This window comes from Periplaneta americana, chromosome 6, assembly GCF_040183065.1.
Source record: "Periplaneta americana isolate PAMFEO1 chromosome 6, P.americana_PAMFEO1_priV1, whole genome shotgun sequence".
NCBI lineage: Eukaryota > Metazoa > Arthropoda > Insecta > Blattodea > Blattidae > Periplaneta > Periplaneta americana.
In genome coordinates this window covers 160,996,714-161,068,802 of record NC_091122.1, presented here as the reverse complement: position 1 = coordinate 161,068,802, position 72,089 = coordinate 160,996,714, and the positions used below count along the sequence as shown (strand labels likewise).

The 72,089-nt window shown below is 35.2% G+C and overlaps 1 long non-coding RNA gene across 1 annotated transcript; it reads right to left on the bottom strand.

The window, feature by feature from the left end:
• Positions 1–30,718: 30,718 nt before the first annotated feature.
• LOC138702001 (uncharacterized) lies at positions 30,719–60,289 on the bottom strand. The gene is made up of 3 exons (XR_011332764.1): positions 60,052–60,289; positions 47,906–48,017; positions 30,719–33,901 (listed from the first exon to the last, which is right to left on the bottom strand). It is a non-coding gene; the product is annotated as an uncharacterized lncRNA (long non-coding RNA).
• Between the last annotated feature and the right edge of the window lie 11,800 nt (positions 60,290–72,089).

The following is a 72,089-nucleotide window of genomic DNA, read 5'->3' as shown; positions in this document are numbered from 1 at the left end:
TTAACTTTTTCAAAGATGACATATCGACCATGCAAAAGTAGCAATTGTCATGGTGGTTGGTTGGTTCCTTCCAAACTCTGGTAACAGCGAAAGGCATACATTTCCGAGATCCTCGTAGCCATCCTTCCAAAGTTATATTACAGGAACCACAACACACATGTTGTGCCCATGAAATGTCTTGGTCTCGTGTTGGTACTTGAAAGTAAGCATTGTGAGCTGTATAATATTTGGTGCCAGGTCTTGTGTTATGCTTCTTCTGCTTTGAACTGATGTAATATCCACAAACGTAACAGAAAGAGTCCGGTGAATTCCTGCTATCACCTCTAGAAGTCATGCTTCAACGTAGAACAAACATAATTAAGACTATCGTTATACTTCTAGAACTGTTATCATTTCACAAAAGTAATTACAGATTTTAAATCAGCGCAAAAAATTAAATCAGAAACAATTAAAATATCGAGAGAAACATTTTCGTTGTTACCCAGTGTAATCTTTTATAAGCATACTTACTGTTGATAATGTCCTCATTTTTGTGCAGCACTTTATAGTACAGGGACATCATTTTATTTTTACTTGCATTTTTATTGTACCTGCATTTCTGAATGTACTTCACTCTCACCCCTTCACTAATGTCCTTGCTCCCGTCAGACACACAAACTTACGGCCGCTGTTGCATTCGAAGTCTTCAAGCAGTGAAGTAAACACTGAAGTGTATAGTGTGTTTCATAAATATGATTGCGTTTTCTATAGAAGAAAGAACCTATATTAATAATATCGTACTAAAAAATTATATTCAAGAAACGATAAATTCAATTTCAGAGAATATGCTTCAAGATGTTTTTAATAATATGCGTACTGAATTGAAGCCTGCATTGTAATGAACGGCAACCATTTTCAACAACTTGTTTAAAAATTCGGATTAGCTTTTTTTGAATTGAGGTGGCTAGAAGCAAAGGAATGCTAGTGACATTTGTAATAACATGAGTTAAGTGCATCCAGTGTAAGCAAAAGTATCTAAAATTTTAGTGGCAAAGGGATATTTTAACCGCATCACACATTAAAATTTAAATAAAAATTTCACCGATTTTACGAAAGCTTAAATATTTAAACCCCATTTTCTCAAAAGTAACTTAAGTTCACTTACAGCCCTTTACTTACGACCCCCTCAATTTAAATGCACTCTCTATATTGTATGCTAACATCAATAATTAATATGCTAAATAAAGTAGACATTACATAACGAACATAGCCGCCTGAAAAGTTGAGTTTTTTTAAAAAAAATGTTACTACTCTACTGTATTTTGATAAATTCCGTAAAAGTGATGATCAAACTGAAAATCGTAATATCGTATTTCCCTATAACATAAATGGATACACTATTTTTCTCTCCTCCTATACCTAGTAAAATGATTTGTTTACACATTGCACTAGTAACATCAAACTCCTGTAATGGAAGGGGGGGCAACAGTGTTTCCGAGTATAGCCAGGTTAATGTTAAAAATGTTGGTAAAAATAAAGTGATGTCCCTGTATATAGCTTGCAGAGCGTAGCGGGTCCACCCCATCACTCGAGTTCACTGCATGAAGAGAGACAATTCGTAGCGCGACAGTCTATGAAGGGTTAAGACCGACATGCCGACTGTTGGCCTCACGTCCATATTCCTCAGCACAGGTGCACGATCATCCAACCAGTGGGGGTAATGTCCGGTCAGAAAGATAAGTGAAATTTACACTCTTGATGCGTGATCAATGAGATACGATACATGAAATGAAATCAACAAATATTCCTGTCAACCACATCAAGTAGTAGCTCAAAGGCAACATAGGTAGGTACCATCGTATCCCTTCCACTTTACCTACTGTCATCCTCTGAGGAGTTTAGTGCTGAGAGGAATGCGGTTCCGACTAGTCTAGCGCGGTACTGGAGTGGGAGGGAACAGTGACAGCGGCAGTCTGGAAGGAAGTACAATCATACTGAAAACATTCGCTCAATTTACGAGAGCATTATGCCTATTAGTTTTCTAACGTATTTTTGGCGAGATTGAGATATAACCATTCCTACTTACGTGTTCAGAGAAGGAAAGTATTGTAGAATATTTTATTTATTTATTTATTTATTTATTTATTTACTTATTTACTTATTTATTTATTTATCGAAAAAATCGAAAAATCGAAAGAGAATTGGGAGGACAAATTTAAAAGGTACGCAAAACGCGTCCTTGCAAGGGGTTGGGGGCTGTACAAAACTAAGTATGTGAGCTCTAAGCCTGTTGGCCACTAGCCTCACTCCGGGTTACGCTGCTCCACTGAAGGAGCTCTAGAAAATTTTGAAGGGGAAGCCGAAATTGGACGTAACCTCTTAGGTACCACATACGCGAGGGGGACTGAGATTTGATCAAGTGATCACGGAACGGGGCGAGGAGGAGATGGCTGGTGTTTGCCGTTAGGATGGCGAGACGCTGTTATCTGTTGTTCGATGACAAAGCATGTGAAGGCCGTCGGAAGAAGCGCCGTGAAATCTAAATCTGCAATTTGAGAGGTCCCTGTCCTTTCAAATTGCGACTAATTGAGTGACCTCGTATATTTAATTTATTTATCTATCTATTTATCTATTTATTTATTCTGGTGAAGTTAAGGCCATCACACCACCAGAAATACGAATACAATAAAATAAATAAAAAGAAAAATCATAATACAACTACAATAATATAAATGAAAAGAAGAATCATACTAAAAATTTAGTGATTAGTAGAATTGAATTAAATTTGTAAAGTAATCAATTTAAATATAGTGTAGGCTACTGCTGAACTCACTTGAGAAATAAAACTACTTGATTTGTATTTTAAGATATCACCAACAATTGATTTTCGCATGACATTGTAGGAATCTGTTTTTCACGATACCAATCACACATATTCTAAAATTCCAATAGAATAAAACCAAAAACTTTTTTACAGCATGTTTCCTTAAAAATGACTTGTAACGGTGAAATATTTAATATGAGTAATTCATATAATATTAGCATAGCTGACATCAGGGAGATGTTTGAGCAAAAATTGTAACAATATAGGCTATTTAATATATTAATAACAAAACCATATAGGCCTAGGTAAGCAATATGTATATGACATATTCACACACTACTACAAACTGAAGACTGCATATTTTTGGACGATTAATACTTCCCACTCCGCTCGGCTCGGCTTGGCTGTAGCAACAAAAGAATCTACCTGCAACCCCCCTCATCGATGGCAAGAATACCTCAGGTCCCAGCGCTAAACTCGTCGGAGAAAGACAGTACGTATATATCGCTTCCATAAAATTGCACCATGCTGAGTCCTTCATAGCAAGGATATAAATCCTGTAGGCAAGAAAACTTCTACATTTAGGAAGAAACCAAGACGGGTATATCGTGTTCAATGTCATAGTGAAAACCCCGCCTAAATTATAATTATTTCGAATAAATTAATATACAAAGGCTTTAAATGAGATATCTTACTTGTAGTGCTACCTATACGACGAAATGCGCGTCTATACGGAATCGGTCTCTATGTCTCATTCGGTATGTAACAAGTCGATACACCTGATGCATAATATGCATTCAGGCTCGATACAGAATTTCGTAACGCTTTTGTTTTTTACAACAATAGGACCCTAGTAAGAAATTTCTTTCGGATGTCATTTATTATATTTTTTGGACGATCATGTCTTTTTTTTTTTTCCTTACTTAGGATTGTTGTTTATATGTCTCTAAGTTGACAATACCACACGTTCTCTGATTGCTACACAAACAAATTATGTCTTAATAAGCCTCTTGATTATTCTTAAAAAATGTTAATATCCATTAAATTTATAACAAGAATATGAATACGTCGTGTGGAAACATTATGGCTAAGGTACATCTTGATTACATATTAAAACATTTAAAACTAGATTGTATATGACATGGACATATAAAATGAATAATGAATGATAAAATAAAAATTACATGATTCAAATATCTTTCTTCCTGCAGAAGTTAGCACACGGTGCGATTGTCAGTCAGGTCGTTAAAACTGAAAATAATATGTTTGTATAAGAAATGAACTAATGAATTTAATATTGTAGTAGAAAGAAATTTTTAAAATATAAATTGTTTGATAATAGTTGCTTAAACTATTGCAAAAACTTACGTTAAAAGGACCCCTGTGTTGATTGTGCTCTATAACGAAACTGAATTAAAAAATTTCTTTTTGAATTTTGTACACTAAAACCGAAATATATATTTTAATTTATTGTCCATAAATATAAAACCAAAAGATCAGACAACATATGCTTGACAGAACCTAAATGTAGCTTATCATCACAGTAGGTAGCAACTTCGGTACGAGATTAAATACTTAAAAGGTCAAAATACAACAGTGTTCATAAGTGAAGATTAAAAATAATGGAGATAATTATTACAGTTGTCTGAACACTATTTATTGATAAAATAAATAAAATAATAAAACTGGTTAAAAACCATACATGTTTCGGGGGCTATGCTCCCCCATCTTCAGTGGTTGTACCACGACTACGGTGTAGATACGACACGCGGTAGAACATCTACACCGTAGACGTGGTACAACCACTGAAGATGGGGGAGCATAGCCCCCGAAACATGTATGGTTTCTAACCAGTTTTATTATTTTATTTATTTTATCAATAAATAGTGTTCAGACAACTGTAATAATTATCTCCATTATTTTTAATCTTCGGTACGAGGCTTTGTAACAACATAACATTACATTTTATTCCCAAACATTAAATTTACTAATACTCCTTATTTTAAAAAAAATCGTTTAAAAAATATTGTTTAGGGAGAAAATATAGTTTATTATTGTTATAGGCCTACCTGTGTTTTTTGTTTTCTTTTTTTAATTTTTATTCTGCTGATTAATAAAATATTTATTTTAAAATTTTGTGGAATGCTCGATGAGCATGAGTATGTACTCTTTCTGAAGGTGCTAGAGAGATTTTTATAATGAAAATCAATATACAGGGTAATTCACGAGGATTTACAGTTTATTTATTTATTTATTTGTTTATTTACTTATTTGTTTATTTACTTATTTCCTTATTTGTTTATTACTTATTTGTTTATTTACTTATTTCCTTATTTGTTTATTACTTATTTGTTTATTTACTTATTTCCTTATTTGTTTATTACTTATTTGTTTATTTACTTATTTCCTTATTTGTTTATTACTTATTTGTTTATTTACTTATTTCCTTATTTGTTTATTACTTATTTGTTTATTTACTTATTTCCTTATTTGTTTATTACTTATTTCCTTATTTGTTTATTACTTATTTGTTTATTTACTTATTTCCTTATTTGTTTATTACTTATTTGTTTATTTACTTATTTCCTTATTTGTTTATTTACTTATTTCCTTATTTGTTTATTACTTATTTGTTTATTTACTTATTTCCTTATTTGTTTATTACTTATTTGTTTATTTACTTATTTCCTTATTTGTTTATTACTTATTTGTTTATTTACTTATTTCCTTATTTGTTTATTACTTATTTGTTTATTTACTTATTTCCTTATTTGTTTATTACTTATTTGTTTATTTACTTATTTCCTTATTTGTTTATTACTTATTTGTTTATTTACTTATTTCCTTATTTGTTTATTACTTATTTGTTTATTTACTTATTTCCTTATTTGTTTATTACTTATTTGTTTATTTACTTATTTCCTTATTTGTTTATTACTTATTTGTTTATTTACTTATTTCCTTATTTGTTTATTACTTATTTGTTTATTTACTTATTTCCTTATTTGTTTATTACTTATTTGTTTATTTACTTATTTCCTTATTTGTTTATTACTTATTTGTTTATTTACTTATTTCCTTATTTGTTTATTACTTATTTGTTTATTTGTTTATTTACTTATTTCCTTATTTGTTTATTACTTATTTGTTTATTTACTTATTTACTTATTTATTTACTCACTCACTCATTTATTTATTTACTTATTTACTTATTTATTTACTCACTCACTCACTCACTTATTTATTTACTTATTTATTTACTCACTCACTCACTCACTCACTTATTTATTTACTTATTTATTTACTCACTCACTCATTTATTTATTTATTTATTTATTTATTTATTTATTTATTTATTTATTTATTTATTTATTTATTTATTTATTTATTTATTTGTATTAAATGAACTATTCATAACCTTCAAGACTACATTATAGATGTTTATAAAGTGGTTGTATTGTTTAAACTTGAGATCATCATACTTGTACCAACTCAAAATATAATTATCTGGGACAAATGACTTATGGTTGAGACTAATAAAAACTAGAAACAGCAATAGATCTAACATTTATCTCTAAGGAAGTACATGTTTAATATGACTAAATCCATATCTTTGCAGGAAAATAATTCACACCAACCTGAAATCAGTGCCATAAAACGTGGAGTGGAGGTAGAAACTGTAGTCTACTTTATAAGTTTGCAGACATTAATTTGTTTATTCATTCAAAGATTTGCATGTTTACATCTTGTATTTCATACATCGGTGTTGTGTTCTGGAACATTAATTTAGCTAAAATCAACTCAATGGAAGTGACATATTGTACTGGAAACAGCAAACAAAATATGAAATATAATTGTATTCTTTGCGATCCATTTTAAACTATTATCAAAAAACAAGTGTTTCACGCTTATATATCGATATCAATGTGATCAATGATTAATAAGTGTTCTACACATGTAAATCGATTATGTGATCTACAGTTCAGCAGTACTTTATTGTTGTACTATATCGATATACATTCGACTATTTAGAAGTGATTCATTGTCATATTTCAATGTACTATACTCTTTCGTAAACAGTTTATAAGTGCTTCATTGTACATCGATATATGATTCAGAGTTTCAAGGTGCTTGATTCTTATATATCGATTATCACAACAGCTGAGAAGTTCACCATTTTTGTATAATGACGTATGATTGAATTAAGTTGCTGTACACTTAATGATAGATAGTTAAGAAGTAGGCTAATCTTGTGAATGTATTTCGAAATTGTGTATAACCAGTTTATTTAAAATATTTATCTTCGAGGGCATTTAAAATTTAAGGGTGCTATTCATAGACATTTCGCTAGCCCGGACTACGAGCGTGCTAAAGAGGATTCATATCATATCACATCACTAACACTGGTTTATGAATGCGAAAAACGTCAGTTCACTGATCATCTACCGAAAGCCCGCGCTAAGAATGTCTATGAATACGGCCCTAAACGTTTACAAATTTACCTTCCATGTTTATGAAATAATGCGATCCACTAGAGAATACAACTAGGTTGAAAATAGTAACATATATTGTAGTAACATGGCCAAGATCAATGATATATTCTCCACTATGTGGCCGATATATTACACATTAAGAACTTTCGGAATGGCCCCATATTCCTATATAAAATCAAATAACAAAACATACATAAAGACTCCTAGCAAATTCTGTATTATGTGGACAATTACTGTTGCACTTTTCATTACGGCGGTATACATTCAAACCTTGATATATTCTTTAAAACAAAGCGATCATCAGACTGTAAGCTCTAAAATTGTGAAAATATTTGAGAAGACATGGATGTATGCATTCTGTATATCTTTTCTTTTGCTAGGAATAACCAGGAACAGAAAAAAGTTCGGAAGTATTTTACGGCATATTCTGGATATACAACAGTACCTTCTGAAAGAAAATATAGTAAAAACCAGCTTCTACAAGAAAGAATTCTTCTGTCTTCTGTTGCAGATTCTATTTGTAACCTGTTTTCATATATTATGCATCTTTCACTTTAATGAGATTGTTGTTAAATGTACAGATGATTTTGTGTTCACACTCGGCAGTACAATTACAAGGTTCATCAACACAATAGCTGTCATGAATTTTCTGTTCTTATTGAAAGTTGTGAGATGGATCTGTAAATACATCAACGATAATATAGCATACTCTGAAAAGTACATTGTGGAAAACAACAAGGTTTTCGTAATTAGGAAGAATTACTGGTTAAACCAAAAAATAAATAATACTTGTAACAGAATTTACAAGTTAAGATTACTTCATTTTAAGCTTTATGGATTATCAGGACTTATTAATTCGTGTTACGGTTTTCTTATGTTGATAGAAATGTCACATAATTTCGTAGTGTTGGTTGGAAGTGTGCACGAAATTCTGGCAATAATGGAGACCCAACACAATATAAATTTGGTAATTTATGATGTTTTGATTCTAATATTTTATTCTGTAAAAACAGCTGTGGTTTTAAGATCGAGTCACCTCACGAGCAATGCATCTAAAGACATGATCTGCTCTGTACATAAATTGCTATTGTGCCCTGACTTGAGCGAGGACTGTGAGACACAACTTCGACTTCTTGCTTCTCAGATCGTCGATAATGAGTTTGAGTTCACAGCTTGTGGGGTATTTCCTCTGGATTTATCAACATTGCACTCCATTGTGGCAGCAGCTGCTACTTACATAATCATTTTATATCAACTCAAAAGTTAGAAACTCAAGCTCTCGGATAACTTTCGTTAGTGTTGTATGTTTTTTCTCTTGAAGCACGAAAAGCAAATAACCGTAACTTAGTCTCGTGTAAACCAACTATGAATAAATTTATTGTCTTCGCTTGGCAATTTTCAGACTTTGGCATTGCACTTTCCTTATCATTTGAGCAGGAAATCTTACCAATGCTGCTTTAATTTGCTTTGTTGTTGGTGTATATTTTTCAAGTAGAAGGGATTGTAAATTCTAGACATGTGAATCAACTCTGAATAAATTTATCGTGTACTGGTTTGGTTTGTTAGGCTACTAATCAGTTTTGTGGTGGCACAAAGTTTAGGATGATTTAGCCATATATGATCCATGTATGTTAATGTCGTCTATCATATGATATATTCTTCTGACCCGAACCCTTCTCCCATTCGCCGTTCCTTCCAGTGCATCTTTCAGTGGGCAGTTTCTGATTATTGAAAAATGTAACACCAATTTGAGTCCACCGTTTCGTTGTGGAGTAACAGAATGCCTGACCGTGAAACGAGCGGGCCTGGGTTCAAATCCTGGATAATTTTCGATGCTGGGCTCTGAACTCATTTCGCTGGTATTATCACCTTCATCTCACTCAGACGCTAGAAAATCATAAGGCGTCCTTAAACTGAATAATTTATTTATTCATTTATAAAACTGTACAAATTGTGATTTATAATTAACAAAGGAGAAATTAAAATTTGTTTAAATATATTCTGAACAACTGAGGTATCACTATGAAATCTATGGGAAAAAAAAATACTGAAGTATTTCCATGCGTCCTAAGCCATAATCGAATCACCTCCCAGTTGTCTTCGTGTAGATGATATTTTTCTTCCAGGCATTTAAACAAAGTTTGTAATGCTCTCTCTTTTTTTAAGATCTACTTCTTGATGTAGTAATGTGTTCACTGATCATTAATAAATTTACTTTTTGTATTAATAAATGTTCTATTTTATACACATTTAACACTTTATATCACTTAATATTTAGTTACAGAAACAATTTTGTAGTGTTAAATTGAAACTAAGTTGGTAAATTGCCTTAGTTGACTAGTTTCGACTTCAATATTAGTCATCTTCAGAGCTAGTTTGTTTCTGTGACTAAATCTTGAGTAAAATTTTCTTTTATTATTAAAGGTCCTTCATTTGTAGAGACGGTTTTATAACAATTAATGAAAATTCTAAAGAAATAATGAAAAAAAAAGCCCAGAAATATGCAAGAATATTTTAATAGGCGAAAGTTACATTACAAATTTAATACATAGATTGGTCAAAAAAAAAAAAGGTAACCGAAATTATTCTATTGCTAATCGTATAATTGTGCATATTGGAACACACTCACATCGATCGACTACAGGTAGAGCCCGGATGAGAAGTTATGAGCGTATTCCGAATCTCAGCGCTGAGCAATCTGATGCCATCACGGTGTTCCGAATTTCACCGATGGCGTGACTGATGCTCCACCGGTGTCGCACCGGTGCCATCAGCTCGCAGAGGTGGTGGCAGTCTCCATCAGCCGCCATCAGTGAATCTGATTGGTTTTTGTATAGGGCAGGAATTAGCAGACGAATGACATCGTGCACTGTTGTGTCATGGCGGTGTGTTCTGCTGTATTGTTTGTAATAAGCACAACGTAAAAACAATATGTTAATGGCTTATGAGAGAACATGTCAACGGATCAGTTATTACTACCGGTTGAAGAAATAAATTGTTTATGCTCTGTTTTCTTTGAACGAGATGGCAGTACGGAAATTTCTCAAAATTTTGCTAACGTAGCACGAACAACTTATACAGTGGCCATTACAGCCATCGATCCTTCCAGCAGTTTTGTTCCTATTTCGTTGCAGCGTGACGTCATTGTTGTCCACCGGTCCGGTGAGATTCGGAATACGCTGTATGGCACCAGCGCGAGGGACGCATTTTAGTTCGTTTTCTTGGACTCGGCCTCACACTCAACTGGAGGGGTGTTGGGTTAATTGGTTACTAGCAGTCCGAGTGTTCAGAACGTTGTGCTACTACCGCTATTGCTAATACTGAAAACATTATGTCCTTCTGAGCGCCCTCATTATGGCATTGTCTAAGGTGTGAAATCATAGAGTAGTTCATAGTCAAGGACACGAAATAGCATACAATGTATGGAAATTCATGTCAGAAGAGGTTGTAAATGGAATGCCAATTCCATTGAAAGGCGTGTGTGCAAGAGTACTGGCTGCCACTTTTATTTCAAAGCGAACCTTGGCAAGAATCAAGAAATAAGAGAAAAATATTGAGGCAGGAACAGTACATTCTTTCTCCAGTCCGGAAAATTCACAGCCGAAGAAGAAGATTGTTCAAGCTGTAGAGAGTTTTGATGAGGAAGTCCTAAGAAGACTCGTCTATAATTTCTACGCTACGCATAAGCAGAGGCCGACTCTGCAATCGCTTCTTCCAAGAATGGATATCAATGTATGTTTTTTTTATTTCAGTAGGTTATTTTACGACGCTTTATCAACAGCTTAGGTTATATAGCGTCTGAATGAGATGAAGGTGATAATGCTGGTGAAATGAGTCCGGGGTCCAGCACCGAAAGTTACCCAGCATTTGCTCATATTGGGTTGAGGGAAAACCCCGGAAAAACCTCAACCAGGTAACTTTCCCCGACCGGGAATCGAACCCGGGCCACCTGGTTTCGCGGCCAGACGTGCTAACCGTTACTCCACAGGTGTGGACATCAATGTATGATTATGTGAAGAAAGTAGAGAACAATTACATTGAAAGTGAGCACGTGATGGACAGTATTTTGGAGAACATTTCCATAAACTTAGGGACATCTGATTCCAGCACAGATCAGTCGTCTCATTCGGACGGAGAATAAGAATATAAAGATGGAATAGCGGGCGTAATTCCATTAGGTACCTTCGGACTCTTGAGTAGGAAAGTGGTGATACTAAGGTAAGACGAATGTTTTTGGAAAGAGGTGAAACGCCTCTCTGAGCTTGAGAACCGTAACCCAAACAACCCCCACTCCTCTATCCTGCTGGCCGGCAATTTTGAACTTCACGCAGGTTGGTGCCATAACAGCTCGTCTCAGCTCTATTTCAAGAACTGAAAGAAGCTGAGTTCCAAGCACGTCTGCGTTATTTTGCAAATGTTTATAAACTTTGAGAGGACATTGAAGGTCATGTAATTTGCAGACCTGTGATTTTGTCGCTGTGACTACAGTTCCAACATCACAGCTCCGAGAAATCGTCATCTCTGACCAACATGTGACTCACAGCGAAGGCGACTGATGTACTACGCATATATGACAGGTTTAGAGCAGTGTTGCCAACACCAGAGGTCTGCATCCGAGTTTTTCGCTCTACAGCCAAGTAGTTCATAGCATAATCCGATAGGTAGCGCACATGCATGATGGGTAAAATTGTCGCGAGCGATAAATCCTCGAAAGGTATAAGCCGAGCGTTAGACATTCGTTCTTGTTACAGTGATGAACTGTGTAGTAACATCATAGATGTTTATCATTTCAAAACTTTCCAGTGTTTAACTAACCTCTCCATGGTACAACTACAAAACTTGCTTTAAAATGTAATATAAATGTTGTAGGTAAATGTCCCCCCCCCCCCACAAACACACAGGAGTGATTTTGTTTTTGCCATATCTGATAGATGTTATTGGATGTAAAAGTAATTATTATAAACTGAGAACACTATCACGATAATGCAAGAAATGTATCAAGTTTTCTAATAATAATAATAATAATAATAATAATAATAATAATAATAATAATAATAATAATTAGTGTATCAATCTTTGCGTTTGTAACAGTTGTGCTGCATGATTATTCGTTTTATTATATTTTCTGTGACGTTATCTCTGTACTAATGTTGTTATTAAATTACTGTTATATATTAATATTTTCTAAAACGTTTCTACATTGTCGCAGTATATAGGCAAAACACTATGCATGGACCTATCATATTATATATGTGGTAAATCAAATATTGAATAATTATTAATTAGGAATAATAACTGTAAATCGAAGTTTTTCATATTATATTATTAAATAACTTCATGTTACTGTTTTGGTACGTTCCATTAGACGTTTGTCATAAACGCAGAAAATAAAGCCTTATTTTTACCGTGTGAGCAAAACATATATGTATCTTATCTGTCGCCTTCCATACAAGATAAGACATGTTGGTGAGATGACCTTATACTGTGCTTCTATTTATTATGAGCATATCACGACCGATCTCATCTCACTCGAGCGTGCGACATTCGACCGAGTTCAAGCGAGCGATTTAACTCCAATGCAGCACTTTGGCCAACACATAAATTGTATCCCCGTCAATCTATCACCTGGAAATCCATCAGAATCCGCCAAAATTAATTAAAAAGTAAAACCCACTCAATATATATATACAAATAAAAGCAAATCTTAACGCAACTTCCTTAACAGTCTTGATTAAAATAATAATAATTCAGTCACATCATCTGCCTCTAGTCCTGCAGTTGATGTGCTTTGTTGATCTACGCTCCACCAAAAATTAAACAATTACAAATGAGAGCAGTTAAAAAAATGTCAAAGGACGATGTAAATCGTAATTTCCGCCAGAAAATCCGTCACCCGTCAAAGCCATTCTTTTCCCGTCCGCTACATTGAAATTCCGTCATTTTGATGACATTCTCGTTCAGTTGGCAACACTGGTTTAGAGTACAGACTATGGCAAGTCATGAGATTAACTTGAAGGACAACATAACTGGGATCTAATTCATTTTCGTCCCACCCAAAACTTTAACGTTGGCAACTCTTTAATAATGAAGCTATGCGCTCGCAATATTCTTCCACAAATGATTCATTTAATCATTCGTAAATATTCTTAGGAGAATATACGCGCCACACATCGCGATAACACTGCTCAGAGCATGTTTTGCTTTTAGTGTAATCTCCGTGCCAATCACTATTGTTGATATAAGACATGACACCGGTATATCAATTCAATTAACAGAAGAGCGATAAACATAAATATTTGTCGGCTGGTGATGAGAAACATGGGTATTCCTAATGGTTTGTTCAGAGATATTGAGTTTCAGACGACTTGGAAATCTACAGACAGGAAACGAAGCCCCACAATCCGCAAGAATCACTCGAACACAAAAATCACACTGTGACAAAATCACTGTTATTTATCACAGTAATTTTTCCGAAGCTGTGACAGCAAAACACTGTCATACCCAGTGAGGGAAATTGGGGGAAAAAAAAACCAGAGGCGGTATGCTACTCCAAGATTTTCCCCTGGCATACCTCCATTAAAAAAATTCATACCCCCTCCCTTACAACATACACATACATGATCTATACAATAAATTGTTTCTTTGAAGTTTACGCAACACATTAAATTACTTCAGTTATTTGCTAGATTATTTTGCAATGTCCATTGAGAATTATCATTTAAAATAATGTTAAAGCACAGTCTACTATATACAGTCGCGAAGCTCAATATGTAGTAAAAATGCAAACATGGAAAGTTGCCCACCACTAGGATCGCTACTATCGCCTCATCATCGCAGATCTCTCTCCTAGCAGACGACAAAATATGTTACACTTTCGTTGTCGTGTTCTTTTGGAAAAATTAACACCTTCCTTCCATTATTGAAATATTAAATGCATAAAGTTAATTTATTATTTTAATGAAGTATATTAAATTCCACCATAAACTCGAAGATAACTGCAAGAAATAAGTTAATACAATTTTTGTTTGTGCAAAAAGAACTGAAATTTACTATAATAGCTTCACTCATTCAAGATTATAGCGATAATTAACTATGAAACCAATAAATATTAATTTGCATTTCCCTTTACAACAATAATAATGGAAATATGAATTAATGGAGTAACTTACGTGTACTGATGCTTGTAGTGTAGGCTTACGTAGTTAACAAAGTGGGATGAGGTTAAGCAATAATAATCACACCAGAATTTGAAATAAAACGTGATCAATAAATTTTATTGTAACAGACTTTTTCTACGTCTCTAGTAAAGCAACAAATAAAAATAACAACAAAATTAACAGCTATAATTAAAAACATATCCTTTGGCAAAAAAAAGTAGGCCTAAGCAATAATAATCCCACCAGAATTGAAAATAAAACGTGATCAATAAATTTCATTAAAACAAACTTAATTTTTCTACGTCTTTAGTAAAATAACACATAAAAATGATAACAAAATTAATAGCTACAATTAAAAATATATCCTCTGAAAAAAAAAAAGTAGACCTAACCTTTATTTCTCTGCAAATTTAGCAGCCTAAGTGACAGAACTTTAACCGGTATCTAATGTCCTTTCGGTTAGACTGAAACATTTCATTGTGAAATTTAAGGATATAATGTATTCTAACAGTCACAAAGAACTTCAAAATTAACAGTTTTGTTTCTGCACAGCATTCTTGTGGAAACCCAGGAACCTTTCTGAATCTTTCGGAAATCGGAAAAAGGATAACTCTGGCCTCTTTCTCTTACTGTTGCTACAATTTATAGCACTACAAACGTCTCCTCCTTGTCCCATATTATTATTCAAATTATTATATTTTAGCCATTAACATTTTCATTACAACCAATAACGAACATTTCACAAGCATCAATGTGAAATACGCAACAACGCGATAGAAATACGATACAGTCCAAAGTCGACCATGGACAGTCTATTGTTTCTAGTTGCTAACCGCTTGGAGCGCTTTACCACGAGATTTGCAAAACAACACCTCAAGATTCGCGACTGTATATAGTAGACTGTGGTTAAAGCTTCAAAGTGCCTTAATTAATTATTAATAAAAAGTACAACAACAACAAAAATAACACAGTCATTAAATTGGCAACAATGGCCACAACAAACTACAGATCACAGCCTTCTAGACTTGAAATACTACCGTTGTAAACATTCCAGAGGTTGACTTATCAAATAGACGTGTCTAAATACCAGAGCCTTCTTTAGTTACAAGCCGGAGCATGGGTAGGTTTGGCAACGCAGAGTGGAAGCGAGCGGAAGCGAAATAAAGGCATGACGTTTGACGTTTTAGTGCTTTGATTTCGTTGTCACATGTACATTTTCGACATTAATTGATACAAAACTAAGTGCATATGATCAAGATTCAGCGTATTGATGTACGTAATTTATTACGGAATCCGAAATGGTATTTTATTTGAATTTCAGAATACCGCCATACAGCCACTTATAACTTAAAAAAAATTAAAATCATACGTGTTTTCAATTGAAGGTACCAGGGAAAATAAATAAATACTTAAAGAAATGTTACTTCTACCAAAAATAAATAAAATAACGACGTACTTTCGCAATGCCCTACTCAAATCAATTAATCATTATGTGGCTATTAAATTGACAATGTTTTGTCGCTTTATGTTGTTTCACCTCTGACTTGAAAGGTCTAGAATATCATATAGGCCTACATTTTAATTCCATGTGATGTGTCGTGCTTTTCAATAAATATTTCCGATACCCAGGAAGCTAGTTTTAGTTTGAACCTTGCCAGTCATTATAAAAATACTGTTATCCTAATTTGAATGAATGAATGAATGAATGAATGAATGAATGAATGAATGAATGAATGAATGAATGAATGAATGAATGAATGAATGAATGAATGAATGAATGAATTTAGCCTATAACATCCCTTGATGGCTAAGGCCTCCCACCGGTAGGTGGGGTAGCTTTACGAGCACTCACTTAGTAGCGGGTGCCGGCACTCACTAGGCTAGCTATTCCTGGAGAGTGTTTGTTGCTCTGGGGTATTTCAAAGGTTTGTTGCTATTCCGACTACAGTGTATTCACTGAACATTTTGTGTGTGATTGGTACGTTTTCTTTTCACTTCACTTTTGCACTTGCACTTATATTGCACTATATTGCACTTTCAATGATCGCTGTTGGTTCCGTTGTTGCGTCTGTATTTGCTGCTCGCGTCGGTTCTGGCGCTTCCTCTGTATTTCTGCGTTTACATTTATGCTGTGCTTCTCCTATCGCTGTCGTCCCGGTGCCTGTTGTCTCCACTCTCCTCTGTTCCTTGCTAGTCTCGTCCATTCGAGACCAGCTCGTTTGACCAGCCCATCTGGTCTTCTGCCTCCCGACGCGCCTTTTGCCGGTCCACATGGTTGCTCTGTATGTCCATTTGGAGCTCTGTATCCTCGCCACGTGGCCTCCCCATTGCCATTTGAGCCCTTCTGCTATGTCGATCGAGTCCTTCAAACCTGTGGTTCTACGTATGTCTTCGTTCCGGATCTTGTCCCTTAGAGATACTCGCAATATCATCCTCTCCATTTTTCTGTGGCATACTTGGATCATGTGCTTTGTCTTCCCGTTTGATGACCAGCTTTGGCTACCGTATGTCAGTACCGGTAACACACATTTTTCTAGCACTTCCGCTTTTGTACTCTTTTCAGGGTTGCGTCTTTCAGAATGAAGTTGAGGCTCCAGAATTTCTTCCAGGCTTGTCCAATTCTTCTTTTCACCTCTTTCTCTATGTTGTAGTGGAATGCTAGGTTTTGTTCCAGGTAAACATATTCCGGTACATATTCTATTGGTGTCCCGTTGATGTTTATTGGTAATTCTGTGTCGTTGGTCATTACTTGTGTCTTTTTGGGGTTCATTTGCAGGCCCGCTTCCGCGCTCGTTTTTTCGAGGTCTATTAACATTTGTTCTAACTTCTCCGCCGACCTTGCCACCAGCACGATGTCGTCCGCGAGGCGTAGGTGGGTGAGGTTCACTCCGTTAATGTTTATTCCATGCTCAGTGTCCCAGTTCAGTTTGCGTATTTGGCTTTCCAGTAGAGCTGTGAAGAGCTTTGGCAATAGAGGGTCCCCCTGTTTGACTCCTCTTCCTAGTGCAAAGAGTCCGCCTCCCTCTCGGTTCTTATTTTTGCTTGGCTGTTGTCATATAGCTTAGCAAGTAGTCTGACGTATTTTTGTGGAATGCCTTGTTCTGTCAGTGCTTTCCAGACGAATTCATGCTCTACTAAGTCGAATGCCTTAGTGAAATCGACGAAGGCTATGAAGATCCCTATGTTGTACTCTTGCGTTTTTTCAAAACGTTGGTTCATGACTTGTAGGTGGTCTATTGTACTGTACCCCGATCGAAATCCAGCTTGTTCTTCTGGCTGCTGTTCGTTCAGTGCTCTTGTTAGTCTTTTCGTTATTTGTTATAAATTTTTAAAAATATAATTTTAAATAGGCCAAGACCAAGTATAAAGATCTATGAAAAAATTAAGAAAAATACCTTCAACATACGTAACAAAACACATCATTACCTATTAAGTATGTGCCAATTAGCGTAAACTTAGTGAACTTTCAGCCCAATGATTCCATATGGCATCATATACTTTACCTGCTCTGAGAATGCATGTAAAATGCCAAATGACTCCATATGTTATCATAGCCATATTCTTAGTTATTTTTAAGATAGCTGGCACCCCTGAAATCCCGAAACAAAACACTATCGGGCAGCGTTTCTCCTTCATGTCAAAATATATTTATTTTTTTTTAATTTTCAATTTAATTTGGGCTGGAAAGGGTTAAATCCTGTGAATACGAACTGAAAAGAGACATGTTTATAACTAATTTATTACAAAAGGAATAATATTAATAAATAAACCTTGAAAACCAACAAAGTGAGTGTATGCATCTACAAATTATAGATAGTTCTGACGTATAGCAGGCATTCCGAATCTTCAAAACTGCAACTTATTTTATGGGATCACAAAACAGCTGTTTACAATGAACTTGAAAATCAACGGCGTAACTTTATTGATATAGCAGGCGAGACCCAACAATTTGGCTAGAATTCTGATACATCACAAACCACAAGTAAGACTATAAAAATATAGTTAATACAATATTTAATATTTACTTTGTCATCACTAACCGTAAAAATTTCCAAAGACTGCAACCATTCTTTCTTTCATTTATTGTCTTGATTTTATTGCCAACACGCACATCGTTTATAATACATCAATAATGAACGTTTGTACGACCGCGAACATAATTCCATCGACACACACTTATATTGTAACATTAATTTACATTGAAAATCGACATTAGCACAAACACGTGTACTGTATGGTCGGCCTCCGGCTGACAGTTAACCCTCAACTACTATGGTAGGGTCATGTTTGACCCACGCCATTTTCTTTCTTTTGTTTCTGCGCATGCGCGCCATTCTGAGTCATGCCACTTCATGTATTCTCACATTGCAGTGAAATTTCACAAGAGACAAGTCGTGGGGTTCTTATTGTTAGAGGTTTGCAAGTAAATGAGTGTTTGGGTCACCAGTGACCCCACAATAGTAGTTGCGTAACTTTATTTTCTTCGGTATGTCGAGTGAAGGTGTTATAATAGACGGGAATTTCGTTACATCTGATTAAATAAATGACTTTATTGACAATGCTAGTATCGCTGGTGACGAGACTGAAGCTGAAAATGAAGATGATGACGGACTAAGTTTATTTTTTTTTTATTTCAGTAGGTTATTTTACGACGCTTTATCAACAGCTTAGGTTATTTAGCGTCTGAATGAGATGAAGGTCATAATGCCGGTGAAATGAGTCCGGGGTCCAGCACCGAAAGTTACCCAGCATTTGCTCATATTGGGTTGAGGGAAAAAACCTCAACCAGGTAACTTGCCCCGACCGGGAATCGAACCCGGGCCACCTGGTTTCGCGGCCAGACGTGCTAACCGTTACTCCACAGGTGTGGACTCGGACTAAGTGATAAGGAAAGTGAGCATAGCGATCACAATACTGTATCAGAAATTTCTGAGAGTGAAAATGAACATGAACGTGATGCAAAAGGTTATACTGATAATACTTCTGCTGGTAGTTTTTTTGGCAGGAATAGATATAAGTGGTCACAGAGTTGTCCTTCTGCATCGAGAACTAGAAATCACAACATCATTACTCATTTGCCTGGTCTTAGGGGTCCTGCGCGTGATATCAAACCAAGCACTTCTCTTCAAGCTTGAACTCTCTTCATAACAGATGATAGCCTTCGAACAATTATCAATCATACAAATAAGAAAATTTGTGTAATGGCTGCCAGTTATGGTGAAACTGCAACATTCACTAGACACCTAGACGAGCTGGAATTGAAAGCATTTATTGGTCTGGTGTTCTTGGCAGGGATATTCAAATCAAACCATGGGACGTAGACTCACTCTTCGCTACAGATGAAACAGGAAGAGATATATTCAGAGCTACTATGACCAAGGAGCGGTATTCGTTTCTTCTGTCAGCTCTTAGATTTGATAATATTGAAACTAGAGAAGAAGGGAAAAGACAAGGAAATAAGCTTGCTGCAATTTCAGAAGTTTTCGATAGTTTCATAAACAACTGTAACAGAAATTATTGTAGTTCAGAATACACCAATGTTGATGAGATTCTGGTTGGTTTCTGTGGCAGGTGTTCTTTCAGAGTGTATTTAAAAGGAAAGCCACAAAAGTATGGCCTAAAATTTATATGTGTTTGTGTGATGCGAAGACCCATTATCTGATTAATGCATTTATATATACGGGGAAAATGTGTGGTCCTAACCACAGCAATTATTCGTTCCAACAAGATCTGTCTTGTCTTTGGTGTCACCAATTTCAGGAACTAACAGAAATGTTACAGGGGATAACTGGTTCACATCAGTGGAGCTAATGGATGAGATAAGAAAAATCAGCTTGATGTATGTTGGACCAGTGCGGAAAAAAATAAATTCTGCCACAATTTTTGTCCGACAAAAAACGAGAAGTTGGATCAACGAAATTCGGATTCACAAGAGACAAAACAACAGTGTCTTTTGTGCCAAAGAAATCCAAAGCTGGTGTCTTCCATGCACCACGACAGTGCTATCCATTCCTCTGGAAAACCTGACATGATAATGTTCTATAATGTCGATGCTCTCGACCAGAATTATGCAATTTATAGGACTGGACGAAGATGTAAAAGATGGCCTTTAGCTATCTGGTATGTTATGTTGGATATTTCAACCGTGAATGGTCACATTATCCTAAGAGCTAGTGATAAAGGCTATAAAAAAGTCGTCACAATTTTATTAAGGACCTAGGGATGGAACTTATATTGGATCATCTTAAGGTGCGTGCCACTATTTCCACACTTCCAAGAGAACTTCGGCAGATGATAGCCAGATTTGCAGCAGCAGTATTATCTGATGCTGACACACAACTTGAAGGTCTACCAAAGCGAAGACGATGTTGATTTGCCCACGCAACAGAGACAAGAAACACCCGACTGTATGCAGTGTATGTCACCGAACTATGTGCAAGAGTCATTCTGAACAGCGAATCATCTGCTATGACTAATTTGAGAAAAATTTGTTCCGGCACCGGGAGTCGAACTCGGGACCACTCAGATCTGCAAGATGAGCGCTCTTTTCAACAGAGCTATGTCGGGACACGATCCACAGTGTCGGCCGAATTTTCCTCATATGTTTCATTTTATGTTTTCCATGGACAAATATAGTTATTACATTTTTTTTCAGCAAAAATACCATTTGTACACCCCTGTTAAATTTTATATACAAGAATTACCAAAGTATTTTTTTCTTTGCAGTGATTGAACCATGTTTCTTTGAAATAAGTGTGGACATATCACTCCTTCAGGGTCACTAGAAAGAGGACAATTTTTAAAACAATGTCACAGTGTATTATTTTAGATAGAACTTGTATGTTTTTATTTGCGCATACTTTTTTCGTACAATTAAAGTAATGATGTTACAAATTTGGTGTCATTGTGTCTTCATATGTGTGACTTCTTCATGTTTTCAATTGAAAAAATAAATGTTAAATATAAAGCGTGTTTTTAATATATTTTGCAACCGGGTCACTTATAACCCCACGATAGTAGTTATGTAAAAAAAAAATGAGGTAGTAGTTGAGGGTTAATTACAGTGTTGCCGACGTATGGCTCCGGCTTGTAACTGAAGAAGGCTCTGCTAAATACACATTGAATACAGTTCCAGAAGGCTGTGGTTTAGATTTACGAAGCAAACAGATAGTACTCTTTGTTGTGAAGAAATGTATAAACAAATTTTTACGGATCACATTTTTTTCAGTGACGGTATGTCATTTTTCACTAACGGTATATGTTTTGGCCATAGAAACCAGTGGTGGTATTCCATACCGTCGCATACCGTCTCATTTCCCTCACTGGTCATACCCCACCACTAAGAATAGTGCTTCACACCTATTCTACGTGGTCTAGCCGATCTTCATGAAAACATTTAAACAGTTCTGCACAAGCTAACAGGGAGCAATGTGATGCTACGTCACTATGTCATACAAGATGGCGGCAGACGTGTAGAAGACATAGTTGTACATAAGTATTGTGTTGTTTAAAAAATGTTTCAAATTATTTCGGTTACATTTTCTGACTACTTCATATTACATAATCGTGTTTGATGACTATTGAAATTCTTGTAGAACTTCAACATGAAAATCTCTACACGTCATTATCTTCAATGCCTGTGACTTACTATGGATTAAATAATATGGTACACAGGGTTCACAACACTCCAAAAGTCCTCGTTTTGACAATCACTGTCAGATTTGCAATGCTTACACGTATTACATATTTCATGGTAAGAATAACAACGCCCGTAACACAGATCTTCCTTACAATCACACTCAACTTCCTTCATAAACGTCAGAAATTTTAACAGTAATATTGCAGTACCGACTGAGCGAAATATAACTGGTAGCAACTACCAGGTTCTTCTGCTTTCAGTTTCGTGAATGTTAATAAGTCTGAGTTCTGAGTTGCACACTTTACTAACGAGACCAGTTTGCTTTATCTCAGGGAAATTTCAAACATTGCAGATAAGCTCTAAAGTAGGGACTTTTCTGGGAAATAATATTTTAATGTTCACGTAATAAGCAACATAACCTATTCTTGGTCCATTCTTGTTTCTTATTATGATAAATGACTTGCCATACAATGTGTCGGCTAAAACTATAATGTATGCTGATGATGTAACTTTTGTTATCACACATAATAATACTGCTGAGTTAGATTTTATGAAACAAGCTGTACTTGCTGAAATAAGAAAGTGGTTTTCAATTAATGGATTTATTGTTAATGATGACAAAACTCATGTGTTAACACTAAGTTTGAAACAAACCCAAAATAATGTGATAAATGAATCTGTAAAGATGCTGGGTATGTATTTGGATCCTAAACTAAGGTGGAATAGCCATTTCAGTTATGTATGTAAAATAATTGGTAGAGGGGCAGAGAAGGCCTGACGGCCTTATCTCTACCAGGTTAAATAAATAAATAGTAAATAAATAGTAATAATAATTTCTAGAGTAATTTATCTCTTGAGAAGTGTCATGTACAAGATTCCCAAACATTATTTAAAACAAGTTTACTATGCACTATTTGAAAGTGTTATTAGATATGGATTACTTTTATATGGAAATAGTTCTGACCTTCCAAACATTCTGTTACTGCAGAAAAAGGCAGTTCGTATTATAACAATGTCACCACCCAGACTATCATGTAGATCTCTTTTCAAAAATGAAAAGATTATGACAGCCTACAATCTATATATTTTTTAACTTTTAATGTATGTAAACAAGAATATTACTAATTATACAAGTATAGTAGATCTGCATCGCTATGAAACAAGAAATAATGATCAATTAAATGTACCACATGTTAGGTTGCAAAAAAAAACACAAGCTATGTAATTACTGCAATAAAAGTATATAATAAGATACCTACAAACATAAAGGCACTTAATGAAACACAATTTAAATTTCAGATTAAGAGATGGCTACAAAATAATACCTTTTATAATATGAATGAATTTTTTGAAAATGATGTAGAATTTTAGTTAAATTTTATTATTTTTTACTCGTTTAATATTTTAAATATTGACACATTGTTTTTTATATTATCACATTGACAAGGCCTCTTGTATTCTTGTACCTTCAGGCAAATAAATAATATGAATATGAATAGTCTATGAATATGAATATATGAATATGAAACTTCATCAGTACTCACAACTCACTGTGGTATTATAAAGCGTTCGAATCTATCCTATGAGTAGGCCTACCATGGCTATAAAACTTTGTGCAAAAGAATAGCGTTCTCACAAAAAACGTTATCTACAAAAACCTGTTTTTTTTTTTTTTTCAGGAGAGTTGTCTTTTAAAATACACCTATATCGTGTTCAAACTTTTATCTTTAAAAAAATATTATATATTACAATCTTAACCAAGCGTATCGCATGGAACTCGCATTCGAGAGGTCCGTGGTTGGATTCCCGGACCGACCAACCTGAATGTGGTTTCTCCGTGGTTTTCCACAGTTACTTAGGCAATTGCTGGGTTGAAATTTTCATTGCAACCGTCCATTTTCCCTTCTCCTCCCGTGTAGAAAAAGAATTTAGATTTCATAATTATCATATCATTCATCTTTCTCATCTCATCCAATAGCCATATTCAGGTCAAGACGCATGTCTTCATCCGCTTACTGGAGGGGTCGTGCTCTCTACAACCGTTCCTGAGTTCCCAGCCTTCCGCGATATCTCTGCCAGGATTCATTCCTTAAGAGCACCTCCAAGGGCGCTTCGACACCTTGGAAGGGCTGTTGGAATGGAATCTGTGCTGCTTGCACACCTTGCCGGTGTGAACTTAGAGCGGGGGAGGGTAGAGGCACCCATTGGGTGAGCGGATGAGGGGTCACATGCGACCGTTGGGCTGGTACACCCTCATCCTCATTTATCTCCTACACTTCGGAGTGCACAATAGATCTCAGTATGACCGACGTGCAAAGGGTCGTCCTAACCCGCCCTTAGCCACCGTGACCTTATCTAACCTATTACAGCAGTAGTGTCAGAGTTGTAAGCTCCAAAAGCAGTTGTGGTGCTAGAGTCGGAGCTTGAACTTCGAAGCACCGGAGCACGCAACAGGCATAGTGGAGCTGTATTACAGTCTTAGAATGGAATTGGTAAACACATTTGAAATAAAATTGTGAATTTGCATTTTTCTACAAAATATTAATACATTTACTGAAATTTTACAAAACTTTTACCTGCTTCTCTTAATAAGAGTTTTATAACAATTTATCCAATACATTTATCCTGTTATTTGTCACAATATTACTCATTTTAACACAAACACATTGCCATTACACACTAAAACTGAAAATTTCTGAAAATATTAAATTTCAAATTAATATTTTCACTTTAGTCATGGAAAAACATAAACATTTTTCCAAAGTTCTCTGCACCAGTGTTTTTCAAAGTAGTATTATGTTATTTACACTATATTTTAAAGACATCCTATTTTAGATAATTATGCTAAAATTTTGGGGAAATAATCACAAAAAATAATACTTATTTTCGCAAGATAGCATAAACACTGGCGTATGAAGATAGTATGGAGTTTGTATCAGAACTTATGTTCTGGCTGACTTGGTTCTTCATTTCAACTTCCAAAGCTTTATCCATATTTCCTAAAGTTCTTACTCCTACCTTCAATGTTTCCACCTTCATTGCAGGCCCAGCATTTGTCTTCGCATATACTTCATTTTTGAAGTAGCCGAAATAGACGGATTTCGTTGAGTTTGAATGACAACTTTTTCTTCAGTAGACTTTGTGATGTGCTCCTTAGGTCAAAAAAATCCTCTGATTCTTACCAAGGACTACACACTTACCATATTTCGACAGTATTTTGTAGTACTAGGAGGGTACAGTGATTGTATCTAAGAGCCTGTACTCCTCGATATTGCCAAAGATACGATTTGGTGGTAAATAACTATGGCCTCTGATGGGAAAATAGTGCAATATTTCTTGAAAGTAGTGTAATTCTCAATTGAATGGGTTATTTATGAAAGGCCTAAGTCTTGAATACTACATTGTTAGTAACTTAAGAAAAACTACTCATAGGCCGAAATTTTGAAATTAAGGCTGAAATAAAAATTGTATCATAAATTCTACAAAGCATTAGAGTGTGAAACTTAGCCCTCTTCATATCTAAATCGAAGTATCTATACCCAAAGAGCAGTTATTACATTACAAACTGATTTTCACAAAATAATGACTTAGGCCCTTTCATAAATAACCCATTCAATTATGCTCATTAATGTGGCCAGCATTGTAGAATTTTTATTTTGTGGGAAGCAGGAATCAGGAAAGAGACGAAGTGACTACATTTTTCTTGTTTTCACTGCGTAACTTTGTTTCCAGTTCCATGAGATAGTGCCTAGAACTGAAGCTATTTCGTTGGAGCCATGAGAACTTTGTATTTCCAACAATGTATAGTGGGAAACTTTTCACGTTCGTTGTCATCTTGTAGTTTTTACAATGTGAAGTTACGTATAAAGCCACACCTGACGACTGTCAAATACACCGTGTCCTGCTTAAAACAGCAATAAAATAAATGGCTATAACTCCAAATATATATGGCAAAGAGGAATATATCTAGTCAGGTTTGGTAATGCAGATCTTACAATTTATGTAACAATGGTTGCCATGGAGAAATAAATAAATAACAGCAAACTAATTGTGTAAAACTAGCCATGTGGACTCTTTAGCAGGAAATCTCGTGCGTTCTTTGGTTAGAAGAAACAAATTCTGTGAAGCATATTCAACGCCGATTTCGTCGGGAATACAACCTTCAAAGACATGATCCTATTCCTGACTATACGAGAATAATGGCCTACGATGAAAAGTTGAAGCAAACAGGAAGCTTGTTATCGAGCAGTGGTAAGCATGCTAAGAAAAGATTTTATGAAGAGAACAATGAACTCGTACGAACCTCCTTTACAAGAATCTCAAGAAAATCAATCCCAAAAGCAAGTTTGCTACTCCAGATTTCTCGCAGCACTGTTCATAATGTTCTACACAAAAGGCTCCGTCTTCGAGCTTACAAAATTTAAATCATGCAGCAGATCAAGCCCGATGATAAAGATAAGAGGCTAAATTTCGCTGCGTTTTGGACAAAATTGACGAAAACAACTCGTACAATGTCTTCAATATACTACAATAAATATTGATAACAAATGAACGGTCCGACAAGAACAAGATATTTCATTTTTCTTCAATTTTTCAGAAGAGTATTTTTACTCTAAAACACCGCCAAGACTCCCTATAACATAGTTCTAGTAGACTGCTATTAAATTAATTCTCATCATTTAACCAACTAGCTAGCTCAAATTAATTATAATTCTTTACAAATTGCATATATATCCTGAATTCCAGACGTTTGAGATGGGCAGCACACGTATGGGTGAACCCAGGAATGTATATAGAGTGTTAGTTGGGAGACCGGACGGAAAAAGACCTTTGAGGAGACCGAGACGTAGATGGGAGGATGATATAAAATGGATTTGAGGGAGGTGGGATATGATGATAGAGACTGGATTAATGTTGAGCAAGATAGGGACCGATGGCGAGAATATGTGAGGGCAGCAATGAACCTGCGGGTTCCTTAAAAGCCATTTGTAAGTAAGTAGGATACATATATATACATACATATATACATATATACATCAGCTCATAAATTAAGTTATTACTTTTTCGTATAAACTTTATCTCAAATTAAATAAACTTGTATTAGTCGTTAAAATTTAACTGAATGAATATTACTAGAGAATCTTTAGTGTATGTAAATATCCAAATTTAAATATGTATATCACTATTGCATTGATTAAGCCTCGTTGAGTGGAAGAGAAGGTCTTATGGCCTTACCTCTGCCAGCGAAAATAAAACAGTATAGGCCTATTAAGACTTCATTCATTTGCATATAATTTAGATATATTATAAAGCAGGCTTTCTGCCATTGTCATTTGATAGAAAGATAGTTTATATTATAGATGACTACAAATATGAAATGTAAAAATAAAAGTAACTTAGAATGTTCTTCTTTTGGACACTCCAAATGCAAACGCCACAAATTGATTATCTTGAGAATGGTACTATGAAGAAATCTACCGCACAAAATGAAAAAAAAAATATATATATATATATATATATATATATATATATATATATATATATCCATATATCATTACGAATTTACAAATGTGTACAACGTTCTCCGTTATGGATCTGTTATGCTTATTGGTATTAATTTATATATGTTACACTCTTACAAGTGTATATTTATTGTATGGTAGTCTGTAAGTTTCAATTTGTTATGATTAGTTTAAAATATAACCCTAATGTACTATATGTAAAATAGGGTTTATAAATATGGAATAAATACTACTACTACTATGCTTATTGGTAATTGACACAAGTTTTCTTTAACATTCTGTTAACATACAATTTTCTTCATTGACACTAATATCGCTACAGATCTCTAGCTCGAAAATATACATACTCGTAGGTCATCATCTTCAATATTCCATAAGAATTAGCGCATTTCAAAAGTAAATATCTACACAGAGCGAAACACAGACCAAACACTTTTTGTCTGGACAATCACTATTAGATTTGCAATTGTAGCCAGTTTTACAATAGATACTTAAAAACTGAATCGGTAAAAAAACAGTGCTTAAAACACTCATTTTCATGACAAACACACGGACACGTGACTTGCTTCGACCAACTCAGCATATGTAGCACCAATATTGCAGCAACTACTGACCAAATCATAACTGATAGAAACTTCGTTTGTTATTGTTCTTTTTTCAGTTTCGTAAAAGTTAAAAAGTCTCTGGCCTTGTACTATTTGCATGAATGTTTTTATCTTTTCACTGTTTATCTCTGACGTGAAGCTACATTTCGATAACAAAATGTTAATATTTGTGCTACAATTAACATAACCAGAAACTTCATGATAAAGCAGCCATGACATACTGTCAGTTGCAGTAATGTACAATTCTCGCGTTTGTAATAACCCCGTTAATGCTCGCCTGGGCTACTATTGTAGCACATTACAATTCTGGCAGTAGCGGTTTCTCGTAGGAGGGAAGGGAGGAACGTCCTCCTCACATTTTTCTTCTTTTGAAAGTAAATACCAAATGAATTCGATAATTTTTAATTTCACAGCTATAAGAAAACCTCGGTTGATCGAGTTTTAAACGACGCGCACTCATGTGCTGCTAGAAAACTGTGAGAAGGATGCGAGATAGTTTGTGTGGAGGAAAGTCAATCCATTCCTCCTCTACTGCAGTTAACACACACATAGACAACAGCGCGCTAGCGGCCAGAGAAAGAAGCAGAGTTGTAAAGCAAGTAAATGAATGGATGAGGAGATCCTCCTCTGAATCAGCGCATGGGCGGGAAATAGAAACCGACTGGTTGTGCAGCAAGCTCGCTACTGCTGCCATTTAACGATGCTGCATTCAACCAAACTATAACACATCTAGGAGGAGACACAATAAAAACAGTTTTAACGCAAAGCTATGAAAGACAGCATATAAACTTTTTTTTAATTATAAATCAAAATATATTATTCATTGCACTTTATATAAGCTACTATTCATGATTTGAAACTTTCGAGGATATCTGAAAGTTGAAGTTGGATTTATATAAAACAAAGAGGAAGTAGTTCTAAGTTAGTATCGCAGATCTTTTTAGCCTATGAAATTCACTTACATTCATTGTCCCCTAGACAGGACAACAACCAAGTTGTCAGTTTTGTACAAATATATTTCAAATTGAAAGTACTGCAAACTACATAATTTTTAACATAAAAAATTAATTGGCCATCGGCAGCTTTGAACAATAATAGTAGTATGACTTTACAAGAACTGACATTCTTAAAAAAGCATGTGATACTGAACTTGTAAAATGTACATGTGGCAACACAGACCACGTGGGTGGGTGCAGTGTTCTCCCTTTCCTAACAGGTTATTTTCCATTCCCACTTCCGTAAAACGGTTTCGGTTAGGTGTTAGTAGCTAGTCTCTTCCAACACGTGTGATGCTGTTATGTGCACGAAAAATGCTGCGAGGTTGTGAATTTACTTGTAATTGTTAATTTGTGCAATTATTCAACAATGAATGGAAGTGAAAACATATTATATTTTGGACAATTTAGCAAACTCAGTTTACAAAAACAGATTATTGCTATACAAAAGGGAAGACCAACCCTAACACTAACTGGTCTTACATGTATGCATGTAGGCTAATTTGTAGCATGTTTCTCTGAAGGTGTCATTTTGCGCTGTTAACTTCTTTCCTCCTCTTAAGAAATATGCAGGAGCCGCCACTGAATTCTGGCCTTTGTTTTCAACTCCTATAATTTATTCCATTATATTAAACCAACCATTGCTGAATTTGTCTTTCAATTAACTTATTTCAATGACGCATGCAATGTTCAAAAAATTAAAACCTGAAATTTATGAGAAGGTACTTCGAAAATATAAAGTTAAGGGTTTGCTCGCGTGTCCCAAAGAATAACAATCACTCTCACTCGAACATCTGGTCAAATCATAAACAACAATAGCACTGATGCATTGTTACAAGTGTGCAGGAAAGATACTATACAAAAGGAAAATGTCGCCGCTTGATTCGATAAAGCATTAAATTTATGAGAAGTTGCTTCGAAAATAAAGTTACGGGTTTACTCGCGTGGCCCAAGGAATAATAATCACTCTCAGTCTGAACATCTGATCAAGTCATAAATTATAACAGCTCTGATGCATTGTTACAAGTGTGCAGGAAAGATACTATACAAAAGGAAAATGTCGCCGCTTGATTCGCGAAGACGTCATAGCACTACAAAGAAAGGTGGGATACAATATTAGCCCACCGAGCACTGAAATGTTAAGATCTATGTAATTTACGACTTCAATGTTGAACATAATGCCTCTTTGTTTTGTCCTGTGATTTAGACGTAGGATCCTCAGGATTCTTCAGTATTAATGGCAGAGTGGTTCATTTGGTAGAGCATTGACTCCGAAATTTGGGCTACCACAATTTTTCTTATCGGTCACGTAACCGATCTCTTCAATTTTTCACGATCTCCGAAAAACATGACAAATTGTAGGCTCCATATTTCAATTCGTTTATAATCCTGATTCCCCTCAGTACGCTGGAACAATCCCCATTACCCATACATTAATACTAATAAGGCCAATTCACATTTTTAGAGGTAAGACCATTATTAAAAAAAATAACTCGCTCAAAAATTGCTTGAATATATGTTTATTTATTTCATTTACCATAGCAACAATAGTGAAACAAGTGAAACAGAAGTTTCTGAGAAAATCAAATAAACTTTCATGACTACTGAATAAATCTACACATATCTACAACTAATTTCTCATACCAACAGACTTGAAAAGAAAAACAAAATATACTCAAATTTCAATTTACATATACTATGATTCTGTATAGTATGATTATATTTAAAGTTTATTAACACATATGAATTTGCTTCCTTTTATCATATTTTAAGATACAGTATGCAGATATTAAATTTAAATTTAAATTTAAAACGGAAATAAATTACTGGTAACTGTTATTGTTCATGTTCTATATTGTAAGTTAAGTTAAATCATTATTTAGGTATTACCACTAATCAACATACAGCTTTCTTATGTAACAGGCTTGGTAAAACTACATATAAATTTGTCATTACTCGAAATTATTTACACATTCATATTTTAAGTAAATTGTATTTACTCGTAGTAACAGTATATACACCCAAACTAGTGCAACAAAGAAAAAATAATAAACCCAGTTCAAAAGAAATAACACTGTACAAAATAACTAAAGAAGAAATAAAAAAAACAAAACCCATAAATATATAGTTGAGTCTATAATGTCTACAGATTTAGATGTGATATAATTGGTTGAGGAGGAAGTGCTGAATTGCATCTCATTCCGTTCTCTTCGCTTCAGAAAAGGATAATTAAAATTTGTTTGTCAAAATCTGTTGATTACCCAACACATTTGATTTCTCTTTTGGGATTTTTTAAAATAGATTTACAATTTAAATTTGTTGAACTTTTCATAAAAAGTGCTGCTTCTAAAAAGGTGATATAGAAACAACATTTCATAACACTAAGCGAAATACTAAAATACAACACAAAATCTGTGAAAATTCATTGTGGACCAAGATTATACAACAGTTTATAAAAATAAATCCAGGATTAAGTAACCTTAACAATAACATTTTCAGTAAGCGAAATAAATATTGTGTTCATTTAAATTGAAACTGCCCATCATTTAACTCTTTTATAGAGATATTTTTTCTTGAATTTTTTCAGCTTTTATTTAAAACTTGAATTATATTACTTAACTTCTAGTATTGTACACTTTGATTACAAAAGAATACCCCAACTTTGAAAGGCTATATTCCGGCAACATAACTCAGAGCACCACTGGAATAAAGAACAGAGAAGTGATTTTTTGTAAGTTTGTTCTCCATCAGATCGCGGAAGACGATTCCTTCACATCTAAGTTTGTGTTTAGCGATGAAGCGACATTTCATACCAACCGAAAAGCTAACCGTCACAAGGTACGAGTTTGGGGATTAGAGAATCCTCATGAAAAGGTCGAACATGAGCGCGAATCCTCCCAAAGTTAATATGATTTGTGTCGTATCCAAAGAAAAAGTTTTTGGCCCATTTTTTTTCAAGCGCCCACAGTTAATGAAAATCCTTACCTGAAATGCTGCAACACAAGTTGTTTCCTCAGCTAGAAGAAGAAGAAGCTGGGGACTTCATTTTCCAGCAGATGTGGGATGAGTTTGATTATCGAGTTGGTATTGTTCGGGTTTCTCGTGGCGGTCACACCGAAAAGACTATTTGTGAAGTGAAAATCAAAATTTTCTGAAGCTATAGTAATCAGATTAAACTTTACAAAGATATTATTGAAGGGAATGGTGAACCCAAGTTGTAGCCTCTCAAAGTTGGGGGTATTCTTTTGTAAACACGCTGTATACAGACTTTACGACTAGAAACTTATCCACATATCTCACTCGGTTCAGGTGTCATTTTAAAGGACAATACTTCAAGTTTGCCTCGTGTAGTGCCGTAGTATAAAATTTCTCATAGACTGTATTCCATATCAAGATATGCTCGAAAATTTCTTCATTTCGCAGATTGACGAAAATGACCAAGATGGACGCATTCACTACCAACAAGATGGTGAATCACCTCACTACCGCTTCGAGGTTCGTGAGCTACTTAATCGGAGTTTATTCCTGGTCGTTGGATTGGTCGTGCAGGGCAACTGGATGGCCACCTCGCTCACCAGATCTGACCCCTCGATTATTTCCTGTGGGGGTTTGTCAAAGTTCGAGTGTTCGTTCTTCTTTAGACTGCCTGCCCATCTCCCTGAGCTGAGAATTTGAACTAATGCCGCAGTTGCTCGTTTGTGGCAATAAATTGACTATAGATTGGATATCTGGCATATCACAAACGGCAGACACATCGAACCAAAATAACTACTTGGTAGAAACTTGATATATTGTCCTTTAAAATGACACCTTATCCATTTCTGTAAGATATGTCAATATATTTCTATAAGCTTCTATATTAATACAGTTCTTTTTTAAACACCCTGTATTGCGTAAATGGAACTACACCAAGCATGAACATTTGCTTTTTTTGCATGCAAACGGTGTCTTTTAAATAAGAATATGTAATTTGTAATGTTAATTTCTGATTTAAATTTAAATAAATAAATGAGCACAGCAGTCCTGAAACAGATATTAATATACAATAAATTTCATAACAAATGGAAATATTAGAAATATTTAAATAAATTTGCGAAGATATTTAGAAATATTTCACCAGGTAAAATTCGAAAGAAACATATTGGACAGTTTTAATATAAACTGTAAAGGATATTCGTATTTCATTACAAATTTTTAAGTGTCAACAAGACGTAAATTTGTAACAATTTCACATTTCTGTAGTTTTAGAGTGTTTTAGATGACATGAATAAAAAATCTACTCTCATATATATTTTCTGATTAAAAATAAAATTATTGCTAGCCTGATTTCGAAAGTTCGTGGAGCATAAGGAGGTTAAAGCAAGGTGAACAGCATCTGGCATTTCCCTCACAATCACTATCAGAATAACATATCTTACGCACATTGCAAAATGCAAAAGATGACTGGCACTGCTTGAAGCATGCTCCTCCACGACAAACACAATCGCATTTGACTTCGTTTACACATATCAGCAATTGTAGCACCAATAGCACAGCACCCACTGACCTAATCATCGCTGGTAGTGTTTTGTTCTTCCCCTGCTTTGAGATCCGTAGAAGAAAACAAGCCTGAGCTCTCGGAGTTTGCGAACGTGAAGAGCTTCGTTTGCCGTCTGGCATTTCAGTCACTTGAGATACGTTATATTCTCTAAAATATAAAATTAATTATTCATACAACAATTAACATAACCTGAAACTTGATAAAGTACCTCATTGCACAATGTAAGGTGCACGGAAGTATTCGAATGTATCCTATGAACCTAAGCAATTTACACATTCTTAAGTTTAAAAATAAAGTGAAAATGTTTGTATGATATTTGATAAATTTTATTATTTTTTTAAGTGTTACTAGCATTATATGGTACTAATATTTATTGTATTTATCTGATGCATGTAACCTATAAGATAATAGTACATTATGCAACGAGCCTATAATGATAGTAATTAAGAATCGAATATGGATATTTATGAAACGAGCGCAAGCGAGTTTCATAATTTTCATACGAGCTTCTTAATTACCATTATAGGCGAGTTTCATACGAATTTTTATGCTCGACCATATTTCTAACTTGAAATTACCGGTATTCAGATGTATACATTTTATTTGTATGTGACAAGATCGGAAGTGACCTTGTTCTAGGTCGTGAATTGTGAAATGTGCGCAGACGCGAAAGTATTGATTTTTTCCAAGGAACAATAATGTCATTGACCTTAATGTAATCCTGTTAAACTTGATAATATTATAATATTATAACCTTGATTATTGAATTCGACATTGAAAAACGAGATGACAAATTGAATTTATTTGAATATTATTTACAATTAACGCTAATTATTATAGTAACAGAACATAACCTTCTGCGACAATATTGGATTTCCAGCCTCCGTGACTTTTCGCTAATTCTCTTTAGATTGCATATCCGAGAATAATCGATACTTGCGATCTTATAACGGTAGAAAGCTGACCTGTCATTGGCTGAACAGTTGTAACCTGAGTCGTCATTGGCTGAAAGACCTGACCTTTAATGAGTAGGTGTACTATAATGACATGCATTAAAGGTCTGCTATCAGGTGTATAATTACTACATTTCGGCATGGTCGAGCATAAAACATTGTAATAAATATAAATAGATCATTTTCTTAATTAATAACAGTGTATATCTCCAAAAAATGATTTCTTAGCATCGCCACACATACACTTGATTGTACTTGTCACTATCTCTTGTCACTAGAGAGTTCTTGAAATTTATATTTTCCCCGCCATTCATAAAATATTTTGATATGATACTTCCTACACAAAAGGGGAGATCTATAACTGAAACTTGATTAATATATTTCAGTATTATTTGTATTTATCCTGGTAATAATGAACAGTTTGACTCGTAGATATTTTGTTTTTGCAGCATTAACTTCCCATGATTGTACGAGAAGATTCGAAGAGAACGGCAGTTACGTAGACTTTCGGCTGCCCCCTACTACCATTAATGCATAACACAATATCAATACGGCGGTTGCTGTCGTCTACGATACAACGAACTTTTCTGTTGATTTTCGAGTTCGTCATTTTTTTCCGGTTATTATAAATGCTTATTTAAGTTGTGTTAACTCTCACTAGTGGTTTTGTATTTTATTTTATCCATCTTAGTATTTATTTTATTATTGTAAATATTTTTGTTTTATCGCTAATAATAATAATAATATTATTATTATTATTATTAATGAATTATTTTGTATTACTATCTTTGTATCATCTCCGTCACGATTATTCTATATTATTATTATTATTATTATTATTATTATTATTATTATTTCTACCATCAGCATTATTGTTTGATCTCTGTAAAATTTATGTAGACTACTGGACTGTATCCGAGCACGAGCATATGCTCATTTCGGGTATCTATTCATATGTATTCATTTCAAATGTAGATTGTAAAAAATTTGAATTTGAATTTTGAATATATATGATGACGCCAATTTCTTGACAAGTGATAGTGATATTAATGAATTGAAAACTCTTACCAATTCCGTTTTTAATAAAGCCAAGAACTGGTTTAGTTCTAATAAGTTTCTTTTAAATGAAAGTAAAACTGCATCTTTGTTATTTAGTAGTACAGTCATGGAAAATAATAACTTTACACTTCTTGGTATTACTGTGGATGCTGAGTAACTTACGGTGTTGGACCCCGGACTCATTTCACCGGCATTATCACCTTCATCTCATTCAGACGCTAAATAACCAAAGCTGTTGATAAAGCGTCGTAAAATAACCTAATATATTTAAAAAAAAATACAGTGGACAGCACATTTACTTAGGCAGACCATGTTGATTCTGTTTGTAAAAAATTGTCAAAGTAATATTTCTTCTGCGAAATTTGAAAATGTATGTTCCGAAGAATTACATTAGAGTTGTCTATGTTTCTTATTTTCATAGTACACTTTCTTACTTGCGTCTAGAGCCCAACCATCAAAAGCTTCCACTTGAGTAAGTAGTTAGAATTTCACTCACCAGGTGGCAGTGGTGTTACAGTTTTCGTATTAATAGAATCTTTTGGCGCTAGATGGCGGTAACACTAAAGCCGAAAATAGTGACTGTGTTTTTGTTCAAGTTAAAAGTTATTGTATTCGTGTTAAAATGAGGTGTTAACAGTTAAATAATGGGGAAAAAATTTGTTTGCAAGCTGTGCGACAGAGAGTATGATTATTGTAATAACCTTAGGTAGCATGTAAATAGATCTCATCCTGGGACAGTAGACGAAATTGCTCCTAAACTGAGACAAACTGACTTGAGTAAATACAAGTTTAAGGCCCGGTTGCAGAAACACAAATCAAATCAGTCTCTGATTGCCAATTAGTTGATGTCTGATTTATTTGATTGTTCATTGCGTTGCACAAACGTGAATCTCCAATCAAGTTGTCTCAATTTACTAATTGCTGATTTGAGAAAGAAATACATTTGACAACATTGCTATTTAGCAACCACCGCCAATTTGATGTTATTTAAAAGTCGCGAAACGAATGCATCAAGTGGGCGGTGACTAGGAAAACAAGTGAATGTTCAAGTAAATGTTTTGTTGCTTTTTGTAGAAAGGAAACGGGTGGATTCTATTTGTATATAGACTACAATATAGTGGAAAAAAAAAAAATGAAGCCAACAAAAAAAAAAAAAAACGTGAGGGGGCTTCTGTTGTGGGATTTGCTAGGGGAGTCGACAAGAAATTGGAATATACATAGCCTCCATAACCCAAAATAATTCCATTTCCCATCTCTCTGTTTACAAATGGAGCTCGTAACCTACTCATTAAAAATATTGTGTTGTCATGTGTAGAACCCTGCCAACGGGCTACAACATTCCCGAATTTCAATGATGGTGTAGACTACATATTGCCTGTATATTCACAGAAAATAAACCTTTTCCATTTCGATAAAGTTCGGCATCATTTCGACCAGGTGATTGGATGGGGATGTGAACAGTCTATACAACCAATATTAGGCTACTCTTGGAAATCCTGACATGACTGAATATTCTCTCTGGATTTCAAATCATTCCCTGTTTGAGGTTTGGGGATTTATGAGACCCTGCCATAACAAAGCAATTTCATACGTAACATTCCTAACTACTCGGCAAATAGTTGATTTGTGGACCCTAACAAGATAACCCAAGACCGCCTGAAAAATTCCAACAACATAAAATCTCAGCATTATTAGAACTTGGTTCATAGAAGAAAGTGGAAGGTTTCGATTTGTCTGTCTGCATATATTTGTTTCAGTTTTTGAAAGTAACAAAACACACGAATCCTTCCTAAATCTTTGCTCAAATTTTCTGTCATTATACATAAAAACAATTCATGTCTATCACGGAAACGCCTTCTTCTTAATAATATTTTTTTCATTCCAAAATTTCTTCATCAGAAGAATCCATTATGTCGAAAACAATATTGTTATGCTATAACTATTTACTATATACATTACAGTAACTGCATTATAAACAGAACAACATAAATAGCCTACTTAATCGATGATCAGTGATTTAACCAGCAAAAATCTGTTGATCAAATCTGATGGAAGACTGATCTCCGATCAAACACTGATTGTTCTTTCTGCAACAGAAATAGAACTGATGGCCAATCAAACCGTCCTTGATTGCCAATCATATTTTGATTGGTGTTTCTGCAACCGGGCCTAAATGTTCTTATTGTGACAAAATGTTTATTCAAAAATATCATGCTACATTTCATGAGCGGAAAACTCATGGATTGTCCTCTAACTCAGCTCTTCATGAAAGTAAAAAGTATATTCATGGGTATACCCTTTCAAATTTGAATAACTTTTAACAATAGTATATTTGGAAAATGACTCCTTTTCAATATTACACTTCCATTTATCATACTGGTCCCTATTTTGAAATTCTACAGTCTCTCTATCAACTGTAATGGAATGTACTGTATGCAAATGATTACGTAATTCTTCTGTTGATCCACAAGTAAAATTACATAAAGGACACATAAAGGAAGTATTATTCATTCTTGCGACATCATTCCTATTTCCCTTCGATGAAGATATCGAAGTTCAACTGTAACTTGTTCGCGACATATATTTCCACATTCACTCCTTTAGTCTCTGAAATATTACGACGCAAATTACAGTCTCAATTATCATATCTACTTTATATTTTTCTACCAGTATCTATTATAGAGGAAAATAGTTACACCAGCCTGGAACCAGTTAGTGTGAAACGTGGATAGATAACCTGCAAATACTGTTACAAACAGGTTTAGTGTGATTACAAACCTCATAAATTTACAAATTCATTTTCATACATTTGCGTATCGGTATTTTACATTCAACTAAAACTGCATCAGCTATACTGTATCTCTGCTTTGTCATGGATCATAACGGAGCGGTTATACGAGTACTTCTAGAAACAGGTTTTGCTTATTGCTTAAGACGCCGTTCGAAATTAACACGCGCAAGTAGCATCCCGCTTGTCTGAGGTAGTTAAACGTGTCTGGAATCGACAATATACCTAATCCTTCGAATTACACTGGTGGAAAAGGACTAAATTTATATCGAACAATTTTTGACCGTATCATTCCATGATATAGTAAAAAGTATATTCAACTTATATGATGAATTTGCGACATTGGCCAATAGCGGTTCAGAACCGCCTTAAAATCAACCAATCACAGTTGTGTTTCTTGATAAGACGCTTTGTAAGAAAGAGTCTTATCTGATAACACGCATCGTACAATACCTCAATGTCAATCACAGAAAATCGGGAAATGCTAACAAAATTTAACTTTGAAAATTGCGTTTTCAAAAACTGTAACTTCAAGTAATAAATAAATATTTGTTAATGTAGCATTTCAGCTTATCTTATTTTGAGGTTAAGTATTGTTGTTTCGTATTTTCGTTCTGAGTAATTGGCAATGGCATTTAGCAATACATAGCAGTTTGTTTTTCAACATCATTACAATGAAACACAATAATGTCTAATGCTGAGTTTTATAATAATTATCATCATTTAAGTAAGTAAAATTATGAACACTAGTGGCTTGTGCAGCAAATGCTGCAAACTAAGTTCATTAGACGTTCAAATAAAAATGTTTCAGACTTACAGTATTTTGAATGAAGAATACCAGACATTTTGAAAGTTATTTTCTTCTGTAATAATGAAACATACTCCCTCTGAATGTTTTTTTTATTCCAAATACTTTTTATTGAACCTATCCACCTTCAGTTTTTGAGATTCAGCGCGAAAACGCAAGTAACATTGTCAGGACGATCACTGGGTTTTTCATGTGGGAGTAAAGCGATAGCTATTTCAGGTCATTGTTGTTGATTGTAGGTGAAAGTTAAAAAAAAAAAAAAAAGATTTGCTATGCTTTCGAAAAATAGACATAGCATCTTGGTATAGCTATTGCACGTAGAGCTTGAAATGTAGAGGGTAAAATCATTTTATCCTGCTAAGAGATCTTGCTGAAATGATCGGGAGACTACATAATTTTATAGGCTTCTTATTTTATCAATAATTAATACCGTTTGGTATTTCCTTAGGAACTGTAATTTTTCCGCTCTCTCGAGCCAATACTGAAGAGAATGACGCATATAAAAATCTACACCGCACCGCCGCCATTAAGCATATGAAAAATTTATACAGAAAATACAAGACATAGTCATACCTACAATTGCACACATATTCAATAGTTCCTTAATCACTTCAACTTTCCCTAAAACATGGAAGCAAGCTTTCGTTCTTCCTCTTCCAAAAGTCAAAGTTCCCACCGACCCGAACGACTATAGACCAATCAGTATCCTGCCAGCCATATCAAAAGCACTGGAAAGAATCGTACACAGACAAATTACTAACTACATGAACGAACACAAACTATTCGACAAGTATCAGTCAGGTTTCAGAGCTGGACACAACACAAGCACTGCTCTACTTAAAGTGACAGAAGACATTCGTGAAGCAATCGACTCTAATAAAGTAACAATACTAACACTTCTTGACCTTAGCAAAGCTTTCAACTCTGTAAATTTCGACCTGTTCACCCATAAATTGAGAAATCTGCATTTGTCAGAGACTGCTGTGAGTTGGTTCGAATCCTACTTACGGGAAAGACAACAATGTGTTGTATCCGGGAATCGAAGCTCTTCCTGGCTTAACATAACATCAGGTATACCACAGGGTTCGGTACTCGGACCATTGTTGTTCACAATATATGTCAGTGATATTACATCTCATGTAAGGCATTGTAACTATCACTTGTATGCTGACGACCTTCAATGCTACATCTCTTCCCGCTTAGATCGAATAAATGACGCTATAGATAAATTGAACAAAGACATTGACTCGATTGTGACATGGACAAAGAAATTCCATCTTAATATCAATCCTGGAAAGACACAAGCAATCATATTAGGACACAAACGGCAAACCGACGCTGTAAAGCACCTCGACATTTCCCCCGTTAAAGTAAGTACAGTGCATATCCCTTTCAGTTCTTCGGTAAAAAATCTTGGCATTCACATGGATAATAATCTCAACTGGGACATGCAAATCACAGAAACCTGCAGAAAAGTATATTCTATTATTCATGTGCTAAAAAGGATAAATGTTCATCTTCCCTCTTGCTTAAAAAAGTCCCTTGTGCAGACCCTTGTATTTCCCTATTTTGACTATGCTGACATTTTACTGACTGACCTTTCCAGCGACAACAAAATGAAACTTCAACGTGCTCATAATTTGTGTGTACGTTTTGTAAGCAATGTTCGTAAATATGATCATATTACCCCATCCCTGGAAGCAATAGGTTGGCTTAAACTAGATAAGAAAAGAAATTTACATTCACTTCTCTTTCTCTTCGAAATCTTGAACTCTTCTATTCCTTCGTACCTGTCGTCTCGCTTCACTTACCTTTCTTCCCACCACAATCTGAACACACGCTCTCGCCATGAAACAATACTAACAATACCATCCCATCGCACCTCCTCATACTCATCCTCTTTCACAATAGCCCTGCCAAGACTCTGGAATTCGTTACCTGCTAGCATCAGGGACTGTCGAAATAAAATTCAATTCAAACGGAAACTTACTAGGCACTTGGTCAGTAATTGAGACTCGTTCAGACATGGTTTCTTGTAAATAGTTATTTTAATCTACCACAAAATATCTCAATATCCGGTAATTTCATCACTATAGAATTTTGTTATTGTAGGTTTAATTTGTAATTTAGTAAATACAAAAATATTCTTTGTTCTTAACTTCTATGATAAAATGTCTAGCTTTCATTAATCAGGTATTCTTGTCGTACTTTAATTTTTATTGTAATTGTAATTGTAAATTTAATATTACTTGTAATCTTATTGTTCATGTTATAGTTGTAATCCCCTGGTAGAGGGGCAGAGAAGGCCTGACGGCCTTATCTCTACCAGGTTAAATAAATAAATCTAATCTAATCTAATCTAATCTAATCTAAATTATAGAAATGAAGATCTAATTTAAGAATTCTCTACATATACTTACATAACCCCAAAACGTTTCACTTTGATATCATCAATATAGCATTAATATATATAATTAATGAAAAATAGTCATATCATGATATTAACTATAATAATATTTCATCATAATGGTAATAATGTCATCAAACCACCTCAAATTTTGTAGAATTTAATAACCAATTCACAGCTGTACTCAAAAAATTACACACCGCAGAATCAGACCTGTGAATTATTTTTAGTAAGTTTTGAAGTTTTTATAAACCAATTGAATTTGAGCTCTAAATGTGTCAGCAATCCTGCAGGTCATGGCCTTCGTGTAATATCCTATTGTTTATTGTAATGTGTTTGTGTTTTGTTTTATTCTGAAAAGCCATATTTCTGAAAACTGACGACAGATGGATTTTGGAAAATAGGAAAATGATGCAAGAAAATTGATATTTCACTGAAAACTGCTATTTTTCTGAAAAACTTTGGGTTCCAAGCTTCAAAATGAGGAGTCATCTATTAAATTCCGTTCAGCCGTTTTCCCGTAATTTCCATTACCAGTTCAAATTATATAAGTTATATAGATGATACAGCAGTCGTGCAATTACTACAGATATTTTTTCCCTAGGAAATTATCCACATAGCACGAAAAATTTATTAATTGGTTGAAGAGAGAAAAAAGTATATATTTCAGAAACAGTGGTTCTGTTATATTTATCGGTACAGGTTAATTAACTTAAATTTTACATTTCTTTTGGTGAGTTGTTTTATATCTATTTTTCCTTAAAATGTCAAAATGTGGGTCCAATCTCCCTATGACATGTGAGTCAAGCCTCCGTACTTGGTCTTGGTTACTAATTATAACATTTACAAAATACTTTGTTAATATTTCAATTTAAATTTTAAACCCTACAGAATCAAATAAAATTATGAGTATTTTCAATATTATTAATTTCACCCACCAGTATTCTTGCGAAGTGGAACAACAAAACTACAGTTTTCAGAGTCAAAACAGACAACATGTGCTTGGTTAGTTGCTTATTCTTCCACTTCCTTTTCGAGCACAAATATAATATTTAGTCTCCCCTACTTTGTGGTCCTCAGGGTTTTTAGTTATGTTCTTGCTATTTCAGTAAATTAATATGAATTTAAATGTGCGACTATTTACGCTTCGATAAATATTTACAATTTGTCGAAGTATATACAATAAAAACACTAATTCTCTTAAAATGTTGTCACTAGACACACTGAGGCACAGGCCAATTTCCACTCTACACTTTAATTGCGTCGATCATTCTATCCCTCTGTTGTTTTAGGGCCGTATTCATAAACGAGACTTTGGATGAAGACTTCCCAAAATCGACTTTCGTAGTAAAGGTCAACTTTGTTAAAAGTCCTATTCATAGACAATACTTCTGAGACTTTGACTTTAACTTCGGTAAGTCGATATTTGACGGTCTTGTTCTAATGTTGGCAATCACAATCACTGCCTTCTAAACGAATATATAATTTTTATAAAAAAAAAAAAAAAAGCCGCCCTAAATAAGAGTTCGAACAGATCGGCCTACTAATCAATTCATAAAGAATAATCATGAAAACCAATTGTATGACAAGTTGAAAGGAAAAAGAAAACATTAGGATAAATGATATGAAAACATAGGAAATCATTTACAATAAAAGTTTGTTGGGTACAAATGATTACTAATTATAGCTAAGGATGATTTTAACACATGAGATCCTATGGCATCAATCGTTGCATCAGAAATTTTAAATTGTTTAAGTTGATTTAAAGTTTCTCGTGGAATCGTGCCACGGGTACCGAACATGAGCCCAAAAACTGTCCAATGTGTGATGTGGTATTGTGCTCCGAGATGCTGACAACAAGGCTCATATATGACTTGTTTTTCACGACACACCTCTTGTGGCTGTTGCTCGTGCATCTCGAAACGGATTGTGGGGTCAAGAATGACACCCTTATCCTTCTGCCGATCAATTATGATGATATCAGCACGTCTAGTAGATCCATCAGAAGAGACGCAACCAACCTCCTAATGAAGCTCATAGGAAGCATTCTGACGGGTTGAAGATGCGATGAGAGAACGAACCGTATTATGTCTGTTGATTCGGAGCAATTCTCCATGATGGCAGAAACCCAAGACGTGAGGAAGCGTTTCTTGCCGTCGCATCTTCTGCAACGGGTTGAGTCAAGAGTTCTACCAGGGAGAGTACGTATAGGTATTGTATTACAGTTCATCTTAATGGCTTGCGTCCACTGACTGCTCGAAAGTCCCTTTTTGGTTGAGATCCACGAATTACCTTTCTTCCAGTGAGAATAGAAAACAACTCCCAAACCTCTACTTTTCAATTTTCTTCATTGATGAAAAGAATCTTTACGCAAAGCTTTTCTTAGTTTTTGAGAAGAAATACGTTCAGAGCAATCCAAGGTAATTGGTAATTGTTTGATGCAATGTTCAGTTTCTTTTGGGAGATTCCGAGTGGCTGCTACATGAGGGTTGTCAACGTGTAAAAGACTTTGACAGATATGTAAATGCTGAAGGTAAACTTCCCAATGGGCTTTAAATACTCCTAAACCTCGCAATCTTCTGGGTGCATACAACATAGCATCCGGGGTGTCAGTAGGAATGTTAATTATTTCCTTAACAGCACTGCGAATCAATTTGTCAATATCAGTTAGAAATTTCACTTTAAGATCTTTTAAAGGAGCACATCGGAAGGGGTAAACCAACTGAGGCCAGATATATTGATTTAATATATTTATCTTTTGGTCCGGCATTAGTAAGGTTGAAGTGACCAGCCGATAGATAGTTGAAATAGAGTAGGCATTGCCTCAATCAAAGCCAACTTTTGAGTCACAAATCAATTAAACAATTGAACATCGGTACTTGTTAAGCGATTGTTAGCCGTTGTTTCAGCTTTACATAAGAATAATAAAATTATTAGTGTGAAACTAACGTAAGTAAAAAAATTGACAATTTTAGATCTTTAAACCAATAGATAGTAATTCGTTCTTCTACTTGGTCACAAAAAATCGTAACTCAGTTCCAAACAGTCCTGTACTCGTACATAATAAAATAAAATTCGTAACTACAAAACATGATGGTATAGTTCATCTGAAATAATATTGCCTGCTAAGAATTATGTTGTGAATAAAACATCGATTGTACTTACGTTAGGTTCACATTAAGCCCTCGAATTATTTCATTATAAAATAATTTAATTGTGAAAATATGGAAGATAAGAAGATGCCACTAATAACAGACTACTTAAAAATTAATTGAAATCAATGTTCAGAAAACATTATTATGACGACCGCAGGATTAAAATTTAACTGCATATCCAACTGTATAAGATATCTCTATAGAATTAAACACTCAAATCAATATTAATCCATCAATTACCTGTAGCGTAAAATCGCGATTAAATAAGAAAATCAATCATTGGTGGAACAGATAATCCTCTTTGATTATTATTGATCAATGAATGTTGAAACATGACGAGGATATCTAGTACTGTCTGTTTATCAAATCTGTACCTTGAGTTGAATTTATTATCTATATCTAATAATACGCTAAGGAACACGAATAGCTTTAATAGTCCCCTAGATGTCCTCAATATTCTCGAAAAATTTAACATTTTTCGAAATATCAGCCAATTTTCTTATGTCCACGAACGAAAGTCAAAGTCAAAGTCTAGATTTTCGGCGACTTCGAAGTAAAGTCACGATTGAAGTTTACTTTCATCAAAGTGTTGACTGTGAATAGGAAAATGGTGACTTTGTACTTTCCAAAGTCAACTTTGGTCCAAAGTCTTGTCTATGAATACGACCCTATTAGTTTTGCACAGGTGAGAATAAGATATTCCGTAGTTTGGGCTTCACAGGGGTGCAGTCACTTACTCAGTCTTTCTGCAAAACGAGCTTCCAACGTTGTTGCAGAAGGTTCCCTTAGCTACCAGGATGAACATGATCTTCCAACATCACAGAGCCCCTTCACGTATTAGCTATCAGGTGTCACATCTTCTAAATATCACATTCATCTGAGAATGTATCGGCCATTGTGGTCACATGCATTGCCCACGAAGGTCATCAGACCTTACTTCTGTCGATTTCTGTTTGTGGGGGGGGGCGGTGGATGATCTTTGTTACTGATCTTTAACTGGGAAGTCGCCGCTATAAGGAGAAACTAAAATGTATATGTACACTTAAGAATGGGCCGACTCTTGGTCGATAGAAATGCTAAGTTCTATCGTGCGGTTCACTCGTGTAAACGTAACCCAGTGCAAGGCATTGCTGTGGTGTCTCTTCATTGAAAGTCGTCCGTCTATAATGTAGTAAACCTTACGAGCAGTGTGTGGCCCAGTGGTAAGAAGTCTGACATCCGTGCGAGAGGTTTTGAGTTCGCCTCCCGGTACGGTAAAATTATTATTTTTTATTTTAATTTTTACTTAATTTATTAGTTTAAATGTGAAATGGCATTTGTTAACAAACTTCGTTATGCCTGCCTTGTAAAAATATTATTGCCCATCACCTTTGGGCTATTAATAAATGATACCTGGCCTGTATAAACAAAAATACTTGTTTCATATCCTAAAAAACCGGACGCATATCAAACACAAATAAATAATTAAATTAACAAAAACAAACAATTTTTTAATATATAAACAAAACAAGGCCAGTGGTGGGTACTAGTATCTCGTCCACAAACTACCTGCGTCAACAACTGCCCTCATTCTGCGCGACATGGAGTCCACAAGATTATGGAACAGGTCTAAATTCTTGGCCATCTCCTCCCACGCATCTAGAACTCTGTCCCACAATTCCTCAGTGTCCGAAAGGGTGGTTGTTCTGCCCAATTAGAGCGTAGGATCCTTTTGACTGCAGCCCACAAATTTTGAATCGGATTCATATCTGGTGAATTTGGAGGCCAGTCGACTGGGTCGACATCACGCCTCCTCGTAAACCATCTTTGAATCCGGTTGGCGGTGTGTATGGGATGATTATCCTGCTGGAAGAAAAGTGTTCCTTCTGGATATCGTTTTCCATTGTATTAACAGATAGCAGTATTGCTTGAAAGAGAGAGGGAGGTTTATTATTTATTAGAGTTTGGGCATATTCTAAGAGATATCGCCATATAATTATAGCTTTGCGAGACACATGTGATGACAAATTTGTAATAAAAAAAGATGGGGGGAAATTCGAACCTTGAGGTATTACTATCAATTTGTTCAACAGACCAATGCCGTAACGACTTACGCTACTGTGACCGTTAATATCGGTTCGGCATAATACGTGGTTTTCCTGTTCATATTCGCTCCGGTTGATTTTGTATTTATCAATTTTATTATTATTTCAGTCTTCAAGGGCCCTGGTGTATCTAGAATCAACCAGCCATTCGATTTTATTACATATTTTAGACTCTTAAACAAAATACAGCAAATTTAAATGGTTTAATTATGTGTTACCTAGTGAACTACGGCTTTGACGAGACGAGCATGCGCAATGTATGTCTCTGGAACTTAGAAATTGTCGGCCGGCCCATTCTTTTTGCCGCTAAGTGTACAGTGAAACGTAACATGGAAATTTTTATTAGGCCTAAGTGTATATATTTATTTCATATTAATTCGTTTATTTTTACCTTAAAACAGTGTAAGCTGGTATTGTAAATGACTATTTTCTTTTGAAATGAATATTTTATTTAAAAAATAGTTCTACCACATAATTCTTCTTTTTTTATTTTGGGTAGAAATGTGTGACATGTGAGCAGCGTTCCTGTTTCAAAAAGTTTGAGAACTCCTGTTTATATCAGCAGTAAATGAGGACCGTTTTGACAAAATGCAACATCTCAAATTTTTGCGAAATTCGGTATCTATCGGTTTTAGACACTTTGAAATGAGATCTTTAAGGTGATGTAAACGGAACACGACAAAACTCAACAAAAGCCTTTCATTTTTAGGCCTTAACCTACGAATAGGATTTGGACGAAACTTAATATCTTCCTCTTTTAAGTTTTAACAAAACGCAATATGTCCATTATAATTTCTCTGGATATTATAATGCAATTTCAAATGCTTCAATTCATTCATTTATTCAGTTTAAATATCAACAATTGAATGTGAATTCATACACATTTCTTCCACCAACCTGGAACATTTAACAGTCACTTGCAACTCGATTCGACGACAGTAACCATAGTGTCTTCTTAGTAGTAATGGAAGCAGAGGACATGGAATATCCTGTAGATTTTCACGAGAGTCTGCAAGGAAGTAAGAGTAAAAAGATAACGGGGACTCTTAAGAAAAAAGAGTAAAAATGTCAAGCTCCTGTCTATAATGAAGAACTGAACATCGACTGTGATCATGGACTAAATAAAACGAAAATTGAAGGGACATATGAGGCTGCATCATTAATTTGCGAGCATAATAATAATAATAATAATAATAATAATAATAATAATAATAATAATAATAATAATAATAATAAGGAATAACATTTAGCAGCAATCTCGGCTGGGGGAAACACGTTACTGACACAGCGGAAAAGGCATGGAGAGCGTTACTCTTTGTGATGAGGGTACTAAGAAAAGGCTCTGATAAATCCAAAGAGATTGCATATAAATCACTAGTTCGTCCAGTAATGCAATATGGTGCTGCATGTTGGGATCCTTACAGATTAGAACATATTAAGGCTCTGGAAAAGATTCAAAACGGGCTCTCAAGTGTTGTCGTAATAATTCACCATTAAATGGGACACTCACGGACAGAAGAACGCGAATTCGATTACGCGCAATGTTCAAAACACAAATAGATGAGCCTGTCTGGAGAGAAATAAAAAATAGGTTGCAGCCGCCAAATTATTCTTCAAGGAACGACCACTCATATAAATTGAGGGAAAGAAGACAGAGGACGGATACTGGAAAGTTTTCTTTTCTCAATCGTACTATCAGGGATTGGAATGCTTTACCTGCAGACTTACTAAAGGCTTTACCAATAACCAAAAATGTATTTAAAATAGGCTTAAGGGCTTTACTAATAGACGGTAGTATATTATACACACTATTTAAAGGGTGTAATTGATATTTTATTATTTGAAGTGTTGTATCAGCGAGGAAGTGTGTTTTGTCAGTGAAGTGTGAAGTGTGTAGTGTCAGTGAAGTCTACTGTGTAAGTGAAGTGCGTTTGTGTCAGTGAAGTTCTATAGTTCATAGTGGCTGTACAAAGTAGCTGAACAGTGAAATGGTTTTGAAGTGTTAGTGAAATCAGGATAGAATCAGTGCAGTGAGTGAGTTGACAGCGGAATAAGTGTAGTGCCGAAAGGTAGGCCTACTTGTGCAGGTATGAACGGCCTATCACACTCGTGGGTCTTAGTTCGAACTTAGTGTTAAGATAGAAATTAGATTTACTTTAAATGTTATTTTAAGTGATCGTGCTTCATTCAATCCAGGATGCTCATTATTATTATTATTATTATTATTATTATTATTATTATTACTATTATTATTATTATTACTATTATTATTATTATTATTACTATTATTATTATTATTATTATTATTATTATTAGTTAACATTATTATTTATTATTATTGTTTTTATTAATTGTCATTATTGAGTGTAATTAGTTACCACTGCCACCGGGTATATACCCATTTGCAGTGTGAATAAATACATACATAATAGGGTCGTTTAGGGACATCTCGACACGCAAAGAAAACATGTTAAGTTTGGGAACAATTTATGCAATTCCTATTCTAATCTCTTCTTCTAAAATGTCTGGATATGTCTTCCGTACATTTCACATATCTGGTGGCAATGTGATCATATAATTTCTCTGTGTTTAAAGGAAATACAACTGGATGCCGAAGTGTCGACATCTCCCATAATGGGAGACATTTCAATATTGCATGACAAACATAGGAAACACTTTAAAACCAAACATTTACAACACAAATTTTGCTCCTAAAATATACCTTAATACTGTATTATATAATACGTTGGTCACGTGTGAATTTTTCATCGGTGCCATTTTTCACCCATGCCTCGTGAAACAATTTTTGGCATTTTCCAACACACTGAAACCAAAGTTCTGTAGCACTGTTATCGTAGTAATACCACAGTCTAGTATATACAGTCACGAAGCTCAATACGTAGCAAATATGCATCCATAGATAGTTGTTAACCACTAGGATCGCTAATATCGCCTTATTACATACAATTCGATATACATACAATAATACTATTTTAGCACTATACGCTAACGATTCGGCATTTCTCACGGCATCGTGGAAGCCAACTGTCGCCATTACCAGGCTACAAGGTCACCTGCGTGACATTGAACCATGGCTCCTCAGATGGAGAATCAAATTAAATATATCTAAAACACAAGCCATCTTATTTAGCAGAAGAAATAAATTCAATAGACCGGGTATAAATCACTCGAAGTTAGCTATAAATGGATCACAAATCGAGTGGAAAACCCTAGTTAAATATCTCGGAGTAACACTAGACAGACGGCTCACTTTTTCTGAACATATACTACAAAAACTCAGACTAGCCAATGCTAGAATGGTGGAGCTTTATCCAATATTAAATAAAAGCAGACATCTAAACATACATACAGCTCTAACTTTGTATAAAACATTAATTAGGTCAGTAATACTATATGCTTGCCCTGCTTGGGGACATGCACCTATTACAGTCCGTAAAAAATTACAAGTTTTCCAAAACAAAATTTTAAGATTCATCACAGGACTTCCTAGAGTAACTCCTGTTAGATTGATTCATGAAGAACTAGAAATTTCGACCATTCAAGAATATATTTCAAATCAAGCCTTCTGCACGTACACCAAGTCGTACAGCAGCACAAACCCACTAATTTCTTCACTAGGAAATTACAATCCTGCATTAGATAAACATAAAAGACCTAAGAGTGTACTCCACCCTCTAGCTTGCAACGACAACGTACTAGACGAATACCAACTTGAACTCTAAACAACCATTTGACTCCTAAGACATACATGTCAATTAATGCACTAATAATGTTATTTCTCTGTTCCAGGGTCATCACGTTATTGGCTGCATAGATGCTTTGAATTCTTTGTAACTAATTAATATGTATTTTAATGTTTGAGTACTTCAAATGATTAAATAACAACCTCCCACCACAACATATTCATGACCCCATTGTAGCCAATTGCCTTGTCGTCAGCACGACACCTCATTCCGCTCAAGGTTTCTCCGTGGTTTCCCTTGAGTAATAAGACAAATGTCGGGATGAGCCCTAAAAGAAACGGGCCACGGACCACTTCCCTCCCCCCCACTCTTTCTCTTCTACTATCACAAAGAACTTGCTAATTTCTTAGATAATAAACCTGTATTATGATAATAGGGGAAAATAATTATACTGTAAGTTCACAGGGCTAACGGCTTCGAAGCTGGGTACCTGGTTCTAATGAAGTGCACTGGAAGCAATTTAAAACATGGGGGCATGAGATAGTTACTCTGCCTGCCATAAAAATTCACTTCAATTAATCCCCCAAGGTAAAAAAAAAAATTCGAAATAGTACCTGCACAGTCTATTGTTTCTAGCACCCTCACAACTCAAGCTTCGTGACTGTGGTAATACCCATATACGTGGCACAATGAGCGTATTCCGAATCTCACGGTGAGCAATCCGATGGCATCACGGTGTTCCGAATTCCACCGATGACGTCATTGATGCTCCACCGGTGTCGCACCGGTGCCATCAACTTGCAGAGGTGGTGGCGGCCTCCATCAGCCGCCATCAGTGAATCTGATTGGTTATTGTATAGGGCGGGAATTAGCAGACGAATGACATCGTGCACTGTTGTGTCATGGCGGTGTGTTCTGCTTTAGTTCTGCTGTATTGTTTGTAATGAGCACAACGTAAAAACAATATGTTAATGGCTTATGAACGAACATGTCAACGGACCCGTTATTACTACCGGTTCAAGAAATAAATTGTTTATGCTATCTTTTCTTTGAATGAGATGGCAGAACGAAAATTTCGCAAAATTTTGCTAGCGCAGCACAGACAACAACTTGTACAGTCGCCATGACAGCCATCGATCCTTCCAGCAGTTTTGTTTCTTATTTCGTTGCAAGGTGACGTCATTGATGCCACCGGACCGGTGAGATTCGGAATACGCTGAATAGGTCTTTTTTTTTTTTTTTTTGGATTGTCCAGATTCTTTCGTCAACTAGCTTCCTCCACATATACGCCGAGCATTAGATGGCTTCCATCTGAGGGAAAGCCTATCTTTTTTTGCTGTTTATCTTCTTCAGCTTTTTCAAATTTCTGCACATTTAAAGAACAAAACTAAAATTCTTTCAGTAGGCCTAATTAATTATCATAAGACACTGCTCTCTTAAAGTGACTGAACTTATTGAGAATTAATTCAATAACTTTCCCAAAATACGCTATGAACTGTTTTATTTAAAACAAATTTTTCTCGAAAAGGAAGCACAAACGAGCATAATTGTATTTAACTTTTTGTTTCAAATAATCTCAACGAATAAGCCCTTAAAATTAATGACATCATTTACGGTACTTTTATTCCCAGTCGTCAAAAAAAAAAAAATAGAAACGATCTGATCGGATTTTACTGTGTTTCACTCATAACGAGCCGCCGCTTACTGCAGACTCGAGAGAACTTAGTCTTGCAAGAACCGCATACAGATAATAGAGCTAGAACAGAGTTCGTTCCCCCTGACTGCGGTTGTGTTCATAGTTAGAGAGCACGAGTTACCCACCCATGATTATGAACGTGACCAACCGTACAAAGAATCAGATGGCTTTCCTAACAGAAGACGAAGAAAATTGGATAGTAAAGATGTTTCATGAAGATTAAATTCACTTTTACCAGTATTACTGAGCTTAATAAATTATAATTGTTCTTGAAAAACTGCTTTTTAAATGATGATAATTATGTTCTTTGGAAAAAAGGGCACATACACCATTGTAGTTTACTTACTTTCAATATAACATTCTGATATTAATATTATAAACATTCGCAATATTTTTGATGAGGATAAATAAAACAGTACTTTTTTTGTAAAAGATACGACGATATAAACATTAGAACAATAAATATAACGGATTGCAAACTTTAAAAGTATTTGTGCGAGATCGTGCGTATTTGCTTGTTTTCCGCACAGAACCAATACGCGGTAAGTGTGAAATACCACATTCAGTATTCCCAACGTAACACACATAACAATTTCCCTCTTCCTACCGCTTAAGCGCGACATTCATTTCACTGCTTTAGGTTTTTAACATATCATTTTTAGAGACGTTTAACATAGTAATAATTATAAATTGGAAACTTACCACTGCAATTTCACCTAAATTGCAATGTTAATTATTGTTTTTAAATATTTGCAAAAATTAAGTAAAGTCTACTACTCCACGAAACTTATTGCATTCCTGATACAAGTAACATTAAGGAAGACGTGAAAAAATCAACAAGATTCCAGATGCGGATGTTATTACTGCAATATGTTATATAAATAATATTGTTAAAATATTAAAATGAAAAATAAATCATTACATAGCCTTACCGTTTGTTTTAAGTTCGCATTTATAGACTGGGGGAAAAAAAGACAGACGTATATCACGGCCTGCTGGAGTATAGTAAACACAGAAAACATTTTATAGCAACAATGTTGAAGAAAGATATTTTGGTTTTCCGAAGTTGCCGTCATTAAACAGAAACCAACATGGAGATTTCATTGCAACTAATTAGAAATTCGTCTTTCAGGTATGTAATAAACGATCTTCGCACAAAATAATGTACGATACACGAGCGGTATGTTTATTTTCATGTTCTCGGAAATTAAGAAAGCTCAACTACGTTTCGCTTTTCAATCTTTTCCTTGACCATGAAAACGTCAACATACCACTTTTGTAACGTATATTACTATTTTCTCAGAATGCCATATCGGATTACGTGCCCTTTTTCCATATACCGCATCAATTTGATTTAAAGACAGTGTAGAAATTTACTTTCTTTAATGTAAGCGTACCGGTTACCTACTTTAATAAAAATGAAAAGGAGAGCAATATTATTTCCAGTTGGTTGAAGTAAAATACTACTACCACATTCTCTGTGTGCATTTTTTTACATGGTTATTTAACGACACTATATCAACTACAAGATTATTTAGCATCGATGAGATTGGTGATAGTGAGATGATATTTGGCGAGATGAGGCCGAGGATTCGCCATAGATTGCCTGACATTTGCCTTACGATTTGGAAAAACCTCGGAAAAAATCCAACCAGGTAATCAGCCCAAGCGGGAATCGAACCTGCGCCCGAGAGCAACTCCGGATCGGTAGGCAAACGCCTTAGTCGACAGAGCTACGCCGGTGGCTTTCTCTGTGTATGTTTAAAAGAAAGAAATCAAACAATACACCGTCTTTATTTTTCTTACAACATTGAAAGCAATGTACAGTAGTGGCAAAAAAACCGGACCGACCCTTGTAGCTGATACAAAAGAATCCTGTGCTGTGTATTGTGTCAAACTGTGGTAATTTCAATATGGATAGTGAAGCCAGAGGTATGTACTGCTACTTAATGTAAAAACACGCAGTTATCTTTGCCGAATAGAGATAGAAATGTAATATTGATGCCAGATGAAAATAAAACTCTCAAAGTTTTTTCGTCTGTAAGTTTGAGGCACTGAAGGAAATAAAAGACGGAAGAATCGAACAAATACAATAAACGCCATTGTTACAATTAATTTTCAAGATGGACGTGTTTTGTGACTAGCAAAATTTGAATCTGTGACTCTGAAATCTGCTACAAGGGTCGGTCCGGTTTTTTTTTGCCACAACTATACATCGCAATGACCTTCACAGTATTCATCAAAAGAAGGAAACAAAATCTAATAATGAGTGATCCTACAATTAATATCTTCAGAGACATGAGTACTTGTTCATCAACACAGATGATGCTCAATATGATTACTTCCATTTAAAGAAAAATACATTCATTATTCTGAGAGATAATAGTCTTCATCAAAACAAGAAAAAAAACATCTAATAAACATGGGTCCTAAAATTAAATTTGATACAAAACAAGGGCTTTGAAAGTGGTATTGTAAGAGCAATATTTCTTCTAATGTGAGCTCTTTGCTTGTTTCTTGTATATTGTTCACTGTAACGATCAATAATGATTGCACATCTCGTTACCCTTTTGTTTACTGGATTTCCGGTATGATACTATATGAGGGCCTCAGTATCAAAATGGGTCAAGTCATTTTTTTAAATGTGTTAGTGATGTGTCTTCTATATAGAAACTGATTGCTTTCTGTCCTTAAAATTTCTGATTCGTAATGGGTCACGTCACTGAAGTACAGAGCTGTGAAGTCAAGCATACAGATCAAAATGGGTCATCTTTTTGCTTATGAATGATTCAGAATGGAACATGTCATCTTTACTTTTACATGGATCGAAATGGGCCATCTTATACGTTAAGACACTAGGTATTATGATAGTACGTGAAACAGAATGGGTCTTGTCAATTGCGCAGTGGGCAGTGTTTTGCTATAGTGTCCAGAAATCTGGTAAATTATGAAACCCTTCAATATTATTAGGAACATACTCATGTGCAGTCGCTTCTCTGTGCAGTATTATAGTACGTGGTATTTCCGGATATTACTTTTAACAAACAGTACTAAAATTTGAGAAAGTTATGTTCAAAGAAATAGATGATTTCAAGAAGTGATTGTATTTTTTTTAATAAATACTCGAGTTTGAGGAAACCAGCCACAATACCACCTGCTTGCAGTCACAGGCAGCAAAAATTGGAATGCAACAAGGTAACTCCAGAGGATGCATCCTTCTTTGGAAAATTATTTTTAAAGCGTTCGGAGTATAAAGCACAGGATGAATTCGTCTTAAGTCATGTTAGCACACAGTCCACTGCTACCAAAGAAAGAAAGAAACATACTTTGCCTCATTTTTTGTAAGAACAAAAAGCAAGAAAACGGTGCAAGTGTGTAAAACACTGTTTATGTCAGTTCTCCCCAATGTCAACAGAGGAAGGTTGGGCCGTTTGCTTAAGATTTATCATGACACAGGAGCATGCAGGAAAGAAAAATATGGGGGAGATCGGAAGGCAACTAAATATGGACTTTGCCGCGAATCTGTCAAAGTCTTCATTGAGAGGTTACCTTGCAGAGAAGCACATTATTCACGTCAAAGTTCAAAAAAATTGTACCTACCCATAGAATTGAAGTCTATTAGAAGATGTTGGAATCTCTACAACAAAAATTTCGCACCTACAGAAAATGTACAGACAGTAAAGCTTGGATTCTTCCACTCCATATTCACAAAGCAATTTAACCTTTCTTTTGGTGTTCCAAAAACTGATGTTTGTTCAACCTGCCTCCAAAATAAAGAAATCATAAGGAACAACAGTGCAAAAAATCAAGAAGCACGACTGAAAGCTATGACAGCCCAACGTGTTCATTTGCTGCGTGCTAAGAGTTTCTATGAAACAATGAAAGAAACTTCGTCAAATCTGGTAACATTAATTTTTTACTGTCAACAAAATTTCGTACTCCCTCGTCTTCCAGGTAAAGCAACTTACTATACTAGGCAATATTATATGTTTAATGAAACTGTTGTAGAGCAACGCCAGGACTACAGATTATCACCACGCAATATATCTGCATATACATCGCTTGGACATGAAGCACCCAAAGGAAGCAAAGAAATTGCACCAGTCATTCATCACAAATTGCAGTCCACTGATCTCACATCAATAGAACAAATTCGCCCCGTCTCCGATGGATATGGAGCTCAAAATAAGAACTCAATAATGCTTTCCATGGTCTGCTGGTGGTTGCAACATGAAGCTCCTCCACAAGTCAAATCTGTAGAACTCTTATTCCCTGTTGTCGGCCACAGCTTTCTCCCTTGCGATAGAGTATTCGGAAACATTGAAAAGTCTGTTCGTAAAGAGGAAGTGATTGTGTACCCAGAAGAGTATAAGACGATCATCAGTAACCACGCAACTGTTCTACACCCGGGCAGTGACTGTCCTATACATGACTGGAAGAGTTTTTCTAGAGATGTAGTGAAACCGACAAATTCACTTCCATTTAAAATATCTGAAGTAAAAGGAATGTTTTTCACTAGAAAAAGAAATACAATTCAATTTCAAGCAGAATCTTGTTTTCATTTCCAAAGCAACCAACCATCATCAAGTGGACTATGTAAGCGGGGGAAAAGTTTCAGTAGGGCGTCATCAGGACCTTCATTATCCACATCAGTAGTAAAAATCAATCCCTTGAAAGTTAGAGATGTGGATAGGCTCTTACAGAAACATTTTGGTCACTCATGGAAAGAAAATGAACATTTGGAAATCTACAAACAAATCAGTGAGAAATGTTCTCCAGATTCCGGCACTGAACATCCAGAAGATGTTGATGGTCTTAATACATGTTTCTGTTTGGATGTTGATTCCTGCACTCATTTTTAAATCTTGTTTTATTCAGTTACCACACCATTCTTTATTTCAATTTTTTCAGTTTCCCTTGTAACACTATTTTTTTCTAAAATATGGTATTGATTGTTAGAAGACGTGTCAATGAGCATCAATAATGATATTGATAATAATCTTAACTTGTAATGAAAATCATCATAAAAATTACTTGCAATGGTTAGAAGTTATTATTAATGAATAGTGATGATAATAGTTTTCATTGATCAATTTTGATGATCATCATCATTATTTTTATGAAAAAGTAACAATTCTCTTTTCTGTTTCTTTAAATAATATTACAATTGTAATTAAAGATGATGATTATGATTTTTACGAAAAGATAACAATTGTGTTTTTTGTTTCTTTAGATAATATTACAATTGTAATTATAGATGGCATGATCATAATTATTTGAAAAATAAGACCACAGAAATTTTACAAATTAATGCATAATTACATTGCCGTGGAGAGTCTATTTTCCAGTTGTACGATTCAAAATGGGTCATGTCAAAGTGAATGTAACAAAGTGGGTCAAGTTAAATTTAATTCCTCTCTCAAAGCTACATTTTGAGAACATAATTTAAATTTCAGTGCGATATAAGGTTAATGCTATCTTAGCAAGTGATAGAAAAAGAAACCACAAACCTAAACATGATGTGATAAAAGATACAGTTTTTAGACTTTATTTTAATTTTAACTTTTACTAACATGACCCATTTTGATATTATGCCCCTCATATATTCAATAAGATACGAGTGAAAAGCTAATATTATAAGACACACTTTTCTTACACTACCAAATTCAAAGTCCATGTTTCGTACAAAATTTAATTATAGGACGCATTTTATTAGGCTTTTCTTCCTTTTTAATTAATACTAGCACCCCTAAGCATGGTCAATGCTTCTTTTCATAGAAATCACATTGAACATCTCCTACAGCAGTGGTATCAAAGCAAGCGCATTTTTCTGACCTTGACGTCGTGCGCGGGCATCAAGCGCTAAGTATGGCAAGAGGAAGGGTTGTGTATATGAATAAGCAGCCTGTTGGATTAAGAAAACAGTAGTGCACAAACGTCAAACGGAACTTGAAATTTTATGTCGTTATTTTTATATGGCTTCTTTCTGTTTGATATTATCTATATTGTCTGTAAACCAAAGGTACTAACATCAATTTCTTAATATTCCAGTTGTGTTTTAAATCTTAACATAATAAAGAGTTAAGAAGGAATATTCACTTAAATTCCATAGTAGTACGACTATACTGTACTAAATGGATGAAACACATCATTCATAAAGAAAGTTATATCCCCAAAAAGAGAGAGAGAGAGAGAGAGAGAGAGAGAGAGATTGAGTATGACATCATAAGTTGGAATTGAATTTGATGGTATCTTTAGCCTTACAAAAGTAATCAATAAACTAATCAAAATAATATTACAGTACAAAGCAAAGTTACCTAGGTGCTGTATATGTTTTAAGTGCAACTAATATTCCATAACAAATCTCTTATCGCATTATGCTTTTGAGGTGATATTGGTGCGCAACTTCCTATCATCAGAATATTTTATTTATTTATTTATTTATTTAAATTTAAATTTAAATGTACAGAATAAATAATATAATTACAAACAAACAAGAAAAATAGAAATAAAATAATACAATCTATATAAAAAAGGAGATACAGTAGTATTAACAAAATTTGAGACCGAATGAGCAGCGCTCGTGTTCGGTCGCAGTTCAGATATAATATTAATAGGCCTATAAGGGAATATAAAATAAAACAGAATAGGAAATAAAATTAAAATTACAGTTACAGAAATTATATAATACAATATTATTATAAGAGAAATATAGAATAATAATAATAATAATAATAATAATAATAATAATAATAATAATAAATAAGTAAAATAAAATAGAAACTAAATTTAAATTCCAGCGGCAATGGAATTATATAATATAATATTAACACTAGAGAAGACATTTTTGCAACACATGAGCACATATCTTCTGTTTATGATGTAACAATAGTTGCTTTGTCAATTAATTTCCTTACAAACACTTTCCATCTCAATATTTTCAAAATTTTCAATAAACTATCAACAGTAATACGTATTTAGGTACATTATATTTACGAAAACATTATTTCAGTACCTGTAAGGCTACTAAATAAACAGGCCTATATCTGAAAAATTTACTTTTCTATGAAAAAAATTGAGAAAATATTTCTTTTGAATAGAAAAACAAACTTGTGAAAAATGAGCATTAAAATTAAAACCTACATTCTTATAATGCACTTACACTTCTCAGACAAATCTAAAAATTAACATGGATACGGTTTTAATAAGTTCTCTTCCCTTTATCTATTGAATCAGCACTGACCATCCCTGAATATATCTCGACCAAGCGGCATATAGTACCTCTTTCGTCTGTCTCTTTCCTTTTCCGCTGTAAAGAGCTCAGGCTCTCCTGAGCTCTAAAGCGCGCGCTTGCTCCTATGGGAATCAATTGACATGACTGTCCTACAGTGTTGATGAACAAGTACTCATATCTCGAGAGATATTTACATACTTACTAGACTGTTTCTTGTGAATACTATCACCCCTCAAAAAATTGAGTGTTCTTTTAATACACTGTGTATATTATAACATGGATTTAATTAATGTTATTTAAATAATAGGTGAAATGAACCGATATTGTGAAAAGAATAGTAATGAATAAATATACCAAGAATTAATCAATAAACACAGAGAGATCTAATTTGAAAATTAGAAGTACGTACCAAATCCACACACTCTCCCATACATTTGACGTTTTCATAATCACTACAAGTAGCAATGCTTTTGCACTCTTCTCCCATAGGACAAAAGGTCGTCTTTCCTTCACACTGCTTGAAACACGTGTCTCTACAGCAAACCATATATGCAGATGCAGACAGTAAGTGCACTATCAATATCACAGCACAGACTGAGCCAAACATGTCTGCTAACGACCTGGTCAATCTTCTGCTTCCAATTATTTAGAAGTCTCCAAACAGTCTGAACTGCCAGACTATATAAATGTGTAGATTATCAATGGCGTTTTACTTATCCTTGAGAAGGCGTTACGTAACTGTCACAGAAATTACATTTTCCTTATTCATACAATGATTAACATAACCTGAAAACACAATAAAGCCCATGTATTGTGGGTCTCTATCACCACGGCATGGCGCGTCCTCGGGTTGCGGATAGAGGAGACGGCCTCCAGATATGGAGGGTAGCTGCGAATATATTGAATAAGCAGTCGTGGACAGCCGATAAGGGGTGGTCCTCCAGCTTGGGGGTTGGACGAAGGGCTAACAACCCATCACGGTAAAAAACAGCTTGTTACGAATCCCAACAATAAGCCTCGGAATAGGACTGATTCTCTGGCACGACCACAGCAAAGGAATAAGGTTTTTTGATTTGGCACTTGGAACGTAACTAGTCTTTATAGAACAGGAGGGGTAACATTAGTAGCAAAAGAACCAGCTAGATATAGAATAGACTTCGTGGGAGTACAAGAGGTTAGGTTAGATGGGAATGGTATATCACAAATAGGAGATTACTTGTTGTATTATGGGGAAGGAAACGATAATCACCAATTAGGAACAGGATTCTTTGTTCATAAAAGAATAAAATCAGCAGTAAAAAAGGTCGAATTTATCAGTGACAGGTTATCATATTTAGTACTTAAGGGTAGATGGTGCGACATCATAGTTATAAATGCTCACGCCCCTACAGAAGAGAAAGACGACCATATAAAGGATACCTTCTCTGAGGAATTGAAACATACTTTTGATTAGTTACCTAGATATCACATGCAAATTTTATTGGGGGATTTCAACGCTAAAGTAGGACGGAAGGATATTTTTAGACCAACTATTGGAAAAGAGAGCCTACACGCAACTAGTTGTGACAATGGAGTTAGATTAGTCAACTTTGCCACATCGAACAATTTAATTGTCAAAAGTACAACATTCCCCCATAAGGATATACATAAATATACTTGGACTTCTCCAGTTGGATTGACACACAACCATATAGATCACATCTTGATAGATAAACGGAGACATACTAGTATAGTAGATATTCGAACTTTCAGGGGTGCAGACTGTAATTCTGACCATTATTTGGTGATTGGAGAATTAAGAGAAAGATTATCGGTAGCCAAGCGAGTAGAGCAACAAGTTAATATTATTAAATTCAATATTTTTAAATTAAAGGACGAGGAAGCTAAGCAAAATTATCAGGTCGAAATTTCGAATAGGTTTGCCACTTTAGAAAGTTCCGACGAAGTTGAGAAAGAATTAGATGTTAATAGCTTGTGGGAAAATATCAGAGATAGTAACAAAATTGCAGCTGAGCAGAGCATAGGTTATTATGAAACTAAGAAAAAGAAACCGTGGTTTGATGAAGATTGTTGCATGGTATTAAAAAGAAGGAAACAGGAAAAATTTAAATTCTTACAGGATCCAGTTGAGGAGAAGAGAGATAATTATTTCAATGAAAGAAGGGAAGCAAGTCGTACACTTAGGAATAAAAAGAGAGGTTACTTGAAGGAAAAACTGAATGAGGCAGAAACAAATAGTACGAATAAAAACATTCGAGATTTATATAACGGTATAAAGGAATTTAAGAACGGATACCAGCCAAGGGTAAACGTGATCAAGGATGAGTATGGTGACTTGCTTGCAGACTCTCCATCAATCCTAAACAGATGGAAAAACTATTTTGCGCAACTACTAAATGTACATAGGCCAAATAGAAATGATCGGGACGAAATTGAAATAAAAACTGCTGAGCCATTTATACCTGAACCCACGCTTTCAGAAGTCGAAATTGCGATAGAAAATCTGAAAAAGTACAAGTCTCCAGGTATCGATCAAATTCCAGCAGAATTAATACAAGAGGGTGGAAGTGCATTATATAGCGAAATTTATAAACTTGTACTTGCTATTTGGGAAAAGGAAATTGTACCAGAACAATGAAAGGAGTCAATAATTGTACCTATTTTTAAAAGGGGGACAAAACCAACTGTGGTAACTTTCGAGGAATATCACTTTTGTTGACGTCGTACAAAATTTTATCCAATATTCTTTTGAGAAGATTAACTCCGTACGTAGATGAAATTATTGGGGATCATCAGTGCGGTTTTCGGCGTAATAGATCGACTATTGATCAGATTTTTTGTATTCGACAGATAATGGAGAAAAAATGGGAGTATAAGGGTACAGTACATCAGTTATTCATAGATTTCAAAAAGGCATATGACTCGGTTAAGAGGGAAGTATTATATGATATTCTTATTGAATTTGGTATTCCCAAGAAACTATTTCGATTAATTAAAATGTGTCTCAGTGAAACATACAGCAGAGACCGTATAGGTCAGTTTCTATCTTATGCTTTTCCAATTCACTGCGGGCTAAAGCAGGGAGATGCACTATCACCTTTACTTTTTAAGTTCGCTTTAGAATATGCCATTAGGAAAATTCAGGATAACAGGCAGGGTTTGGAATTGAACGGGTTACATCAGCTTCTTGTCTATGCGGATGACGTGAATATGTTAGGAGAAAATACACAAACGATTAGGGAAAATACGGAAATTTTACTGGAAGCAAGTAAAGCGATCGGTTTGGAAGTAAATTCCGAAAAGACTAAGTATATGATTATGTCTCGTGACCAGAATATTGTACGAAATGGAAATATAAAAATTGGAGATTTATCCTTCGAAGAGGTGGAAAAATTCAAATATCTTGGAGCAACAGTAACAAATATAAATGACACTCGGGAGGAAATTAAACGCAGAATAAATATGGGAAATACGTGTTATTATTCGGTTGAGAAGCTCTTATCATCCAGTCTGCTGTCAAAAAATCTGAAAGTTAGAATTTATGAAACAGTTATATTACCAGTTGTTCTTTATGGTTGTGAAACTTGGACTCTCACTCTGAGAGAGGAGCATAGGCTAAAGGTGTTTGAGAATAAGGTGCTTAGGAAAATATTTGGGGCTAATCGGGATGAAGTTACAGGAGAATGGAGAAAGTTACACAACGCAGAATTGCACGCATTGTAATCTTCACCTGACATAATTAGGAACATTAAATCCAGGCTTTTGTGATGGGCAGGGTATGTAGCACGTATGGGCGAATCCAGAAATGCATATAGAGTGTTAGTTGGGAGACCGGAGGGAAAAAGACCTTTAGGGAGGCCGAGACGTAGATGGGAAGATAATATTAAAATGGATTTGAGGGAGGTGGGATATGATGATAGAGACTGGATTAATGTTGCACAGGATAGGGACCGATGGCGGGCTTATGTGAGGGAGGCAATGAACCTTCGGGTTCCTTAAATGCCATTTGTAAGTAAGTAAGAAACACAATAAGACACCCCAGAACACAATGTCACGTACATCTTTTATCAAAATATCTGCACGTTTTTCTCATTTTTCTTAAAATATAGAAAAGTGGATGGGATATGTTTTGATACTAGGCCCCTCATATATGATCTGATATATGATGTGATATGATATACAGGGTGTTTCCGAGGTGGTGTTACAAACTTTCAGGGATAATGGCGAAGGGCACATGTATCAATATGTGATAAGGAACTCTGGTCCAGAAATGACTGAGTCGAAAGTTATAAGCAAAAATAGTTGTGTGGAAATGGAATTGTAATTTGGCACCACGTGCTCTCCTTCCCTTAACTTTTGGAACAGTCGTGGAAAAACTGTATGAGCCGGATGTCTCCTACGTGGGTACTTGCCCGATACAATCTGTGAGCTTGTCTGCTGTTCCCATTAGCTCATACGTATTCGAAAATCAGGTCTGATATTCCTCTCTCGTGTACTCCTCCATTTCACTAGGACTGATCGGCTGAACACTGCAACTTGTACACATACACTGCTGTCTACAGGCGTGCATATCAGGACCGACCATGTCTGTTACACTTTACACTATCTGCATTGCTTTAGTGTAGTTTCCTGTCCCCCACACCTCAGACAGCGCACTGAATGGAATACTGTAAGAAGGTAACGTAAAAAACGTCAGATGAATACAGTACGTGTAATATGTACGGACAAATACAAATAAATAAGGTGTACAGAGGAATAAAATTTTTTCATTTCCACAGAACTATTTTTGCTTGTATACCGGGGACAGAACAACTAGAGGCTTCAGTGACGTCACTGCAGAAGAACCCACACACAGCAGAATTGTTCGTTGCACTACAAACTGAAAACGTTGAACATCTACTTTCACTGACTCAGCTGCGCTCTTACAATACAATAACGTCTGTTCAGAACATGTTTTGCAGCTTAATGGTACCGTATACCTGCTAGTGCGGGAGGAGGGGGTGGCCGGACAGTAAAAGTAACCGTCTCCAAGCTTCTAGATGTTCTGTCCCCAGTATAACTTTCGACTCGGTCATTTCCGGACCAGGGTTCCTTATTTCAAATTGATACATGTGTCCTTCGTCATCATCCCTGAAAGTTTGTAACACTAGCCCGGAAACACCCTGTGTATGATGTGATATGATATACATAATGTCATATGATATATGTGATGTGATATGATATATGAGGGGCTCACAACCAGAGTGGACCAAGTCCACCAGTGACCAGTTTGTGGATTAATACAATCTCGGATGAAGAAAACTTAGATTTATTCATTGCCATAACAAACAAAGTCCATAACTCATTTGTTACACCACAGAGGGCAGCATTTCCTATGGAAGGTGAAGGTTGCTAAGCGTGAGCCAGGAACTTTAAGACTCAATATCTCATAACTATTCCAGATGGACTTGGTCCAGTCTGGTTGTGAACCCCTCATATATGATGTGATATATCTGGCGTGATGCTTGATGTATGATATGATATGATATTATATTATATTATATTATATTATATTATATTATATTATATTATATTATATTATATTATATTATATTATATTATATTATATTATATTATATTATATACGATATGATATATGAGATAATAAATTATATGGTATATGATATGTTATGATATGATATGATATGATATGATATGATATGATATGATATATGATATGATATGATATATGATATGATATGATATGATATGATATATGATATGATATGATATGATATGATATGATATGATATGATATGATATGATATGATATGATATGATATATGATATGATATGATATATGATATGATATGATATGATATATGATATGATATGATATATGATATGATATGATATATGATATGATATGATATGATATGATATGATATGATATGATATGATATGATATGATATGATATATGGTATGGTATGATATATATGATATGATAATATGACATGACATGATATGATAGATATGATATGATATGATATGATATGATATGATATGATATGATATGATATGATATGATATGATATGATATATGATATGATATATGATATGATATATGGTATGATCTGATATGATATGATATGATATGATATGATATGATATGATATGATATGATATGATATGATATGATATGATATGATATGATATGATATGATATGATATATGATACGGAATAATATATATATTTATATTTATTAGTCAAACAGCTTCTATAATTTCATTGTGTCCCTTCACGTTCCTGTATTAGGAATCACCGTAACTCACGATTACATTTTTTGCCATTTCATTACTTTTTCCCCCCTTAATCTACTTCACCAGTTTTCTGTTGCTTTTACTGAAATAATTAATTTCCTCTACCCTACAGATCTCATTCCACTTTTGTTCTCAAATATCAACTAAATTTCCTCGTGCATAATTCAAGTCGCAATCGTTTATTTGTCACATTTTACTTCACTCTCATGTAGACTGTTATACTAATCAGTTCTTCCACTGCTCTTGCTTGACATTGTTAGCTCTCTTTACCCCATTTTACTTCACCCTCATGCAGACTGTTATACCAATCAGTTCTTCCACTGCTCTTGCTTGACATTGTTAGCTCTCTCTTCCCCATTTTACTTCACCCTCATGCAGACTGTTATACCAATCAGTTCTTTTACTGCTCTTGCTTGACATTGTTAGCTCTCTTTTTCCCATTTTACTTCACCCTCATGCAGACTGTTATACCAATCAGTTCTTTCACTGCTCTTGCTTGACATTGTTAGTTCTCTTTTCCCCATTTTACTTCACCCTCATGCAAACTGTTATACCAATCAGTTCTTTCACTGCTCTTGCTTGACATTGTTAGCTCTCTTTTCCCCATTTTACTTCACCCTCATGCAGACTGTTATACCAATCAGTTCTTCCACTGCTCTTGCTTGACATTGTTAGCTCTCTCTTCCCCATTTTACTTCACCCTCATGCAGACTGTTATACCAATCAGTTCTTTCACTGCTCTTGCTTGACATTGTTAGCTCTCTCTTCCCCATTTTACTTCACCCTCATGCAGACTGTTATACCAATCAGTTCTTTCACTGCTCTTGCTTGACATTGTTAACTCTCTTTTTCCCATTTTACTTCATCCTCATGCAGACTGTTATACCAATCAGTTCTTCCACTGCTCTTGCTTGACATTGTTAGCTCTCTTTTCCACATTTTACTTCACCCTCATGCAGACTGTTATACCAATCAGTTCTTCCACTGCTCTTGCTTGACATGTTAGCTCTCTCTTCCCCATTTTACTTCACCCTCATGCAGACTGTTATACCAATCAGTTCTTCCACTGCTCTTGCTTGACATTGTTAGCTCTCTTTTCCCCATTTTACTTCACTCACATACAGACTGTTATACCAGTCACTTCTTTCACTGCTCTTGCTTGACATTGTTAGCTCTCTTTTCCCCATTTTACTTCACCCTCATGCAGACTGTTATACCAATCAGTTGTTTCACTGCTCTTGCTTGACATTGTTAGCTCTCTTTTCCCCATTTTACTTCACCCTCATGTAGACTGTTATACCAATCAGTTCTTCCAATGCTCTTGCTTGACATTGTTAGCTCTCTCTTCTCCATTTTACTTCACCCTCATGCAGACTGTTATACCAGTCAGTTCTTCCACTGCTCTTGCTTGACATTGTTAGCTTTTTTTCCCCATTTCACTTCACTCACTTGCAGACTGTGATACCAGTCACTTCTTTCACTGCTCTTGCTTGACATTGTTAGCTCTCTTTTCCCCATTTTACTTCACCCTCATGCAGACTGTTATACCAATCAGTTCTTTCACTGCTCTTGCTTGACATTGTTAGCTCTCTTTTCCTCATTTTACTTCACCCTCATATAGACTGTTATACCAATCAGTTCTTCCATTGCTCTTGCTTGACATTGTTAGCTATCTTTTTCCCATTTTACTTCACTCTCATGCAGACTGTTATACCAGTCACTTCTTCCACTGCTCTTGCTTGACATTGTTAGCTCTCTTTTCCCCATTTTACTTCACCCTCTTGCAGACTGTTATTCCAATCAGTTCTTCCACTGCTCTTGCTTGATATTGTTAGCTCTCTTTTCCCCATTTTACTTCACCCTCATGCAGACTGTTATACCAATCAGTTCTTCCACTGCTCTTGCTTGACATTGTTAGCCCTCTTTTCACCATTTCATCACTGTATTAACATTATTCCCCTTCGCTGTGTACTAGATTTCGAAACATTAATCTTATTTATCTGTCCTATTCCCTCACACCAAGCCTTACTTCTCATTTAATAGTACAGTGTAGCAATTCTTTTCCTCATTTCATTCATTACCACTTTCCATAACTCTGGTTCATTCCTTTCCGCACTGCTCACTTCCATCATAGTTCTGTCTTTATAAGTCAGTGGCAGTGCGCATGATCAGAGAACGAGCGACCTGGTTCATAAGAGAACGACTAGTTGAGGTAATAAAATTAATTTTGTTTCGTTGTGTTCTGATCATGCGCAATGTTCACTTTCTGGGACTTATAATGTATCTGTGCTACAAAACTTTTTTCTAACACTGTACAACATGTAAGCCTACATGCATGAGCCGTGGTGAAAGAAAACAATGCCAAAAATTCAAATGCTTACTGTAAAAACACTATGAGCCATAACTGAATGCCAATATTCTTAGTATTGTTATTTTTTATTTAACGATGCTCGCAACTGCAGAGGTTATATCAGCGTCGCCGGATGTGCCGGAATTTTGTCACGCAGGAGTTCTTTTACATGCCAGTAAATCTACTGACATGAGCCTGTCGCATTTCATCACACTTAAATGCCATCGATCTTACCCGGGATCGAACCCGCAACCTTGGGCATAGAAGGCCAGCACTATACCAACTCGCCAACCAAGTCGACTTTTCTTAGTAGTTAGGCAATGAACCACTGTAACCTGTGTAACCACACCCAATGACGTCATTTTCCTACGCTACGTGTACGAGCGCGCCGAACTTTTTCGACGAGTGGCCAAACTCTATGCGAGGAAAAGACGTAGTATATTCTGCGTCGAAAACTTATAATTATGGCTTCGAATCTTGCCGACATTAATGATGTTCAGTACTAAGGCATCCTTGGTCCGTGCGTTTTGTTTAGAAACATTAACTAGTTGACGCGTGTCCCCCAGCCGACAGTAGTGACGACGTGTATTCAGTTCCTATCGGCTGTACTGTCCATTCACTGATGTTTTAGTAGGAGTGGGGAGCGCTATTTCTCAGCAGGTAGAGTTTTAGCAAGTGGAAGGAGGTAGTGTTTACCTAGCCTGAAGCAAGTCAAGGCTCTATCCAATACAGCCATTCTGATACTGCTGCTTTATCAGAACCATAGTAATTAGTCAGAAATAAATAAAACAAGTTTTAGATTTCCATTTCAATGAACAAGATCATAGCAAATTCTCTCTCAAACAAATAAGTCAACTTAACACGATATCTTGTCACAATGTCTCCCTGGATTATCAGTTTAAACCAATTGAAGAGTCCACTGCAAGAATGATGGATGTCATTTAAATACATTTTGCAGGAGAAGCAATTGAAATTTTGAAATGCTTAGCGCTCAAAGCTTAACTGTGATTTTCCGATCATTACTGGGCAATGACTATCAGTGTTAATGCCATATAACTTTCTATGTACATTCCATATGTCTTAAGCTATGCATTGACAGTCTTGGTTCATTTTCGACAAGAAAGTGACATCCATCATTCTTGCAGTGGACCCTTCAATTGTAATCAAGCAACTACACGAAGAGTTCATCGCTCAGTACTTACTTACTGGCTTTTAAGGAACCCGGAGGTTCATTGCCGCCCTCACATAAGCCCGCCATTGGTCCCTATCCTGAGCAAGATTAATCCAGTCTCTATCATCATATCCCAACTCCCTCAAATCTATTTTAATATTATCTTCCCATCTACGTCTCGGCCTCCCCAAAGGTCTTTCCCCTCTGGCCTCCCAACTAACATTCTATATGCATTTCTGGATTCGTCCTTACTTGCTACATGCCCTGCCCATCTCAAACGTCTGCATTTAATGTTCCTAATTATGTCAGGTGAAGGATATAATGCGTGCAGCTCTGCGTTGTGTAACTTTCTCCATTCTCCTGTAATTTCATCCCTTTTAGCCCCAAATATTTTCCTAAGAACCTTATTCTCAAAAACCCTCAATCTCTGTTCCTCTCTCAAAGTGAGAGTCCAAGTTTCACAGCCATACAGAACAACCGGTAATATAACTGTTTTATAAATTCTAACTTTCAGATTTTTGTTCATCGCCCAGTTTCGAAAATAAAGCTACAGTTGTTTTGATCGAATGTTTTATTTTTGTTTCGATTTACAAAATATGGAGCACATGTGTCTATCTCTATTGTAAGAGAAATAATTAATGAAGGACATTCAATATTTATTAATTTCTGTATGGAGAGACATTCCGAAATTGATCCTGCTCACAAAATTTTTTTCACTATGGTTCGCTCAAAGTGTATCGTACGAATCTATTACCTCTTTAACTTGTCATCACAAATCAAACGAGTGGTCGCACAGGTCTCTAGTTGCTCTCGATTCCGAGGTATTACCACAGTCTAGTATATACAGTCACGAAGCTTGAGTTGTGAGGGTGCTAGAAACAATAGACTGTGCCGGTACTATTTCGCATTGTCTGTAATGAGACGATATTAGCGATCCTAGTGGTTAGCAACTATCTATGGATGCATATTTACTACGTATTGAGCTTCGTGACTGTATATACTAGACCAGACGTCTCCAAAAGCCTACTCGCGAGTAAGCCCCTGAACGGAACCGAAGCCAGTACGTAATGAGCGCGCTCCGCCTCACCCATCCCCACCTGTACTGTACTCAATGTTTATGCGCAAACGAAGAACAGTGGCGGACTGCCATTATCATTGTGTTGGTCGGCGTGTTCCACCGTTTCACAATGTCTTCTAATCGTGCATGTAGTACATTCAAGGATGAATAGGAAGAGAAATCTTTTGTGTTAGTGGGGAGAATGTGAAATGCTTAATGTGTTTGAAAATTCTTAAGAGTGTGTTAAAATTCAAAATCCGACGACAATACTCGACTCTTCACAAAGAATATCATACAATTACAGGTGTGCTGGACATGTGAAAATAATTTTTATTTTGGGGTATCTGTATAACTGTTGGCTATACATAATAATAATCAGTATATTACAATACGTTTGCACTGAGTTCCACATGACAAGCATATGTTTTTCGTTTAATTTTGGGTGAAATGCGTAGGCCCACAAGTATTTTGATCAATATAAAACAAGAAAATGCAAACACAAATCACACACGTGTCCTCAGTCTTAAACAGAAAAAGCTTCTTGCTAGCTATGTTCTAGCGTGGAATATTGGAAAATCAATGAACCCCTTTACAGAAGCATCGTTTGTAAAATAGTGCATACAGGACGTTACTAAAATACTGTGTCCAGAACAAAGTCAAAGTTTAAGAAAATTAAATTGTTTCCAATTACAGTTCAGAGAAGGAATTTAAAGATTGCAAATGAAATTGAATCTGAGGTCGAAACCACATTTAACCAGTTTGTAGCTTACTCACTTACATTGGACGAAAGCAGAGATAGAAATGACAAAGCTCACCTAGCCATTTTCATCCGAGGAGTTAATGAACATTTTACTGTGTCTGAATGTCTTCTAGATGTAATTACAAAATACAAATGGAGAAGATCTTTTCCAGGCAATGAAAGGCACCATAGAACAGAAGAGGTTGAATTTGCAATGGCTTGTGTCAATAGCAACAGACGGGGCTCCAGCTTCATAGTATTTCAAAATAATATACAAACGTATGATATTTCTTATTATTTTTATATTATTTGTAAACATAAGCAGACCGTTGCCGCGATCCCCCACTGATCGCTCCCATCTGTTGAGGTACGAGTCTCTCCCCCTTCTCTAGCCTTACAGCACACTGTGTTCGGCGGGCAGCATTGAGAGCACGAATAACGATACGCTTTTTGGAGACCTCTGCTCTAGACTGTGGTATTATTCAGAGAGGTCGCGCGACACGGCTAATTTTGTACATAAATTCTGCAGGAGATTCTTAGGGCATTTCAGCTCGCCAGTTGTCGTAACACTTCCATGATCACCATTTTGAAGATTCCTTTTCATTTCTGCCTAACGTATCCTGTGGAATTGCGAATCGATAACTGATGAGTATTCCTACTGACGAAGCATGGCTACATTTATCTGGATATGTAATTTACTAATACATTTATTCGTTATCAGGGTTCGCAAGCACATCAGTTGTTATATGAGTGAGCATTACATTACATTCGTAGACTGGTCTTCGTAACATTACATAAGAAGAATTGAGACTAGTATCACAGTCTACTA